The 72,089-nt window shown below is 35.3% G+C and overlaps 3 protein-coding genes across 3 annotated transcripts in view; all 3 read left to right on the top strand.

Moving 5' to 3' along the window:
- LOC128984585 (uncharacterized) overlaps positions 1 to 392 on the top strand; it is a 1,113-nt gene extending 721 nt beyond the window's left edge. The window contains exon 1 of the mRNA XM_054403923.1: positions 1 to 392. This exon is cut by the window's left edge and continues 721 nt beyond it. Within this exon, the coding sequence (XP_054259898.1) occupies positions 1 to 392 (392 nt within the window).
- A 28,448-nt stretch (positions 393 to 28,840) lies between these two features.
- Positions 28,841 to 31,485, top strand: LOC128988146 (uncharacterized). The gene is made up of 2 exons (XM_054409372.1): positions 28,841 to 28,974; positions 31,203 to 31,485. The coding sequence occupies exons 1-2, from the start codon at positions 28,851 to 28,853 to the stop codon at positions 31,460 to 31,462; spliced, it is 384 nt and encodes a 127-aa protein (XP_054265347.1). The 5' UTR covers positions 28,841 to 28,850; the 3' UTR covers positions 31,463 to 31,485.
- A 1,698-nt stretch (positions 31,486 to 33,183) lies between these two features.
- LOC128985330 (uncharacterized) lies at positions 33,184 to 34,017 on the top strand. Its single transcript, XM_054404746.1, has 2 exons — positions 33,184 to 33,441; positions 33,727 to 34,017. The coding sequence occupies exons 1-2, from the start codon at positions 33,309 to 33,311 to the stop codon at positions 33,987 to 33,989; spliced, it is 396 nt and encodes a 131-aa protein (XP_054260721.1). The 5' UTR covers positions 33,184 to 33,308; the 3' UTR covers positions 33,990 to 34,017.
- The last annotated feature ends 38,072 nt before the right edge of the window (positions 34,018 to 72,089 follow it).

Genomic DNA, 72,089 nt, shown 5'->3' with positions numbered 1-72,089 from the left:
CAGACAGATTAGCAAATACTGCCTCTGCGACATCAATGATAGGCCCACAACCCTTCTGTGGCATCTCACGAAACAGTGCATGTTCTTCGATTGCATCATGGGCCAAGGAAAAGCATCGCAAACGCTGGGTCGATGTTCCCCTTCTTAGGGTCAGCAAGCTTACTCTGTTTAGGCCTTCTAAAAAGGTCGCCTCTGACCTCTTGAGACTAGACAGACGAAGAATTAAATTAACTGTTCATAACTGGTCATGGATAACTGGTCATGGAAGATTCAGGAAACATTTACAACGGATGGGCCTATATGATGGTGAACCGATCTGTAGGTACTGTGATAGGTCAGAAGAGACAGCTGATCACTTACTCTTTGATTTTAACGAGCTCTCTGACGCTTGATTGATAACTCTTGGAAATATGGCTAGAGGTAGATACCTTCATGTGGATGAACTAATTGGGAAGCTACAGGCATTCATTGGACGCCTTAACTTGTAGGTCAACAAGAAAGCAATTGTCTGGGGTGCACAATAATTCGATTTCGGATGAAGTGCTTTAAGGTCTCGACCTGCCCCTGTTAGATAAGATAAGATAAGATAAGGTAGGTCTTGACGAATCATAACAATTAACATAAAGAAAATAGAAATCGGACCATTAATAAAAAAATGGCAGTTCAAAATTAATTTAAATAACCATTGCCTCAAGCATTTTTAGCTGTCATTTTGTTATTATTGGTCCGATTTCTATTTTCTTTATGGTATTTGTTATGTTTCGTCAAGACCTGTAAAATGATACCAAACTTGACTATACTTGCTATTTGAAAATTTTGAGCTGCCCCCTACCCACGCTACCCCTAAGTGCAAAATTTTCAAAACTGACCATAATTATTGTAGCACTTCATTTCCAAACAAGTTGCCGTAAACCGATTTCAAATAAATTTCTGAAATAGTAAAAAAGTTAAAGAGGGTGCAAGTTAATTTTTTTGCCACCCTCGTGGTTATTTTAATTTGAAACGTTTTAGGGCGCCATTTTGTTATTATTGGTCCGATTTCAATTTTTTTATGTTATTTGTTATGTTTCGTCAAGACCTGTAAAATGATACCAAACTCAACTATACTTGTCATTAGAAAATTTTGAGCTACCCCCTACCCCCGCCACCCCTAAGGGCAAAATTTTCAAAATTGACCATAATTATTATAGCCCCTCATATCTAAGAAGGTTGCCGCAAACCGATTTCAAATATTCCAAATAGTTTGAAAGTTAAGGGTGGGGGGGGGGGGTACAAGTTACTTTTCAGCCACCCTGTATAATCTTAAAATGTGTCCAATAATTTATGACCACCCTGTATATTTCCTGTATTAAAATTTAATAGAGTTCTCGCCCTATTAACTGACATTTCATAACCCCTAATACATAATCTGATAACCTATATAAATTAAGTAAATTACAATGGACATGTTAAACATATACCATAGTATGTGCTTTTAAGACAATTGAGGACAGATATAGATTATTGAAATACTGAACAATGAACAATAATAATGTTAATTGTTAACTTAATAAATATATTTTATTAGGAGGTAACCTGGTTTTGTAAATTTAAAGAACTATAAGTATAATAACTATAGCAAAATATACAAAGAAATTAGCTAAGTCCTTTGAGAAGATACCTCACCCTATATTGACTTTCACAATAAGAACCAAAACATTGTTTGTCAACATCAACTCTAGCAGTATAGATAAAACTTATCAATATATTTTTCCCCTATCAAAATTTAATTAAGCTCTCGCACAATATTAATGTATGGACATGGATGATATGAATGGTGTTTTCAAACCCCCTGATAAATAATCTCCAATCTGTAAACTAAATTAATCACAATTTATAAATGAGACACATCGGACTGTATAGTTATTTAGATAAAACTGCCTAAAATTCTGTTATTTCGTAGAATTAAAAATAAATGTGTTTTTATTCTACCACTGCATGGAAATGATCACATTGCCACATCCAAACAGTGCGCAAAATAGCTGAATTCTACTTGGTTCATTCTCGCTCGCTGCACCAACTGAATTCACTATTTGCGTTTCTATAAAACACTTACACCTGGTAAGCAAATAATGTAACCCAAACTATGGTTGGTTTCAGAGCAGTGAAAGCCTAATGTGTGTGTTATGATAGGTTTTATTATGGTAATAGGAAAATCCGTTGTTTATTACGAGCACAGCTTTCGAAACATTTGGCCATACTGCAACCTACAGTTCTTGAGACGTACTCTGTTTTCCTAATACATAGTCTTATAAAGTCTGCATTATTACATTCTGTATCATCAGCAGGCGTTGAAAAGTGACCCAAATACTGCATGTCCCACATCCAAGGTATTTTAAAGATAAAATCTTAAAAGTTTAATATCTTTTAAAAACTTTTTCTTTCAATTACCCAAGTCAAAATGTGTACAGAATAAACGATACCCAAGTTCACCACACAAAGGCCATCTTATGATTCATTGTATGATGTTCATCGTAAAAGATTTTGTTACAAAAATATAAAATTGACGACGACGTGCTCTTGTCACTCCACATTTTTCATTTCCTCCCTAATGATCTGTGTCGTGAAGTTAGTTCTCAAAAGTTTCACGTAAGTTACGAGTACACCGACCAGGCTACTTAACTTACTTTATCTTCTAGATTTTTACCTTATCTACATTTCAAAGATGGATTGTGTAAATAATTTCCAGCCATAAGCACAGATCTGCGTTGAGAAGTAGATTTACCGCTTACTCAGGAGGAAGCAATCTTATGTTCAGATTTTCTGCATTTGGTTTAACTAGCTGCTACCTTTAGCCTTTGTTATATAAGTAAAAAACCTCATGTCTGCATTTTTATGTAATTCAGGGTGTCCACTAAATAGCTGAACTATTTAAAATAAAAATACTGTACCGAAAAAGAGACAATGTTTAACGTTTTAGATATGTTTTAAAAGCTAAAATTCTCAAGTTTTATTAGAAACTTAGTATAACTTGATTTGAACACCATTAGTGGTCCAGAGTAAACAATTAAACATTATTTAATAAACAAAACACATCTCTTCTGGTTTATAACAATTCCCTCCCAACCATCATAAAAGGACAAAACAATCAATATATTCTTCTCAAAACAAAAATTAAAACTTCTTCATGAAACATAAAATACTAAATTGACGTCAGAAACTCTGCTGCGTCCTGCTCACATCCATGCTAGGATTTTCTTTAGCAAATTTTTCCTTCAGCGAAAAACAGTTTGTAGGCTGTGTTTGCCTCTGCCACAACGCCCTCATGATAGTGGCCAGCTCTCTTGCTAACTCGCAGTTTGGTGAGTTTAAAATCGATTCTTTTTTCATGAGGGCCTCTGTGTGGCAGAGGCATTGCAAGCTGGCATTCATCCAGCAGAGTGCCCTTGGATTGATTAGGCCTCTGCATCCTGGCTCGTGCATTTCCTTCAGCTGTAGTGTTTTTCCTTTCCTCCATATCAACAACAGTAGGTTAGTAGGTAGGAGTAGGTTGATCCATCTTTTGATGGCAAGTCCCCACATTTTTCAATCCTTTTCGTCTTTTTGTTTTTCTAATTGTTCACTAACAATTGTTCTAATTGTTCTAATTTGTTCTAACTGTTCTAAAGGTCACAACATATTCTCACTTTTTTTTCCTTTTTTATGTAATTCAGGGTGTCCACAAAATAACTGAACCATTTAAAATGAAAATACTGTACCAAAAAAGAGACAATGTTTAACGTTTTAGATATGTTTTAAAAGCTAAAATTCTCAAGTTTTATTAGAAACTTAGTATAACTTGATTTGAACACCATTAGTGGTCCAGAGTAAACAATTAAACATTATTTAATAAACAAAACACATCTCTTCTGGTTCATAACAATTCCCTCCCAACCATCATAAAAGGACAAAACAATCAATATATTCTTCTCAAAACAAAAATTAAAACTTCTTCATGAAACATAAAATACTAAATTGACGTCAGAAACTCCGCTGCGTTTTGTTCACATCAATGTTAGGATTTTTTTTAGCAAATTTTTCCTTCAGCGAAAAACAATTTGTAGGCTGTGTTTGCCTCTGCCACAACGCCCTCATGATAGTGGCCAGCTCTCTTGCTAACTCGCAGTTTGGTGAGTTTAAAATCGATTCTTTTTTCATGAGGGCCTCTGTGTGGCAGAGGCATTGCAAGCTGGCATTCATCTAGCAAGAGTGCCCTTGGATTGATTAGGCCTCTGCATCCTGACTCGTGCATTTCCTTCAGCTGTAGTGTTTTTCCTTTCCTCTATATCAACAACAGTAGGTTAGTAGGTAGGAGTAGGTTGATCCATCTTTTGATGGCAAGTCCCCACATCTTTCCATCCTTTTCGTCTTTTTGTTTTTCTAATTGTTCACTAACAATTGTTCTAATTGTTCTAACTGTTCTAAAGGTCACAACATATTCTCACTTTTTTCCCTTTTTTTTGTAATTCAGGGTGTCCACAAAATAACTGAACCATTTAAAATAAAAATACTGATACAAAAAAAAAAACAATGTTTAACGTTTTGTTTATGTAATACAAGCTAAAATTAGAAACTTATTATTAAAAAACTTAGAAACTTTAGAAACTTTATTAGAAACTTAGTATAACTCGGTTTGAACACCATTAGTGGCCCGGTGTAAATCTAAGTGAAATTTAACCTCTTTCCTGGTATTGATCAGCATTCTGCGGATGTTGCACTAAAACATGCGACTGTTCTTTGTCGGAGGTGATTCAATTCCAAATCTGCACCTAATAGACGTAATTCTTTACTGCCCTCCAAAGGAAAAAGTCCACAGAAGTCATATCTGGACTCGTAAGAGGCCATTGGATGGGCCCTTCCCTACCAATCCACCGATCTTCGAAACGAGTATCTAGCGCTTCTTGCACACGCAAACTTTAGTGTGGTAGCGCTCCATCATGTTGAACATAGACAAGGGCATTTTCCATGTCAATGTCATCCAAATGTTGAAGACGTACGTCTGTAACATGTCACCTGTATCTCCTGAACTGAAGTACTGACCAAACCCTGGGAAGTGGTCAAATTTCGCTTAGTATACCGGGCCACTAATGGTGCTCATATCGAGTTATACTCAGGCCCGATTTCACCAAACTTTTAAACCGCCGTTAAGCCTTGCTCTAACTGCAGTTAGCTCTTAACTGACGAAATCGGATTTCACCACTCGCCGTTAGCGCTAGTTTAGACTAAACCGTCGTTAGATAATTAACTGCCCAATTTTGACCGGTTAACTTCTTTAATCGGTCGTTAAGTAAATATCAGCTGGCTTTAAGTTTTAAGTTTATATGGAAAGGCGAAATGGTAGAAGAGAATACAGTACGAATTAGCTTTTGAAAGTAAGTGATGGCATTGAAGAGTAGCCTATGTTGTTTGCCTAACTAGGTGGATAAGAGAAAGGGTTAATGATTTCAATAACAAAGATGAAATTGATTTTATTATTAGATATGAACCATCAAAACGTTTAGCCTTTTTCTTTAGGAAATGAATACAAACCACTGTAGTGGTTTGTGTTTAGGCTATCCCTCATAGTGCATTGCTTTAGGTTATCCCACAAGGTTTTTAGTTAAGGCGTATATCTGTGATCAGCGACCGCATTGAACTGATTGGCGATCAAGAGCCGTACTCTTTTATCCCGGCTAAAAAGAGTGTCCCGGCTCTTCTACCAACATTATCAAATTTATTATTTCATTGTTCGAAAAAATAGGCTCCCTTTCCTTCTCCCGGCTTTGGGTAACCCTAACCCTACGTTCAAACAATTGTTTTGCGTTCAGTCAGACGTAAGTAAACCAAGATCTAAACCTAAATTGTCATTATTCTGCTAGTATTTTATAGAAAATAATTATTTTTGTGTTATCTAGATTGTGTCTCGTTCTTGTAATTCTTTTGACTCCAGTTTTTTTTCAATACTTCAAATGTACCAAACTGGTTAGTGAACAAACATAATATTGAACATCCGTGTAAAAAGTTGGATTTTGAGTCTTGACTCGACCGCAAAACTCAACCAATTTGTTCCTTGAATATGTTTGATCAACATTGCTTTGCCTTTATTTACTTATATGTTAATTGTTTTGGTATTTATTCTTGCTTTCTGTTGTTATTTTGCTCAGAATCTATTGTATTCCTGTAAGCTTGCTGTCTCCAGTTTTGTTTTCACTACCTCATAAACACTGATTTATCTTCTAGGTTATGTTTACTTGCTCCCGTAACAGCCCGGTATTATGACAGTTCACTGCCACTGCCACCTGAATTTTACTCTAAACTCTCGTTAATAAAACCAGCGTTAGTTTTGACGCGTTTTAGTTGGTGAAACCAGATTTCCTTAACTGTGGTTTAAATCATCGGTTAGTTTTAACCGAAGTTTAACTAAACCATCGTTAGCGAGAATTTGGTGAAATCGGGCCTAAGTTTCTAATAAAACTTGAGAAGTTTAGCATTAAATGCGTATGGTTTCTTATTTGGTATTAGTATTTGCCTTCAGTTCTTTTGTTACCTCCCTGTATAATAGCAATGAACTTTTAGCCTGGAGAAACCCCGATCGTTTACAATCCGCAAAACCTTAAACATTTGAACCCAAAATTACTAGCCCTAAATCTTTCAAGGACCTTTCTTACTATATAGTAAAATACTAAATGTAGCACCATTAGGAATATAGTTAATTGTATTTTCAAACAGAGTCATTCCAGGTTGTCAATCACTGCAGATTGAAAAATAAATTATCAACTATTATTACTGTAATTTGGTTTTATTATAGCACTGCCGTTTTATTCCCGTGGTATATGTAACTCTTCCCAGTTAAGTAAGAAGGCTGGTATTTATTCATTTTACTTCGTAACTCAAGATTAATACGGTTTGTTAATCGTACGGACAATTTGCTTACTATTTTTGCTGTAAATTACTTTCTCACTCCATCAGGAGTTTTAGGTATTTTGGCCAAATTACGATAATTTCGTTGAACCTAAAACCTAAAATGTATATACTTCATATCAATATTTAAAAATACAGTCATCCCTTGATGCCTTATTTCATAACATGGGATGTATCGAACCTAAAATTGAAACAGAGTTCATATAAGGAGACGTTATAGGTAAAAAATAATGTTCTAACTCCTAATAGTTTTGACAATTTTACGTGTTTTTTTTACCCTTTTCTTTTATTCAGCAGTGGAGAAGAACTGTTGAATCAACATTGTTGCTTGGTTATCTAATATTGCTGACTCCAAAAATTTAAAAATACAATTTGAGGAAAACTTCACAAGGAAGTTTAATTCCAGCACAGTGACTCGATCCGTAACTCAACGCTCCCTGGAATTAACTCTGACGAAATGTTCATTCATTACTGGTTCTTACTTATTGCCCTCATTTCTATTCAATTTAATATCAAAGTTATGCAACTTCATTCCTCTCGAGACATTTTAGTATTTATCTAGTAATAATGGTCATAGAAGCTACAATGTCTCACTTTTCTAAAACATTTAAATTTCCTTGTTTTCAATATTTCTACTTATACGTTGTTGTATATCAGAGTGTAAAAGGTATTAATTCTTTAAATGAGACAGACACATCATCGCTTGCAACACGCAATTAATTACCTTTCAAAATTTCCTTCCTTCACTACGATATAGTTTTTTTATTATTTAGTATTAACTTCTATTTAATTTTTCTTCCATCCATCAGTTTATGATATTAATCCACATGTAAATGATGGTAAATTATAGAACAATATGAATGAAATATATTTGATGCACAGGGTGATTGGTAGTCAGTGTGACAAATTCTTTGGTGTAAGTACAAAGTACATGAAGTGTGATGTATAAGAGGTTCCAAGTCTAAAAATTAGCTCCCCAAAGAATTATTTTAACTAAAAAAAAAATGTGTTATGCTTAATACAGAAATGTCTTAATTACCTGTAAATGGATTTGAATAGATTATGTCATTTTCGTGTTCTACATTAAATTTTGAATAAGAATAATAGTAAATGATGGAGGATCAATAGTAAAAACCCTATTGTAAATAGATCCATATTTAAAAATAAAGGTCTTTGAAAAATAAAGAAAAAAAACATTGGTCTATTGCATTTTTTTACACCCTGTATACAAGAAAGTACCAAAATATGGTTCGTTTCTTTTTAGTTGTGGTTTCCTTTTTTACTCAGTAGTCCAGTCAAGGAATGAGGTGTAGAGTGCGTGAGCAGGTAACTAAGCGATTCCTTCAGAAACTTGTTCAGGGAGCTTAGGGTGTTAACATACCAAAAGTCCTGACTCCTAGGTGGTGAGCCAGGGGGTGGAGGGGGGGAAAAGGGGGGGAGAAAGTTACGCATTTTGGGTTTTTTGATTATATCTCGAAAACTATCAACTTTTTGTATACTATAGTAAATTATAAAATTGAAGAAGATTAAATTTTCTACAAGAAAAGTATATAATGTGTTTATTTTGGTTCAACAGATTACGAGTTATAACTTATTTAATTGATATCTTATTAAAATACTCCTTCCATAAGAAATACATGTAAATTAGTATGCGAAATGGGGCGAATCCTATCCGCCCAAAGGAAATATAAATGATATTCTGGAAATCTTGACAAAATTTCCAGTAATTTGACACTTTAATCATTAAAATTGATCCAAAATTAAGGCGAGGGCGAGGTAACAAAATGTCGAGTTTTGGCGTTTTTTTATTGGAAATATAAAAAAACCTTAAATCATCCCATTTTTAAACGCTCACCCTGGCTTTAATTTTTGACAAAATTTCATGATTAAAGTGTCAAATTACTGGAAATTTTGTCAAGATTTCCAGAATATCAGTTATATTTCCTTTGGGCGGATAGGATTCGCCCCATTTCGCATACTAATTTACATGTATTTCTTATGGAAGGAGTATTTTAATAAGATATCAATTAAATAAGTTATAACTCGTAATCTGTTTGAACCAAAATAAACACATTATATACTTTTCTTGTAGAAAATTTAATCTTCTTCAATTTTATAATTTACTATAGTATACAAAAAGTTGATAGTTTTCGAGATATAATCAGAAAACCCAAAATGCGTACCTTTCCCCCCCCCCTTTTCCCCCCCTCCACCCCCTGGCTCACCACCTAGGAGTCAGGACTTTTGGTATGTTAACACCCTAAGCCCCCTGAACAAGTTTCTGAAGGAATCGCTTAGTTACCTGCTCACGCACTCTACACCTACTTTTGGATCATTCATTGACTGGACTACAGAGCCATAACAAGCAACAATAAATCAGCCATCCAAAGAAATTTTTTTTTCTCTTAAACTTTCTCTAATATTTACTTTTCTGAATTTACAAATTTAATGGTAACTGTGAAAAAGTTAGGCCTAACTAAATAAAGGATGGTAACTGTAATATACTGTTCAAGTTTAAATAAATTAACAATTAAACAAATAATAAATACTATAAAAATAAATAACGGGTAATAAATCATTCTTGGGGCACCTTCAAATAGCAAACTTTAAAAATGATCATAAATTCCAAAAGACAACTTGTGGTATATTGTCCCTGGTCAAATCACTAGTGGTGGGTGGCGGTGGTCCATCTGGAGGATGGCGGAGGGCGGCTTAATGGTCCCCGGAGAAGCTGGTCCGTTGGCAATCCAAGGAGACAGAAGAAACAGCTCCCTCCGGGCGACCCTCTCCGAGGACAGCAGCTGGTAAAGCCTCACATCTGGGACCCCTTAATAAATTGCACTGCCAAGGTGTCACCATCTGAATAGGAGACTTCCTTTCTACAGAATTTGTATATGATTGTGATGGATTTGATAAGAAAACCAAATCACTCCTAATCACTCCTAATCCTCCAAATCAATCATTCCTGATTGATGGTGACTTGATTGGTTTTTCTTCTTGAAATAAATGCACTCATCTGACTTCGGCAATCCGCTTAATTTACATGTTGCAGAAAACTTATGTTAGGACGAAAAACTGTTAAAATCGAAACGATGGTGAAAGATTAATTTTAACGAAGTCACAAACACAAAACTTTGACATGCAGGTTTGACAGTCTCGCGCCTTCTGTTCAACATGTGACAGTCAGCGGACGTTGACTCCGGGTCGCAGGTCTGCTGCCCGACCCAAACCGACCGAGTTCCGGCGCAAAGCCAGCAGTCGCACTGTAACAACTGAGGCATGACATCGGTGGGACGTGTGGACGTGTCACGGCTCAACTACGTATTTCAAAACTATTCAAATCTTCTTCAAAAATGACTTCTACATTTGTAATTAGAGTCTCTAAGGATTCATTATAGGTAATAGTTCTTGGATCTTCGTCAACTTCTGTTGTTTGTTTTGCTTTTTTAGTAGGAACAGAGGTCTTCAAATTGGAATTTTGAACTCCTACAAAAAAGCAGAACTCGATATTAGATAGGCTACTACAATTATTGAAAGTACAACAATGTTATACTGGTTTCAAATTTATTTTATTTATTTATTTAGTCTTTAATCGGGTATATGTCGTATAGTTATCCGTTATGTTAACATGTATAGTAGGACGTCCATGCCTGTACACTGTACGGTGTGCACAGCAAGAAGCCAATGCTTTAACAGTATACACAGCAGAATGCTAACGTGTTTACCGTTTGCATAGAATGATGCCTAAGATTTCACAGTACACATAGGAGGACGCTAACGCTTGTATTGTACGAATGGCAAATACCCAATGCTTTAACAGTATACACAGCAGAATGCTAACGCGTTTACCGTTTACATAGAATGATGCCCAAGATTTTAAAGTACACATAGGAGGACGCTAACGCTTTTATTGTACGAATGGCAAATACCCAATGCTTTAACAGTATACACAGCAGAATGCTAACGCGTTTACCGTTTACATAGAATTATGCCTAAGATTTTACAGCGCACATAAGAGGACGCTAAGGCTTTTATTGTATGAATGACAAATATCCAATGATTTAACAGTAGACACAGCAGAATGCTAACGTGTTAAACGTTTGCATAGAATGATGCCTAAGATTTCACAGTACACATAGGAGGACGCTAAAGCCCCGTTCACACGGGGCGAGTTTACAAGCTACACGCCGGCTTTTTTACACGCAGCTAGTAAAATAGCTCAGTGTGAACGACGTACTCGCTCAAAAGCTGCTTGTAAAAAAGCTCTGGAAAAAGTTAACGGTGCCGCTACTTTACACGCCAACTCGCCAGCTTTTGCGCGAGTAGGCGTGTAAAGTAGCCCAGTGTGAACACAGTTGCTTGTGCTTGTGCGCTTGTTACTCAAAGATGTTGGAGAATTTGGTTCAAGCCAGCTATTGAGCGAGTGGAAAAAGCATCATGTGAACGACTACAAGCGCACTCGCCGACTCGCCGGCGTCTTTCTACACGTCTGCGAGTGGACAAGCTCCGTGTGAACGAATACAAGCACACTCATCAACTCGCCGGCTTCTTACACGCTGGCGTGTAGCTTGTAAACTCGCCCCGTGTGAACGGGCCTTAACGCATGTATTGTACGAATGGCAAATATCCAATGCTTTAACAGTATACACAGCAGAATGCTAACGCGTTTACCGTTTACATAGAATGATGCTTAAGATTTTACAGTACACATAGGAGGACGCTAACACTTTTATTGTACGAATGTCAAATATCAAATGCTTTTACAAAGTGCACTAAAGCTTTTTCAGTAGACACAATATGAATCCAATGCTTGTAGAGTATACAAAACATAACCCCAATACTTATACAGTATACAAATGATTGGGCAATGTTCCCACAGTAATGAGCCCTAGCGCAGGGTGTATCAGAATGTCTTAATGGTCGCGGTTATTGAATCTCGAGTCGTTTATCAAATGTTCATTTTCCAATGGCCGCCTACCAGCCCCAGCAGTAGTGATAACATCATGATATACTGCTGATTGGGCAGCAGTCGATGCTGGTAATGTGCTTCTATTGATTTCATTATACAATCGTCTTTTGCCACGGAAGCCTTCGATAAAGCAATTTGGAAATTACTGTGTATTACTTGTTGATTACTGTGGAAAAACTAGTGAGGCGTAGTAGTATAGCCTATTAAGTAAATATTACTGGTTTACACATTAATAGACTAAAATAATTATATACGCTATAGCCAGATATTGGGATGAAATGAGTAAGCAACACATTTATCTGAACTGTAAGATTCATAAATTTTCGTAAATAAATTTACAACTTTAGGTATTGATATTGTTAACTGACGTAATTACAAACAATCAGTTTATAATGTATTTTTTATACTAGTGTGGACTTTTATTTAATTTTGGTGTAACCAATGTAAGCATAAGTGGTCTCAAAATGCCAAAATCGCTTTCTTTGTAAAAAAATTTATTTAGAGTTTATCGTTTTTCAAAGGCCAAAACATGAACTTATTCGTCTCAAGGTGTTTATCTTAAACCAATAATATAATAGTATAATACATTGATAAAATAATATGATTAAAACACACACGCATAAAACTTTGGTTAAGCAACCGTAAAAAACATGATGACTCAATTGTCTACCAGAGGTAGCCTTACTCCTTATTTCGATAGAACATTCTCAGCGGTCTCTTATTAATTATTTTGAGCTTAAACTGTGTGTATTGATAAAAAAATATGTAAAAAATGGCCTATATATGACAAAAATGCACTCTTTGGTCAATGTTTATCATAAAAATTACAAAATTTCTATACAATTTTAACAATAGCATTATACTAATTTGAAAATATAACTTCGCCAATATATCTGAATTTTTAATTTTTATGAGGCCTTTCGCCAGCTATGCTGGCAATTTAGTATTATTGATTGATATTGTGTGGTCCGTTTCTAAGCAATGTTTTGCTATTGCTGATTTTTCAGGTATGTTGTCTAAATTACTAAAAAATATAACAAAATCCAATGAACTAAATGCATGGGAATCATTATTTATAAATAAAATGGACAATTTGGTAAATAATGATAACGGTCCAATTCAAAATGTTACATTACTAAATTCTAAATTTACAAAGTTATAAGTTAATTCTACTTGATATTTCATTTTTATACATATATGATTTATTTTTGTAACTTTAGCTAAATGTACTTAACAGAATAGTTTTTATTTTTAACTACCCATATGTTATATTCTTTAAAATTTATAATTGTAAACATAAACATAACCTTCAGTTTTGTGATGTGTCTGATCATGCCAGCATAGCTGGCGAAAAGCCTCATAAAAATTAAAAATTCAGATATATTGGCCAAGTTATATTTTCAAATTAGTATTAATTCCAATATAAACAGTTCTTCTTGAAGAATAGCATTATAGATAAAACTTGCAATGGATCTTGTGCAGTAGTTTCGTAACTTTTTAAAATTAATTAATTAACTGTTATTAAATGTATGAAAACATGTGTTGAGTCCTGATTGTATGACAGGGAACGATTTCAATATTTGTTTTTACATAACTCTTCACTGCCTGATTTATCTTAAAAAAGGAATGTTGTTACCTGGAACGGGTTCATATATTCATCGATATAATGTTAGTTATTATAAGGTTAATATCATAAGGACTCCTCTCAAATAAGTGATGTGTTCTTATTAATAATAATAATTGTGGATATTTATAGGCATGCACTGTGGATGCGATACTCCCTGGTGTGGATTAACGTCCACACGAGTGAGTGCTACGACTACCCGCAGTGCTATCCTGATAATTAGACCAATTCGTATATACCAAGGTAAAAAATGTGGTTCGGATTCCACTATAAACTGTAGGTCCCTTAGTTGCCATTAGCTGTATAGGCTATTAATTAACAGCTGTGTCTAAGGAATTTCGGCCTTAGTCACTAACAAGACTACAAGATCGCGCCACTCATCCTACACTCATCTCCATTCATACTTGGCTTAAAATACCTACTACTATGTATTGTCGCCATTTCATAAAAAAGTATTGTATTGGCCAATAATATTATTAGTTTAAATTCGGTGTTACTTGTTTTATATTTTTGGTAATACGAAAAGTAGGTGTAAAATATAATTAATGCATACTCATTGCTACGCCGTGAACTTTATCTACGATTTAATTGTCTCAGCCCAATAGAAATTCATTGAGTCATTTATGTGATACATTTAAATATTTAACTTTTTGTTAAACCGCAAACAATGTACAAGCTACTGTCACGATTCCTTTTAGTAAAAAATTACGTAACATTATTAACAATCAAATTTTTTCTCAAGACTCATTTTAACTCAAAGATATACCACACAACTTTAGCCAACGTTGGATCATTGGTTGCTATATTTATACTTCTCAGGACGGTATCTTTCCGAGTCATTTGGCTTCTCTACTTTTATCTGTATATGAACTGTACCCGAAACATTCAGCTATTTTCTTTCTCCCTCATGTTTTCTATTGATATAGATTACTGAATTTAAACTTATACAGGGTGTTTAACGAAGAGGTTTAAAAGTTTGATTTTATATTTGTTGCCCATTTATTAACTGAAAATGTTTAAACTTTACACAATTTACAAAAAAAAAGTGTTAAAAATATTTCGGGAAATTTGCAGTTCCCTAATCTTTGTAGAAACAAAATGGTGGCATATTGAAAATGTTACTAATTTGCTTCCTATAAGAATAATGCCAGTTGTAATGAAGTGCAATCTTACGACATTTCAGACATTACAATGACTGGGAATAGGCATTCACAAGTCTTAAATGAAGAGTTCTTGCCTCATTTTACGGTTCCAGAAATGTATCAATAATCTTCCAACGAGATGGTGCTTCACCTTATTCCGCAAAACATGTCAAGCAATTACTAAATGACAACCTTAATGGCAGTTGGATTGGTCGAGAAAGTGAGTTTATAGATTGTCCACCCCGATCCCCAGATTTAACTGTGTGTGATTTCTTTTTGTGGGGTTACTTAAAGGAACAATTTCATACATATAGCTTCAATAATGAAGAGGAACTAAACAATCAATTGAAGAGGGACTTCTCTGGATACCGTAGAATTTCTTTGTAAGAGCTTATGATTAATTTGTTTTGCACTGTTTAAGTGTTTCGCTTTAGGTATATAGAACGATTCGTTATATATACCTAAAGTTTTTACCGAACCCAAAAAAATATATATATAACGAACCGTTCTACGAGGATTGACCTGATGATGTGATTGTCGTCACGAAATCGGTCGTCGTAAGAAGAATAAAAGGATATTGAACAAGGTAACTGTTTATTTTATTTTATAAAATCAAACGTTTAACCCTCTTCGTGGGACACCCTGTGTATTGATGTGTTTGATATCGTCCCCTTTAAGAACGTATGTAAAAAATGGCCGTTTTGAGATACGTCATATACAGGGTGATTGATATAAGTGTGCCAGCCGTTTTATTCGCAAACTATAAGAGATATCAAAAAAAGTTAAATGGTAAGTGCCTTGGATTTTTTATTTAAAAAATTGTAGTCAAGTCAAAAAAATTATTTTAGCCGCCATTTTTCCAATATGGCCGCCAACCTTGATTTTTCTTATGGAACATCCTGTGTTTTATGATGTATCCTGGTAGAAAATATGATTTTAAGACGATTTTATTCTTGTGATTTTTTTCATAAACCTAACCGTTTCAAAGGTAATAATGGTTAAAGTTTTGCAATTTTTGCATGAGAAAGAGTTTCGATACAGGCCTAAGCAAGCATGCCAGCTGTTTTATTCGAAAACCATTTAAAATTTCACAACTTAAACCATTATTATCTTTGAAACGGTTAGGTTTATGAAACAAATCACAAGAATAAAATCGTCTTAAAATTACATTTTCTACCAGAATACATCATAAAATACAGGGTGTTCCATAAGAAAAATCAAAGTTGGCGGCCATATTGGAAAAATGGCGGCTAAAATATTTTTTTCGACTTTACTAGAATTTTTTAAATAAAAAGTCCAAGGCACTTACCATTTAACTTTTTTTGATATCTCTTATGGTTTTCGAATAAAACGGCTGGCACACTTATATCAATCACCCTGTATACGTTTATTTTTCAGTATACTTTCAATCCCTATAACATCGGCATGTTAAAGATACACCTGCCTACCGAATGACCCACCAACACTGCTTAACAATGCGTACGAGTATCTTTGTGCCTTATAAATTGCGTCTTAAGATTTGTTTGGTTCGAGTCTTATACCGAATGGTTTCATAAAAAAATAAATTCAACTTGTAACGCACTAGACCCTTAACCTAACCTAACCTAACCAGGTTCGGCCCATGGCTGCCCAACCGTCATAAGCAGTCACAAAGCTCCGGAGGTGATTAAACAACACAGAAATTGCAAAATACCATTTAATCTCAGTCAAAATATATATATATGAGTACAATTACAAATCATTACAAGTTACAACTAGCCTACTCAATATTGTTGGTAAAAAATTAATATATTCAATTACCTACATAAAAATTACAGAATAATATTAAAAGGTTAGGCCTACAAAATAGGTGAAAAGTTCACCTTAAACAGTTGAACGATTGACGATCGAGCGTAAGTCGTGACATGATGAATTACAAAGTCAAAACGACAAGATTTCAAATAAAATGTTTAAGATTAATATCAGAACCTAACTTAGGCACTAGGGGCAAATTTAGAATGAAAGGCCGAATAAGTAAATTTAGAGACAAAGAAAAACCAATTGTGCCCACTAGGCCGGTCAAGAAAACTGAAATAAATTCTAACTAGGCTAGGCCGAGTATCAAAAATAATTACACTAAGTTTAAATTACAAAAAACTGCTGACACATTAAAGAATTAATTGAAAGGTGTTAAAAAAAGCAGACATTGGATTATTGTGACAATTGAGGCTGGACCGAGGATGTCCCACACACTATTTAACAGTTTGACGACTAGAACGGAACGTATCAAAATGGAGTTGAAAATTTTAATTTGGCTAGTAACTGAGTCTGTAATAGGCCAGAGTAATAATGGAGCAACACCACCTGGCATAACTGTAGGATGGTCACAGTAGGTAGGCTTCCATCGATGACAACCTGCGATGTGGCGCAGCATGGATCACCAATAGGATAGACAGCCCAAACTCCGGCAGCAGAGTCCAAACTCCGGCAGCGCTGTCCAAACTCCGGCAGCACTGTCCAAACTCCGGCAGCAGTAGCTTCTTACATGGTCAGCAGGATGTGTGTGTGTGTGGTCCTCGGTCCTCTCTTCATGGCCTCGTCACAGGTCTCAAATCAGGCTGGTGTCAGTCATAGCCGGGAGCCCCAACATAATCAAAATTTACGAAGACATACTAGTAGCTCGCCCCTTTGATGAACTTGAAGACAACATATTAACTGAAACTGGCATTGGCATTGCCACAGATCAAAATCCTCAATACGAAGAAACCAAAAGTGGCGAGAGTCAACGTAACCCAAGAAGAAGACTGGCCGTAGCCGACAACCCAAACGGCCCCACAAAACCGGAAATTGACGAGAAAACTGGAACGTTGGAACGTTGCGAGAACCTTCTAGAAGCTCAACGGCCTACGAATGAAACAAGCGGACACTTCCGCCTAAAAAAAAAACTTATATGTAATAGAAGACCTGAGCCGTCAACTCGCACGGCTCAACCTCCCCCACCAAAGGAGGACCTGGGGAACAGGGACAGAAACAAGAAAACACAGGGAAAGACGTCTTCTCCAAATTGGTGTTAGGGGGAACACCCTGGAAATCAGCGCTGATTGGTGACAAAACAAAGTAAAGAGACAAGGGAGAAAGACGTCCCAGGACCGGCAACTTGGGGCTGATCAGACCCCACGTTGCTAATCCCGCCTATAACCTAATAACTATTTCAGATCTGTACCCTTATACTCCTTCAGATGGGAAACATGAGCTTTTCGAAATTTCACTCCACTGAGTGGATCTACCAACAAAGCAGTGACAGGGGAAAGGAAGCGAGCAATTCGGCGAGGACCAGTCCAGCGGTAACATAATTTTCCAGCTTTCTTTTCAATAGCTGAGCTCACTGGATGAGCCAAACAGTACACCAATTGTCCTATCTTGAAGGGGTTCTCTTTTCGACCCACGTTGTACCTCCTCCTTACTCTTTCATGAGAGAGATGTAGGTTTCGTTTCGCAGCAGCCCAAGCTTCTTTAATGTTGGAGTCCGGAGAATCAGGAAGTAGATGGTTTATTTTCCAAATGTTTGACAGCGGATTATTAGGTTTGTATCCCAGCATGAGTTGAAATGGGATGGATTTGTGTCCTTCGTGCAGAGCAGTATTGAACGCCAACTGGAGCCAATTAAGATTCTGGTCCCAACAATCTTGCTTCTCAGCATGATAAGCAATTAGTGCAGCTCTAAGATTGCGATTAAATCTTTCAGCATGAGACGGCTGTGGATAATAAGGAGATGTGGTCACATGTAGAATACCCTGTCCAAAACACATCCTATTGAATATATGTGAGGTAAACTGACTTCCATTATCCGTCACAATGGTGGTAGGTACTCCAAAATGTTGGAACAAATGAGAGTGCAAAGCCTTTACGGTGCTCTGGGCGGTAGCTCGACGTAGAGTTATTAACCAAACAAATTTGGAGAAAGCGTCCACTGCTACAAGAAGCATGGTTTTGCCATCCTTGCTACGCGGGAAGGGTCCCACATAGTCTATGAACAGTTTCTCCATGGGCTTTTCGGCCACCTCAGAAGAGAGAAATCCCAATTTAGAATTTTGTGCTGGTTTGCTGAGCGAACACAGGTGACAGGCTCTTACTCGTCCCGCGATGTCTCTATCCATACCTTTCCATATAAACTGTTGACGTATTTTTGCTATGGTCTTTAAAATACCCAAATGTCCGCCTATTAAAGAGTTATGATAATACGAGAAAACCATGGGAATCAAGCTGCTGGGAAGGACGATCTTCGGTGATCTGTTGCCTCTTTGGGCACGACATGCCAAGACACCTTTTGAGAGGAAGTATGGAGGGTGTTCTACTCCAGCTTGCAGGTCCTGTAGAATAGGTCCCAACTCCGGATCCTTCGACTGATAGGACAATATATCTTCGAAAGCACTGGGGAAATCAACAAGTATGTTGCAGCACTGAATGTTGGTGGGTTCCTGTGGGACTCTTTTATCGGGATTGTTATACATACGTGACAACGTATCAGCAACAATGTTCTGAGTGCCTCGGACATGTTGGACTTTAAATTTGAAGGCAGAAATTTTGATAACTCATCTACCAATTTTCCCAAGTTGACGAGGGTGTGCCAGAAGCCACGACAAAGCTTGGTTATCTGTTTCCAACAGGAATTCTGAGTGTTCTAGAAAACGTCGAAACTTGTCCACTCCGAAGACCACTGCCAAACATTCCAACTCGTAGATGGACGACTTCCTTTCACAGTCGGTGAGAGTGCGGGAGGCGAAGGCAATTGGCTGACGAAACCCATCGATCTCCTGGGACAGAACTGCGGCGACCGCTACTGACGAAGCATCCGTTTGAAGAATGAAGGGTTGAGCGAAATCGGGCATTCGTAAAACAGGCGGAGAAATAATAGCCTCCTTCAGTTGTTCAAAGGCCTTTTGCTGCTCCATACCCCAAACAAACTTGGAACCCTTTTTTCGCAGAGAATCGAGAGGTGCCGTTAACTCTGCCACATTTGGGATGAATCTACGGTAAAAATTTACCATCCCCACAAAACGGGAAATGCCCTTCCCGTCCTTAGGTGGGGGGAATTCTCTTATACTCTGAGTACGTGCAGGGTCGATAGACACTCCCTTGTGAGAGACGAGATGGCCAAGGAAAGAAATTTGTTGGTGGCAGAATTTAACCTTATCTGGGTTTACAGTGAGACCAGCATGTCGCAACCTCTTAAGGACCTCCTCCACTTGAGTCATATGTGAATCGAAATCTTCGCTGTAGACTAATAAATCATCCAAATAGTTGAAGACACATTTTAATTTCAAATCATGAAAAATGGAATCCAGGAGTCTAGTCAAGGTCTGTGCACCTACTGCTAAACCCATCGGCACTCTCGTAAATTGGCACAAGTTCCAGGGAACGCAAAAGCTAGTAATATGGCGACTTTCCTTGTCCAAGGGGATCTGATGATAAGCAGCATTAAGGTCAAAAATACTGAAATATTTAGCCTTGGAGAACCAATCAAAGGCGGAATGAAGATCAGGCAGAGGAGTAGATTCAATTTCAATGCAAGCATTCACCTTACGATAGTCTACAATAAAACGATGTTTACCTCCTGGTTTGGGGACTAGGAAAGCTGGACTAGAATAACTAGACGTAGAAGGCTCAATCACTCCCTGCTGTAACATCTCCTCAACCTTCTTCCTCAATACCTCCATCTTTGGGGGTGCGAATTTATATGGATGTGATCTAATTGATTTTGTGTCGGTTAATTTAACCTTATATTCTAATAAATTCGTTAGGCCTAGTTTTTCGGTGAGAACATCTGGGTATTTATCACAAAGTTGAGAAAATCGTCTCCGTTGATCTATTGGGAGATGGGCACATGGGTCTACCGGGTCCTTCTCCTCACACTCGACCTCCATGACCTTCAAAGCTACTCCTTTCGAGTCTACAAAAGGCACAATCCTCCTACGATGAAATGAAAAACGGCCCTCTGCCTTAGCCAAATCCAGAGTAAGACCGGTCCTCGAGATGAAATCTGCACCCAAAATACAATCCAGTGCCAAACCATCAGCCACCAGAAAACTCCACTCCCAAGAAAATCCTTCTATTTTGAATCTAAAGGTCGATAAGGATTTTATGATTAAGGGTTCACTGGAAGCAGTCCAACACCTTACTTCAGTAATTTCAGTTTGTCTAATTATTCGGCGTTCCTGCAATTTCTGGGCCAGCTCCTGAGATATAAGAGAACGGACAGACCCAGTGTCCAATAAGGCACGGAAGTGAAATTGTTTTGTGGAAATATTTACAAATGGAGAAACAGACCTTTTGGCTGAAAACCCTTGGCTAGCAACTTGGGCCAGGACAGAAGTTTCCGGATTTTTGGATCTTGATTTTGGTTCAGTAATATGTTTTGACGTAGGCCTAATAGGAGTTTTTGATGTTTGAACTGTCTTCGGAGAGTATTTTTGTTGAAACTCTGGACTATATTTATTTACTAAGGGAGAAGCGCGGGACACTCCCCCCTTCATGGCCCGTTTTTTGGAATGAAATGAGCAGGCCTAGGACCAGGACAGTATCTACGAATATGACCTCGTTGACCACAGCCGTAACAAGTTACAGCACCTCCATATCTTCTCTGTGGTGGCATCTCCCTCTCACTAACAGCCATAACTCCTCCAATGCCCCTTCTAGGTTCTCGAGCTCTAAGCTCATCAGTGAACTCCATACTTCTTGACGTCACACATAATTTATCCAAATCGGCAAAAGAAGTCGGCCTCTCCGAAAATACTAATCTAGAGCGCTCCGTTGAGGTCATGGCACTCATTATCACCTCGATTTGATCCTTTTCTGTCAACCCTAAGCGAAGCAAGGTATGGGCATGTCTCACCGAGCTTACAAAACCTGCCAAGCTTTCGTTCTCCCCTTGTAGCCTATAGAATTTCTGTTGCTTCAACTGTTCTCTCAATCTCATGGGAAGAAAAGATTGCAATACTAACTCATGGAAAGCATCAAATTTGCCACTTGGATGCATATACTGGATTAATTTACCTAAGAGAGGCTCTCTACAGCAAGGATAGGCCAATTGTAATAAGGACTGGTCCGTCATTCCTGGAAAGTTTCTCAGTTGAATCAGACTACTAAGGAAATTAAGCAACACATTGACATCCAAGCCATCGGTAGCAGGGATCTGTTGTACCAATCCACTAAGCGGGTTAGGCAGCTTGTTGTAGTTAGGGGCGTTAATGGACGGGTTGCTTAAGCCAAAAGACGTTCCAGCTTGTGAAGTCAGCTGAGGTGTGGAGTCTTGAATTTGAGAAGCGTTGGTGGTTAAGACAGCCGACGGCTGCTCAACAGTTAGGCTAGGTTGGACAGTAGGAACTACACCGTCATCCAACTTCTGGACTCCTTGACTCAAAGAGCGGGATTCAAACTTGTTCACAATTTCATTGACCCTGAGAGTGGGCGGTTCCGTAGTCATGGTTGCGTCGCTCATGCTAATTTCTTGTGAAGATTGACCGACAACTGGTTTTGACAACAAAGAGGTCTTAGAGATGGCTTCCTCGGACGTACTCTCCATCCGCTTCAAGCCATCTAATAAATTGCCAACTCCGTTTGTTAGTGAGGAAATCTCGTCACTTTTAGCCGCTGAATTAGGATCTTGTCGCAGCGCAGTAACCCGACGATCAAGATGAAGCAGACGCTGAGTCACCCTTAGAGCTGCTCTACCATTGCCCTCCTTCAACTCTTCCACCATCGCCGAAAGTTCAAAGAATTTCTCCTGGCACACTCCCAGCTCAGTCTCCACATCCTCGACAAGTCCGTTCAATTCCACCTTATCTGTGTTTAGTAACTTCCTCAACTGCTTTCTCATGTCAACCACCAGTTTGGCTGGCACTTCACCTCTTTGCTCAACTTCCCACACTAACTCATCCCTTGACAAATAATCAGGGTTCACTTTTGCCATGTTGAAAATAACAAGAAGACAAATTTACAAACAACAACTAAGCTAATCTTGGGGCCTTCGAATTAATATAACCTTAAATGCAATGTTGGGGCTCCCACCCACGATGAATCATAACACCAACCTAAGCTAACCTCTAAATATAACAAATGACCAAGAAAATATTACCTGAAAATGGACAATCAATGACATGAACAATAAACATATGAATCAATAAATAAACAAGACTGATGAACAATAATAAACAATACACAATGCAACAACAATATTGATCTCCGCTCCCACACTGACAGGTTACTCCGGCTTCCGCAACTAAACAGTCTCCCACCTGAAAATCCCCCTCCAGAAACTTTATGACTGCAACCGACAAGGAAATGAGCAACCACGCTCTGCTACCATATGTAACGCACTAGACCCTTAACCTAACCTAACCTAACCAGGTTCGGCCCATGGCTGCCCAACCGTCATAAGCAGTCACAAAGCTCCGGAGGTGATTAAACAACACAGAAATTGCAAAATACCATTTAATCTCAGTCAAAATATATATATATGAGTACAATTACAAATCATTACAAGTTACAACTAGCCTACTCAATATTGTTGGTAAAAAATTAATATATTCAATTACCTACATAAAAATTACAGAATAATATTAAAAGGTTAGGCCTACAAAATAGGTGAAAAGTTCACCTTAAACAGTTGAACGATTGACGATCGAGCGTAAGTCGTGACATGATGAATTACAAAGTCAAAACGACAAGATTTCAAATAAAATGTTTAAGATTAATATCAGAACCTAACTTAGGCACTAGGGGCAAATTTAGAATGAAAGGCCGAATAAGTAAATTTAGAGACAAAGAAAAGCCAATTGTGCCCACTAGGCCGGTCAAGAAAACTGAAATAAATTCTAACTAGGCTAGGCCGAGTATCAAAAATAATTACACTAAGTTTAAATTACAAAAAACTGCTGACACATTAAAGAATTAATTGAAAGGTGTTAAAAAAAGCAGACATTGGATTATTGTGACAATTGAGGCTGGACCGAGGATGTCCCACACACTATTTAACAGTTTGACGACTAGAACGGAACGTATCAAAATGGAGTTGAAAATTTTAATTTGGCTAGTAACTGAGTCTGTAATAGGCCAGAGTAATAATGGAGCAATACCACCTGGCATAACTGTAGGATGGTCACAGTAGGTAGGCTTCCATCGATGACAACCTGCGATGTGGCGCAGCATGGATCACCAATAGGATAGACAGCCCAAACTCCGGCAGCAGAGTCCAAACTCCGGCAGCGCTGTCCAAACTCCGGCAGCACTGTCCAAACTCCGGCAGCAGTAGCTTCTTACATGGTCAGCAGGATGTGTGTGTGTGTGGTCCTCGGTCCTCTCTTCATGGCCTCGTCACAGGTCTCAAATCAGGCTGGTGTCAGTCATAGCCGGGAGCCCCAACATAATCAAAATTTACGAAGACATACTAGTAGCTCGCCCCTTTGATGAACTTGAAGACAACATATTAACTGAAACTGGCATTGGCATTGCCACAGATCAAAATCCTCAATACGAAGAAACCAAAAGTGGCGAGAGTCAACGTAACCCAAGAAGAAGACTGGCCGTAGCCGACAACCCAAACGGCCCCACAAAACCGGAAATTGACGAGAAAACTGGAACGTTGGAGCGTTGCGAGAACCTTCTAGAAGCTCAACGGCCTACGAATGAAACAAGCGGACACTTCCGCCTAAAAAAAAAACTTATATGTAATAGAAGACCTGAGCCGTCAACTCGCACGGCTCAAACTTCAAAAATAATTGTTGAGCGAAGCTCACTTTCCCTCACTTTGTAACTTCTTTGTAAGAGCATCAGAATGTAATGGCTTGAACAATTGATATTAAATTTGGCCTACAGCTAAAGAATACTGAGCACAATTTTTTGGTAAAAAAATATTTGCAAATTTCCTTCTGGATTTTATTTTACGGGTCATGCAATTTCGCTTGTTATTTTAATGTAAGTTGAAAGAAAAATTATATTGGGTTTATGACATATGGGTTTATCTGGTTTCATTTAAATAAGATAACCATATGTTAATTATTGTTTGTAACTGTTTTGTTTACACTTCAATGTTTACTTTCATCATAGGTTAAAGTTGGAATGTAATAATTTATCAATGGAAGTAGTTTTGCTATATTTGTTTTGAGCATGCCTCAAAGGCAACGACATACATTAATATTGGTCGTCGCACCGATAATGCAAATATTGTAAGAAAGTGGTGTCGTGAACAAGAAGAACCAGATGAAGTAGTGGCGGAAGAAGCTGATAATGAAAGGCAGTTAGCTAATCAATTCCAACATGAATTAGATGCACAAAAATGTTACACTTGCACTAACTGCCATCGCCAACAACTAACAGCTTCAAACCAATCACCGATTTGTTCGCGTTGTTGTTAAAATGCAAATAAATTCACGGCGTTAAATAATATGGATGTGTCAAGTGTCCCGAACGAATTAACTGACCTGACGATTGTAGAACAAATGTTGATTGCACGAGTACATCCTGCTATGCCCATTAACAAAGTACAAGCAAATGGGTCAGGATGGCCAGTTTCACTACAAAGGTACAGTATGAACTATCAAATAAATTTGTCATTATTTAGAATTTAAATAATATCGGGCAAACAAACGGTGAATCTGTTGAAAGGGAACATATTGTAGGGTGTTAGCTGCTTTAGCCATTGACAATCTTTAAATAATGCTTCGCTCATTTATGCGTCTAAAGTGTAACGGCAGACCACCCTAGTTATGAATTTGGCCGTGTCATCGCATGAGTAAAATCTTTGGACTTCAAATGTAAAAAAAAAATGAAATTGTGGAGTTGATAATTTAGAGAGCGTGAAAAGTGTGTATCTTTGGAGATCCAGGTGGTGAGCTTCCTTGGGATTCAACTTGGCTCAACAAAGTTGCCTTAGGTCTGAGTTTTTACCAACTTATACAACTGTAAAACTAAGTTACAGGCTGGTTAAATAACGGTAGTACTTGACACCTCTTGGAGCCAACTTTCGGCAACAGGAGTCCCATAACTCTTCTTCCTATCTTAGAACTAAAACTCTTTTAAAATGTCTCGTTTTTACCTTCTAAACACTTTTTTTTAGTGATATAAAGTTTGAATAAGTGAAATAGAAATTAATAGCTATTTTATATTTTTTTATTAAATATAACAAAGAGTTATAACTTTATATCCATTTGATATTTAATGATAGATACCTTGTAAAACTAGAAGTATTAACAAAATAACAAAATTTAGTTTTTAGTAAACAAAATCAAAGCATGTATAATTTTATGTTTAACTATTTTTCCAAAATTTTGCTTTAAATATAAAATTGTTTTGTAAATTCAATGTAATTGCACAACATTTACAAACCGACTTCTTATTGGTGGATATTTGCATGCATTTTGTTTTAGAAATGTTTTAGGAAGCCACGTTAAAACTTTTGTAGATGAATAAAGTGCCGATGTGTTACTGCCATCTTTCCATCTAATATACTAAATATGACGAAAATCTGCTGCTATCCATATATTAAAATATGCAGCAGATTTATAAAATATTAATAATGGTACAAATAAATCTTTACATCTAGGTTTCATTTTAGCTGGAGGGAGAATAAAGTTCAGGTCATATAAGAGTAAATTGACTAAAACTAATAATATTTTATAACAATTTAAGCCTCCTGCCTACTCTACCAGATAGATTAACAAAAAGACTTTGAGTTTAATTTTGGAACTGTCTGTTGTACATTGAGCTGACCGGCGATTACTTGTTTCTATTAAAAAATCATGTCTATTGCATTACGCATTTATTTAGAAAAACTAAACCTACGATACTAGGGTGACAAAAAAGTCTGGAAACGGCTTAATATCTTTTTAACTAAACCCGTTAGAAAAGTCAAACTTTTAACATCAACTTACATGTATAAAAACTACTTTTTCCAAGCATTTTCATGTTTTTACCTCCACCAGGGGACGACCCGTAAGGAGTAGGTACAAAATCTTTAATGTAAGCATAGGTTGATATGCACACTATTTTAAAGGTCTGGTCAAGTGGAGTTCATTGCCGGAAACCCTTATCTCAAAAGGTTCATTCGTTACAAAATGGTGGCATTTCAAAGTTCTTGTGGAATATACCTTTACAGGCCTTAATATTGGTAAATACTCGTATTAAACATTATCTTGAGAGCTGAAATTGTATTTTAAAGTCAACTAGCCCATAGACTAAGTTTATTCAATCTTCAAAACAAATTTAAACGGGTTTCAGATTTCCCGGCTTATTTTGACTATGAGTATTTACCATTACTAAGGCGTGTGCAGGTATATTCCACAAGAACTTTGAAATGCCGCCATTTTGTAACGAATGAACCTTTTTTGACGCGGTTTCCGGCAATAAACTCCACTTGATCAGAACTTTAAAATGGTGTGCATATTAACCTATGCTTACATTAAAGATTATGTACCTACTCCTCGTGGGCCGTCCCCTGGTGAAGGTAAAAAAATGGTAATACTTGCAAAAAGTAGTTTTCATACATATAAGTTGATGTGAAAGGTTTGAATTTTCTAACGAATTTAGTTAAAAAGATATCAAGCCGTTTCCAGACTTTTTTGTCACCCTGTATACCTCATTGATATTTTTGCATAAACAAACATTGGATTTACAAATGTTAAAATGTGTTCACTTTTAAATAGGATTCTACAATGATCATGGCGTTTAGATTATTTTATATTTAAATATATAGGTTTAAGGTGTTTTAAGAAAGGTTAAACATGGAATACTCATTTTTAACTAAATTGAGTGTGTAAAAAATTACGGGAACTAGTCAAAAACTGTTTGAATTAAATTCCAGATATTTCTTTTTCTGAGGAAATGTTTAACAGATATTATACATGTAACGAGTTCTTTTCAAACTTGTAAAACAGCGTCTTATTAACTACGACACACTTGTTTGCCGCGTAAATAAATATTGGCATAGTGGGTAACATGTGGCTGGCGGCTCTTTATATGCTAAAGCGTAATTTCTCTTAGTCTTATCAGGTCAACTGTTAAAAAAAAACTAGCCCTATCAGTTCAACTGTTAAATAAATCACTTAGTCTTCTCGGGTCAATTGTTAAAAAAATTAAATGTTTGGTTGTGTTAAAATAACAAAGAATCCACGTCCAAAAGTATTCTACCATTTGTAACATGCCCTACGACTTCCTACAAAAATAAACTTTTGTAATATGAGCCTTCTTGGGTCCTCCGTTTATCATAAACTTAAATTATTTTCACTAGTGTTAAGTTAATAGTGTATTTTAATTAACAGCAGTAGTGTTTTTCTACAGTTATATTTTTTTGCACTGTTTATAGTATTTAGATAAGATAAGGGATTCAATCAACGGCTTGCATATTCAAGTTGAAGATAGAAACTAGTTCTGTAGTGAAATTAATGCATTAAGTCTGTGAATATGAAAAAATACCTTGTAATACGGTTTAGAACCTAATTATCTCATAACCTGGAGGTCTGTAACAAACTGCATTTATTACAATGTTTCACTTATTGTAATGGGCGATATTTGTTAATATTATTGAGCTATGAAACATTTTATGATAATAATGAATTAATTAACTCTATTTGTTTCATCGTAATTGATCATCATATTAAAAACGTTATCCACAGTCATTATCGATTAATCGAAGGTTCCATTTAATTCTAATCAGATATCAGGGATGTCTACATCAGAATGTACTCCAACTAACAGATTCAACCCAAGATTTCATTAACCGTCACGTAAGCCTTATAGAACCTTATGAAGGTTTTGTATGGTTAAGTAAAAAAGTGACAATTACTATCTTTTACCTCCCGTAAAACATCTGACAGCCAAAAGGAAAACATTCAAAGAAGAAATATTGAAAAAAATCTTACGGCAGAGGGTATAATATAACTTGTTAGTATAAATGTATAATATCTGGTTTAACATATGTGTTTTCGCAATGCGGTTACTTTACACTGCTGCTGGTTAGTAAATACTACTACATTTAATTTACAAATTCTGTTTTGAATGTTCTCTGCGTGTAGCTATTTCTTAACAAGTCATAAGAAAATGTGTACGTTGGAGATAAAAAAAACAACAATGAACACGTTGGTGTAACGTGTTTGGAAATGGTTTGACAATGGGACAATACGTATAAAAGTAAGACGACGGATGAAATTCATTCAATAACGTCGCCATGTTTGTTGTAGCTCTTGCTCCGTTGTTGTTGTCAGCTGTTGTCCTCGCTGACGGCTCTGCTGATGATGGCATCGGACCAATCACCGTCTCCGCCACCTCCAACGTGCTCACTGTCAAACTGGGTATGTGCAGACTACCACCAATGAATACAGACCTTATGCTACCACATACAAACCAACAACATACACTTCATTAACAAACAACATGTATGTGTATTATATTAGACAATTACTTGCAACAATAGACAACTAACTACTAACAACATTACATCGTATAACCACCTAAGTTATTTACCTAAGTATATTTTTACTTAGTAAGTAAGTAGTAAGTTAGTTACCTAAGTATATTTTTGACTGCTACCTTCTGTAGTGTATTTAAACTCGACCTGTGTGTCACATTACATCCAGGGTATTCTCCGCGCTAAGAAGCTCGACCTTAACCGGGATGCGGTGTAGGTAATCAAGTATCCAAATGCCAAAAACGGTGAGAGCCCTGAGGGCTTAGGTAACATGTTGGCCTGACTTGAAGTAATGTGACAAACAATTCCAGGTCTGTGTCCAACAGAGTAGAGGGGTTTTTTTAGTAAATAGTCTGTGATAGATTCAGGAGTCTCACACTACAGGCTGGCTACCAGTGTGCGTAAAAGCATTTTCCCTCCTCTCCCTTAAAAAAAGTGTATTTCAACTTAGGTTGGGTGTTTGTGTATTGTTAGTTGTAATGTGTTAGTTAAGTTGTTTCACCTGAGGACGGGATCAGATTCCAGATCTCGAAACGTTATGTATTGTTTTTTACAATCGTGATGGAAAATGTCCACAATATACCTTTGAACAACAATATCATTAGATCGTATAACCAACAATATAAACTCGACAACAATTAGTATTACATGGTAATGCCAATTACTTACAACTAAAGTATTGCCTGTTCCATTGTTACATGCAATTTACAAAATAACCCTTATTGACTGTGTATCCCTTATTATCCTTGTGATGAAGTTTTCAATATAAGCTCGTTTTATGTTATTTATAACTATTGCAAATGTTGACTGCCATCTTATCGCATTTATCCTATTGTAAACCAGTTATACCGTTTATATAAAGAAATAAAATAAATGCAACTAAATACCGACACTATTCACTCAATAAGCCATCAGTACTATAACATCGTGCCATGATTACAAAGAAGAAACAGCTAAAATCATTGAAACGACAAACGTGGAATAAAAAAATAAAAAAAAAACTTATACGATTAGGATAATCATAACATTTTACAACAAATGTCTTTATTCAAGAAATCTAAATTAAATAAACCGCAAACGACCTTTCATTAACAAATATACTAGTAACACTAAAAAGTATTGCCTAAGATTTTAATAACAAAAGTTAACAATTTTTACCTTTGAGTAATTATATGTATATTTGTTTTCAATTTTGTAGTTAAGAAAAAAAAATAATGTTTATAATAATAAAACTACTAGATATCGCCTAAAACGTGCATTTACGTGATATTGTAATAAAGTTTATTGCTCGTAATATAGAGCTACAGTATTTTAAAGAGGAGTATGATTAATTAGTTCTGTAACTTTTTATTGTTATTCTTACGGAGGATGTTACTGTTGTATTAAAGCCAGACATTTAATACAATAGAAAATGTTAACATTGTTAAGCCAGAGGTCTAGCAGAATAAAACACTGTCTGACATGATGAAAACTAAGATATGCTTAAACTGATAGGCCTATAGAACTAAATAACTTAAAAAAATTATCTTACAAATAAATGTTAAATTAAATTAACCAATTTAAAACTTATGGGTATCGGGATTATTTTTGATAGTATTTTATGTTTTTCACTGTCCTCTATGCCGTGCTCTATGCTCTATGTCCGTTGTATTTAATCTTTAATATTGCTTAGTCCAAACTATAATCGGTAAAAAATTAAAACTTTAGATTCTTTAAATCTTGTTTCAAACGAACTCTAGGTAATATAAATCGGTTGTAACGAGGTTCCAGTTATATTTACACGACGACATAAAATATAATTATCATCCCATGGATCATCTAAAAACAAAAAATTAACTAATGCTTCTGTTTGTTTTAAAAAGATGTTTTGTTATTTACTATATTTCCTTGACATATGACCAATTTTGACTAAATACAGCAATATGCAGTAGTTGTAAACTTAAGGTTATCCTCTGGTTATGAAACAAAATATAGTGAAACATTTAGTTGAGGCCAGCACACTCAAGTGTCACCAGCATTAAATACATAGTACGCTATTTAAATACAATGATTTGATGCGGAAGTAAAATTTGAAGAATACACGTCTTGTAACCGTAGTTTTGTCTGTTTTAGCGGCGCCACCTGGCAAGTTCAACCTAGTCTCGTTCCATATGAGGCTGGACCACATGATCACAGTACCAGAACAAGGTACCATCGCTTCCCCTAACCTGCTTCCTCCCCAGGACTACAGGGATGGTGCCTTCGTCTGGAACGGTCCAGTCATAGGCAAGACAGAGTGTGACCTCAAAGGCAAGCCTATCTACTACTGGGTACGTGTTGAGGAGAATGGCCTGGGCAAGAACGGGATACCCAAGACCGCCATCATCAACTGATGTGTTACGCTGCTAACCACTTCACTGTAAAAATATAAGAAATAAAAATCATAATGCAGTTCTTTCTGAACTTTAAAACTTCCTTGTCATGATTCTTAGCAAATTTAATATCTGGAGGGCTTACGATGATATATTCTATCCTACGTTACAAATTATAAAAAAAAAATCATGTTCGTATTCATTTTAGATGGGGACGCCACCTATGCTCGTATTTAAACCTAAATATGAGTTAAGGATGAATTTAGAATAGAGTATGATGCATTGTTTGGCTTTGTTACAGACTAAGATCAGATCTTTCATTAGTCATTACCATTTATTGAAAGTCCAATGGCCAAGGACTGCTAGGTCATGTTTCAAACCACTTTTCTTAGGATCGAACAGGCGACCTTACGATAATTTTCTTTTAAACCTCACATAATATTTTTTCAAAATACATGTATGCTTATTAATATTAACCCAGCATGGTTCCAGTCTGCTATTAAAACCTTTTGTACATATTATATTACCAGTTCATTGCATGCATTTGCGTACTTAAATTTTGGCAAGTCTTGTAATGTTTTTCCATAAATAGAAAACAACGTTTTATTGTGAGATTAAATGGAATTTATAATATTCTATACATTATTAAATGGCGAAGGAAAACTCACGATACACTTCATAGAACAACATCGGAATGATTATTTAGGGTGTAAGCTCTCAAAGTTATCGAGTTTAGATCTTATGTGACGACTCTCTTGAGTTCTAATTTAAACCATTCTGAATTCATATTATTTTTAATATACGGATGTGTTTGAGGCATAGTCCTCTTAAAAATATTTTGGGGTTCGTTAACAACTTTCTACGACATCTAAAATAAATAATGTGTTCCTAGAATCAATTGTGCAATACTTTATGACGTATTTTTTTGAGCTAGTGTTTAAGAGGATACAGTTTAATTATGGTTACTAATTTAATTCCGATATTTTAGAGTAAATGGTTAGTTTCATGGTTTGTATAAAAGTATATTGTACTAGTTTATCAAATGTTTGGATTATACTGAAGGACATTTAAAGCGATTAATTACCACTTTATTCAGCAGGGCCTGTCATAGTATTGTGTTCTTGTTTTGTGTTTTTGTGGAAACTCATAAGAATAAAAGAGAAACAATTTTCAGATCACTAAGCAAACAAATTTTTAAAATATATCACAGAATTAGGTATTTCCGAAGTTCGAGTGACATATTGAACCATTTTCGATTTAACAACGAGATACTATAAAACAAAATAAAAAAAATAAAATCACTGTTTCAGTGGTCAATATTTTCATATACCTCAAATTATCTATAAATACCTTGAACTAAACGTACGTATAACAGAAATGTGAGTGAGGTAGGGTACCAAATGTTTATTTAAATAAGCTGTTACGTCTCAAATTAGAACATTTTTATTCGACGAGGAACACTTTTTGCATTTAAACATCGTATTTTGTATGTACTTATTTCATTAATAAATGTTTAAATTATTTTAAAATCCGTTTTTGTAAATTAATTGAGATTAAATACTTGCTGACAATTTTCCGCACAATGGGGATCGTTGTGTTAGAATGAGGCAATAACAACCAACACAAATTGTATAGCATATGCTTTCTCATTCATAAGTATAAACTATTTAAGGGCAAGTATAATATGGAGACAATTGTGTCAATTATTTACAAGGAAAAGAACAAAGACGATAACCATTTTGTATTATGCTCACAATACCTATTATTTTCCTTGAATGCTATGAACACTTGTGCAAAAACAGATGCCAAGTGAAGTATAATAAAAGGACCAACAATGGAATGACAAGTTGGTTTAATACACGACGCAATGTTGGTAGCACTGGTGATAATTATAGTTAGTGTCTTGGCACACCTGGGGGATGCGGCGGGCACTGGTACTCCAGCTGACTTCAAAGACGCCATAGTGACGGCGAACAATAATATCATCACCTTCAAACTTCGTAAGACGTCTTTGGTTATATAATGCATACTTTACTATAAACCGCCTTCTCTTTCTAATGAATAGAATTTTACCATTAACAAATAAGGAAAAAATCTTGATTCTTTCGTTAGAACCATTAACAAAAAGCCCAATGGTAATTCACTATTTAGTCATTTAACGTAAATTCTTTGAGTGGTAGAGCTGGTATACTGTCTGTCTTCAAGTCTTAAGGAACGTCAAGCCAAATTCCGTAGGAAATAAATAAACTTTAAGTTCTAATGTAGGATTGTGATGATTTTCGTAGCAGCGGACCCGGGACTGTTCACCAAGATCTCGCTACACATGGACCTAGACCAGGTGGTGGCTGCGCCTCAGCAGGGTGGCATAGCGACAGTGGACCTGACACCAGACATATACTACAGGGACGGCTATTGGGTCTGGCAGGGAGACAGCGGCAAGGGACAGAACTTCAACCTGAAGGGCGCCACCCTGTACTACTGGGTCCGCGCCGAGGAGAGTGGCGGTGTAGGAGTCAACTCTAACCCAAAACAGACCGTCATCCTGTAGAAGTTTGTGTGTATTTGGTAAAAGTAAAATAATGAAAAATATCTTTATTCTTTTTTACCTATGTCAATGACTTTTAGGTAACATTGCATACTTTTGATATGGACCATCTACAGCTTATGTTTTAATCACGTAGACTAATTGACCATAATTGAATTAGCCACTCGCAGAGTAACTGTTAGAAGAATTTTTGCCTCAGGATTTGGAGAAGCCTATTGCGCATGCGCGAAACAAGAGCTCAATGGGTCTTGGGGACGGTGACAGATCAAGTCCGTTTGCACATTGTTCTGCTGCATGTCCAATTTATGTTGCGAGAGGATCTCCTATTTTATTTCTTAGTTTGTATATTCCACAATAGCTTATAACACACAAAATACTCAATAGAGGCTAAATAAGAATATGTACCTTACAGTTTGGCTTAGTGAAAACATTGACATTCGTTACCAGCCTACCCAGAATTTTGACTCAAAATCTGGCTACATCTCTGACATTAATAGACAAAACTTTTAATAAACAGTGTATGAGGCAATTAGCCATGACCTTAAATCTTTCTCTTAGAATTATATTGCAAGATGTCGTTTGCTTGATGTCTCCATTACACCCATCATTCTCCATCATCGGAGAATGTATGATTACTTGTTTATTAAATTTCTTTATATTCATGTTTATATTCTCTCTCGGCAATTAACTTGCCTAAAACCTATATCATATAAAAAATTAAAAAAACTACTTATTACCTAAGTGTATGCTTATAAGGAATTATTTGGAAATGTGTTACTTGCCATGAGTTGTGTTGGATCTAATATAGTAAAGATTTTACCCAGTATAAATCCATTGAGGTTTTAACCGACCTTATTGAATTAGGGACAGTTAACGCGTTTCGTCTATGTCTTGCTAATAATGGCTAGAAGACATTAATTCCGTTTTAAAAATATTGTTGTTTGGCTGTTATAGAATGTGTAAAAGTGTTTTTGTGTTACAACATCGTTATTCATACACACCTTGAAATAACATTGTTATGCCTATAAAGCCGAGATATGCATTTTGAAACACTCTGTATCGTAAAATTACTAATTTCGGAGCTGGAAAAGCGAAAATCGTAGTTTACCATCCATTGTGAGAGCTTGTATGCGTTTTTGAAAGACGAATCGATGCGTACGTACATAATAAAAAAAATAGGGATCACGCCAGGATATTTAAAATATACAGTCATACATTTGAATAAAGTTAAATACTCGAACAAAAACTGTATATCCAAATAAAGTTGAATCGATAGCTGTCACATCTAACTTAATAATTTTCTGTGCAGGTCTTTTTGTGTTTTGTGAGCATGGGAGTGACATAGAAGTAGAAGTTCAAAATTATTTAATCGGTAAAAATGTAAATTAAAATTTTATTTTCACCTACTCTTATGCTTTTTGATATCATGACATGTTCATTTGATGTTATCTAAATTGAAATGAAAAGAATCGTTATATTTGACAGTTACTGTTCAATCTATTACTTATTAGGTTAAATTAAACTTAGTAGATTGTATCTCAGTAGTTAGCAAGTAGGTCAGATGCAAAGTACATCTGATCAAATGTCTTTATTGTATCCAGCCAAAGCCAGGATAATCTCGTTCCGCTGCATGTCGGAAATACATAAAGTTGATATTAACAAACTTATGCAAACATATAAGTTCTTATGTCTGATCAAATTGTAGTAACTATACACTTATTCTATTTAAGGTTCTTGTAAACTAGATGAATTGAATCATGTTATCATTTTATAGTAGAAACTCGCCTTTGGCTCGCCCCAGGCCCCCTAGCTGTTAGTCGTCATTAGTAGATAGTAGTTTAGTTGTAACAAAGCGGGTAACAAAGCAGTCAGTGAAACAGTCAATATTACATTATATCAAAACAATTTCACGAATATATTTGAGGAGGTTGGCAAGTTAATATCAAGCTCAAACTTAAAGAACCCCTTATAAAAAAATCAATTATAAAGCTTCAACTTATAGAAGCCCTTATAAAAAATCAATTTCAAAGTTGCGGTAAGAGAATATGTTAGTAAAGCATTTTTACAACTGAGTTTTTGGTCAATCAAAGTGATAATATAACTGGGGTTGTAATGGCGAAAATCGATATTGAAGTAATAATCATTTCACAATATATATTAGAGTAGATTGATAAGTTGATAATAGTAAAGTATTATATGAAGTAAATAGATTATAGTAAATATTCCTGTATATATTAATGAAAATAGATAAAGTTATTTTTGTTTCCCTGTCAGTTAGCCATAAACTGTATGGCATATCCAGTTCCGCCACGAGGAGGCCAGGAAATGTCGGAACCATATTAACAATTATTTACAAATGTACAAGTTAGTAAACTTTTTTATAAGATAAGTAGATTGATAAGTATGTAGATGTAGACAACCGGAGAACACTTTTTTTACAAACTGTGCATGATAATCGTTTTTTTTTTGTTATTTTTAACGTTATCAAAACTATTACATATTTTATAATTTAAAAAATAACACACGTGATGTTATGCGATTTACATAGGAATGGTTTGTTTTTATATAAGGCAATATTATCAATGTTTAAACTAAATTACCAGCGGATTACGTCTTGAGGATATTGGAACGTAATTGAAAAGCTTGCAAATATCGTACCGACTAACCAAACTACACGTCGCAGTCTTTTTGGTTTGTGACCCAGAGGCTGGAGGACTAATCAAAAACAATTCCAACAACATCCCATATTTTGTAAATTTGACATTAGAACAGATTTGTATAATTCTGAAATGCCATGACATAAAACCGTAAGTAAATCAATGACTTTTGAAAGGGAAGCCTTCGACTTACTAATTTTGTACTTTTAACCTGTTTATTTTTTTGTCAGGCCCTTATTTATTGGTTTTATGTGCATTCCATGAGTCGTTATAGTTTTTTGTTACATCAAAGCCAAATTCATTAAATGTATCTCGTATTCTAACCCTCTGAATATTAACACGAAGTTGTAAATACAAGGCAAAGTTACGAGTAGGCCAGTATTACTGTTTGGAAAAAATGAAGGTTCAATCATTTTGTTTAGAAATTAACTACTAGGATAGAAACTCATATCTTCCAAACTCAATTTATGGTTAATGCTATCCATTAAACGACCTTTTGAGTTGTCCTGTCTCTATTTTCCCCTTCCATTTCTTCATCCTCGAATCCATATTCTTCAACTTTTAACACAATTAGTAGGCTTTTTATCTTTGATAAGAAGCCTTCCACGTGGGGGTGAAATTTGTCTCAAAAGAAGGCTGTCCATTTCCGTTTGAGGTATTCCGTTCTCGTTCTCATCCTTGAACATTCTTGTTCAGAGAGTGTTGCTTTAACTCTTTGGTCCTATAGTACCAATGGCTAGAATACTGAGAACTACATATCCACATTATATTCTCAATTATGAGGATTCCTTAATAAATAACTGGTTACTTCATTGTTACCCATCAGCAGGTTTCTGGTATTTATAAATCGTAACACTGAGATACACATCTTTAGAACTCCTCAAACATTTGAGGGGTTTTTTAATATTTGGATGTAACCACATGACAGTTGTAATAAAAATGCTCCCCGCAAATCAATTGTTTTCTATTCTTCTCTTCCTCGAAGACCGTGCCTGGCAATCCACCCACAGACTGACCTTCTTTAATCTATAAGGCTCTATTAATTCCAGTAGTTCTCCACTCCAAACACATAGTGGGCCATTTTTCACTACGGTTCGGGAAAAGGTACGAGACAGGTGTTTAGACAGTTTTTTTCGAAAACACTGAACCTCTTCAAAAGAAGAACCAAAATGACGCAAGTTGTACTCCTGAACAGCCCTTCTATTCACCTAAGGGTGTTTTTGAGAATAATGTATATTCTCGTTCCTGATTTGTTCACAGTGTGTCAACCTGTACCTCTTTTTTGCCGCTTCTACCTGCTCTTCCCGAGTAGTGTCTAAAACTTTGGGGCTACCTCTTTTTATTTTATTTAGTCTACCAGAATCTTTGGTTTTCTTAACAACTGTCTAAGAGGGTGATTCTGATATTTGGGTTAAATAATTGTATAAACATTCGATATTACTAACAGTTTGATTGACGGAAAATTTAAGTTTTGTAACAGATTAGTGTCTACCGACGAACGCTGAATTCGCCGTGATAAGAGAGGAAAGAGGAGTTAAAATATTGAAAACAGCCTATCTTTTTTTGGATTCATCACTCTCTTGAGGACGGATTTTGTTCACCGCGTTAGAATCAAAGAGGTAGAACCACCCGTCATGACGCAAAAAAACCACTGCTGCCAATTGAACCGTGGTAGCACGATTAATAAAAAAAATAGCCATCAACACAGACACCGGGCATTGCCGTTTCCAACACTGATGATAAGGAACTGGCCACCACGCCCAAGCCAGCGTTGCAGAACGGATACAACCCTTCCCCCACATGCGCCATTTCCTTGATGGTTGGTCGATCGTTTCCACTGACGAAGTTTCTGGCAAGAACCTTGGGGAACAGTAACCTAAGTAAAATGCTATACTCACGGCGAGATTGCGTATACAAGCGATCGTTGGCCATGAGTAAATACTGAATCCACCACAGAACACTCCTTCCACACTTAATTCTTTTGTCATGCCAAGAATTAAATTAGGTTCGTCTATCGTGCAGCTTGGAGAAATGTTGCTATTTGTAATAACGAAACAATGATAGAATGCCTGCCTGCAGCAATTAAGCCTGTAGCGATTTAGCAATAGTAAGGCTTGTGCCAATGTTTTTACAGTAGTGTTTGTAGCAACGTAACAGTGACTGTCGTGGTGTAAACTGTGGAATCCACTGAAACAATACGACTATGAATATTCACATGCCGTCCTCAACGTCCATTAAACATGCAACGTCCTTGAAATAACCGCTTTATTATTTTCTCCTACTTGTCCCTAAGTAAAAATGCGAATAAATTACTTTAGCACTCTTTATTGCAATTTCCTTCATTTTTTTCCATGCCGTTATACAATGTATATTTATACTGAATAAATATTTAGTAATTTGTATATTCCACCAAAATAAATACCACCAAGCCATGTACGGAATTATATTAAAAATATTATTTTATATGTATATCATACTAACAAGACTCGACCTTGGCTCACTGGGGGCTCCGCTCCCAGGCCTTATTGTGGGTTGTTGGCTGATTGGATTACTACATCCTTGGTGAAATTTCAAGGCTCTAGCACATTTCTAAAGTGTTTAGCCAGCATACCAAGGTAAGCTAGTTTGTAGAAGTGTGTGAACGTGATTTAGACCGATGTACCTGTTATAATAAAATTTTGGGGGAATTCAATATTTCGGGGGGATATAACTGTAAAAGGTTACTTTTCAAAACGGGCGCAAGACCTACAATCGTGCCAAATTTCAGATCTCCAGCCTAGAAATGTTTTCTAGGCTAGATTTCTCTATTTTTAGAATTTTAGTTTTTTTCATATTTTTCTTCTATTAAGATTTCTATCTAGAAGTGGGTAAACGTGATTTAAACCGATTCATATTTCGGTTGGGGGGGAGTTATTATTGTAAAATGTAAGTTTTCGTAAATTGCGCAAAATCCACAATCGTGCCAAATTTCAGATCTCCAGCTAATCTAGAAGTGGGTAAACATGATTTACACCGATACACCTGTAGGAATAACATTAGGGAAGTCTATATTTCGCCGGGGGGGGGGGGGGGGTTATTATTGTAAAATGTCAGTTTTCGAAAAGGGTGCAAAAAGGTGAAAGTCCTACAATCGTGACAAATTTCAGATCTCCAGCTAATCTAGAAGTGGGTTTACGTGATTTAGACCACAGGTGGATTAAATATTTCGGGGGGGGGGGGGATTATTGTAAAATTTGACTTTTCGAAAATGGCGCTAGATCTATAATAGTGCTAAATTGCAGATCTCCAGACAATCGTACTTAAAATGCTCAATACTTTGAAGAAAAACTCCCTTAAGTCACAAATTTTTTAACTTTCAACCCTTTAAAGAGAAAAGCAGTACGTGGAAGTTGGCAATAAAGTATTAAAATTAGGTTCTCGCTCTTTCTATTGCTACTAGAATTGACTACACATACCATATTAAACGGTATTAAACTAGTTTCTGTGAAGCTGTAAAACCTGTTCATTATGGAAGGGGCCTCCGAATAGAAACCCAGCAGTGAAGGTCATTTCCAAAACCACTATGAGAGGGAATATTGTAAATCTTCGTCATATTACCGCTTGGGCCAGCGTTGGTCCTGTTTGATGCAAGGATGTTTATGAAAGCCGTAATTGGAACGGAGAATCCAAAGTCGAGTCGTGGTCAAACGAAAATCCTCAAATGTGGGGGTCATTAGGTCATTTACGAGGGCAATGTATTCAAGGAGCGTCAGTACGACGGTTGGTACGGGATATTCTTTAAGGAGCTGTAGAGCCGATTGGTATGCAGGGTCATTCCAACAGTAGGCCTACTGTGTTGAAGCAGCAGATCTGCAACTAAGGATGGAAGAGAGTAGTATGGAAATTCTTTCACATTTAAGGACGGATATTCTTTCTTAATCATTCAGGTATTGAGTAACGAAGCGCATGTCTGGCTGTTCATCAATTTCGAAGGGTTTACCGTGGCCAATTTCAATCCTTTTTGTGACGTTGAGTTTCTGTTAAAACGAGTTTTCGGTTTGAATCCGCCATCTTGTTTATGGTTTGTGGGATTGTTTATTGTTTATGGACTTGAGGGACTGCACCTTCTCAGTGTAGACGTTCTGGTCTTTGCCTCTTGTATGTTTTAAAATAAACGTAACATGCATTGCATGCTCGTTTATCATTAATTTGTCTTCCTCGATTGTCTATGATTATTTTGTTGCACCGTATGCAGATTTCAGCCTTGCTATATTGTTTTGAATTCTTCAAAACAATTTTCTTTTTTTTTTGTTTCCTTTTCGGCTTTTTAACTTCTTTTGATCTCTGCCCCTGAGTCTCAGTTACTGATGACTAAGTGTGGTATAGCAAATACATACTAATAACTTTGACGAGTCTTAACAGTTAGTGGACTTTAACATGCAATTATAAAAATTTCGGGACCACATACATAACACAAACAGACATATCTACATATCTGAAAAACATGCATCAAATAAATATTCCAATTAATAGGCTACTATGTACAGTCTACTCATAGAAGTTAATAAATCAAAAAAAAAGTTGAGTCTGTAGAGAATCACTGATATTTCAAAGTTTTACCATCATACACAGTGTGTAGAGAAGCGTTAGTAGGGAAAATAGTCAAGACTCGCCTTATCGCACATATAGTTACCATCTGGTCGACCAGTTTGAAATATTTGTGTTTTTCCGTGTTATTTGTATATTACATTACTCGCCTTTGGCTCGCTGGGGGCTCCGCCCCCAGGCCCCCTAGCTGTTAGTCGTCATTTAGAGTTAAGTAAAAATATTTTGCATCCAATATGGCGGATCCAAGATGGCGGCCGGAAATGACCACCTTGTCAAAATGAAGTACTTACTACCCAACAATGTTTGGAAGTGGTCTGGGATTGATATTTAAATCGATGTAGAAAAAAGTTGGGGGGGGAAAACATTAAAACTCACCCTGTATACATTCTGAACAGATGATTTACTCTATTTGCCGCACAAAACTGTTGTCATGTAAACTACCAAAGATTGTTTTGACACTGCAAGTAAACAAAAAATACTTATATGACAACCAAACTGATTTCTTCAATAAGTTGCTAGTATCATTAAATGCAGATTTGAAACACCAAAATTGTAAAATTATCTTGTTCCTTGAATGGTCCTCAACACTTCTCCTCGTTTTTCAAATGTGAAATACGAGGATATAAGTTAGGATTTAGTTAAAAAGATATTAAACCGTTTCCAGACTTTTTTGTCACCCTATATATATACTAAGAATTGTTTTGTTAAAATTAATGCTATGCTGCTCTTGCAAATGTCCTTCTAGCTACTTCAAGTTACCAAACACATTTTTGCAAATACTGCACGTTATCCTAGGATTAGTTTTCAAATTAGGCCTACCGGTACTCTGATCTTGGGTAACCTTATCATATTCATAAAACTCGTGCACTTCTCTGTAGTGACGGTTTAGAACGGTACGAGTCTTTATAGTCTAGTAAAATTATGATTTGACCTGGGCAAAATTGCTTCATAAGCCATTGAAGTGGTATTCAACTCAACAAATGTTACTTTACAACATATCCAAAATCCGACAAAATCCAACCATGGGAAAGTGTCTAAAAGTAAACTTTGAAATGGCGGCTATTTTTCTTAAGCGCCATTTTTTTTAAAACACCAATAGTCAGATAAATATGGGATGTGGCCTTAAAACAATGCAAGAAAACATTTTACGGTTTTATTTGGTATAGTGTTAGGTGCGCAGAGTGACGTACTAAAAGTTGCCAAAAAACGGTCCACAGGAAACCCCCTCTAATGACGATTAAAAATGGCAGTTATCCCCAACATTGGACACATTAAAAAATATATCACATGCATTTTCATGCATATTTTTTAGATATTCACTTATTTGTTATTTTGTTATTTATTATTTGAGATTATTACCGATATTTATTGTGTGGTTAGTCCTTTAATGTTTAGTACAGTAAAAATATGTTTTGACCCAAAGAAAATTAGCACAACCGGGGAATTTGGTACAGATGTTGGGCGTACCTTCCTTTTGAACATACTAAAAGTCCCCTAAAATTGAAGCTGTGCTACGGTCGCCATATTGGAAAATGGCGGCACATTTCTGTATTTTTCGCTATAGTGACTTTATTATTAGAGATACAGGAAAAAGCTAAATATACAAAATGTAGGTCATCTAAAAATACACATTTTTTGTGTTTACCATCTTTCTCTAAACCCAATGGTTTTTGAGTTATTTGTTATTAAGTAGTTTTAGTTTTTCCTATTTATCAAAAATAGGTGAAACACATGGAAATTGACCGTTACTTTCAAGGATTATGATAATTTATCCTATTTAGTTAAATAGTGTGATACTATAAAATCTAAAAATTTAAGCTTATTTTATGAGTAAAACAACTCCGCCACAGCAAACCTGCAGACTCAGCAAATTTCCATTTGATACGATGTTTTATTAAAAAATGTATATAAATAAAATTAGGTTCAACGGGTACCTAGGCATGCTGCTACAGGAAGGTTATTATAGTGTGTTTTTTTAAGTAAAATATCAATACCTTACTATAAAATAACTAATTTTCCAAGTTTGATCAAAATATATCTATAAACAAGCAAACTGCAACAGTTAACTAATTCATAAGAATAGCATGGGAGTTTTAAATTTCCAATTTACAAATATGAATATACAAATTTTAGTTGTGTTTACTAAAAAGATAGCGATTATTCGTCACGATTAGAATATTAACCAAATGGGTTTTCAAAAGGAGATGGAGCCTGTTATTTAAGTAATATTAATTCGTACCAATCACCGAAAATATTGTATGCAGTAGGGTAATCTACCATATTTTGTAAAGTACGCAATAGCCATATTAATATTTTATCTTCATTTTTTATCCATTTAATAGTTAACATTTTAGTATTTTGATGGCACCACCACACTAACTAACTATACTTGACATCCTATTGTAAATTTGGAAGGGTTTTTTTCGTGTCTAGTTCATGTTGGTGACTTATTAAGTATGGTATAGTATAGTTAGTTTTATTTATCAAAAATCGGTGAAACCCATCGCAATCAACGGTTACTTTCAAGGTTTACGACAATTATTCATCCCACTTAGTTGATATCAGAGTGATAGTGCCATCAAAATATTAAAATGAAATTTATTAAATGGGTAAAAATTAGTATAAAATATTAATATGACTATTGCTTAGTTTACAAAATATGGTTGATTTCCTCACTGCTTATAATATTTCCGATACTTGGTATGAGTTAATATTACAGTACTTAAATTACTTGCTTCATCTCCTTTTGAAAACCCCTTCGGTTAGTATTCGAATCGGGACGAATAATCGCCATATTTTTAGTAAACACAAACAAAATTTGTATATTTAAATTTGTAAATTGTAAATCTTAAGCTACCATGCTATTATTATGAATTAGTTAACTGTTGCAGTTTGTTTGTTTATAGACTATTATGATCAAACTTGGAAAATTAATTCTTTTATACTAAGTTATTGATATTTTACAAAAAAAAAAACATACTATAATAACCTACCTGTAGCAGCAAACCTAGGTACCTGTTGAATCTAATTTTATTTAAATACAATTAATAAAAAATCAAATCAAATAGAAATTTGCTGAGTCTGCAGGTTTGCTGTGGCATAGTTGTTTTACTCATAAAATAAGCTTAAATTTTAAGATTTTATTGTATCACACTATTTAACTTAATGGGATAAATTATCATAATCTTTGAAAGTAACCGTCAATTTCCGTGTGTATCACTTATTTTTGACAAATAGAAAAAACTAAATATACTTACTAACAAATAACTCAAAAGCCGTTGGGTTTAAAGAAAGCTGGTAAATACAAAAAATGTGTATTTTTAGATGACCTACATTTTGTATATTTAGCTTTTTCCTGTATCTCTAATAATAAAGTCACTATAGCGAAAAATACAGAAATATGCCACCATTTTCCAATATGGCGGCCGTAGCACAGCTTCAATTTTAGGGGACTTTTAGTATGTTCAAAAGGAAGGTACACCCAACATCTGTACCAAATTCCCCCGTTGTGCTAATTTTTTTTAGGTTTATGGAATATTTCTTTTATTTTTACTGCACTAGTTATAGGGAACGCATTTTGGCCGCAATCTTGGATCTGCCATATTGGTTCCACCATATTGGATATAAATATATATTTTAAAACGTAATGATAGTGTTGTGACACATCATTATAAATTAGATTTTCACGCTGATTTCAATGCTAAAATCCGTTTTTAAATATATTTTTTCGTTTTGAAGATATATTCAAACGAAAATTCTCCCTTATCCATTTCTTATGGACGTTACGTAGTTTGAACATTTTTTAAGAAAATTTTTCTTTATCTCAAGTTTTTACTAACGCTTGCAGTTTGTTCTAGCCTTAAAATATTCTGTGATAAAAGAGTTTTCATTTGATCTATTGATCATTAAAATCGGACGTGTTATAGACGAGCTACAAACCCTAACACAATATTAAATTTAACTTTTTAGAAATAAGTTTTTATTAAAAGATGTATATCTCGGGTTGCTAATATGTCACCAAGTTTTTTCTTGTCTCAAATTACTCAGTGGATGTTTAGATTTAATTTTATGTATCACTTAATAAAATCTGACAAATTTAAAATGAGTCATGAATCTTTATTTAACAGTAAATTATTTATTATAAAAAAATTTTTCTTTAGTTTAGGGCATTTATCCCCAATTCTAATAACTCCCAATAAGTAATCCATAGCTAAAACAAAGTCAATAATGTTACTATTTATTTAAGACCGTAAAGATTTTTGGAAGTTATTTAGAATTGGGGATATATGTCTGAAACTAAAGACAAATTTTGAAAAACAAATAATCTACTGTTAAATAAATATTCGTGACTCAATTAAAATTCATCAGATTTTAATAAATTGTTAATAAAATTAAAGCCAAAGATTCACTGAGTAATTTGAGACCAGAATGAACTTGGTGACATTTTAACAACCCGAGATATATATCTTTTAATAAAAATGTATATCTAAAAAGTTAAATTTAATATTGTTATAGGGTTCGTAGCTCGTTTCTAAATCATCAGATTTTAATGATCAATAGCTCAAATGTAAACCCTTTTATCACAGAATATTTTAAGGCTAGAACAAACTGCAAGCGTTAGTGAAATCTGGAGATATAAGAAAAATTATCTAAAAAAATGTTCAAATTACGAAACGTCCATAAGAAATGTATGGGCGTACGACTTTTTGTTTTGTAGTCTTTTTGCATTGCCTGTTTTGATATGTTTGATGTTTCATACTATAGTATTCATGTTACTGTTTCCTATAATAGTCATTTTTCACATATTTGTTCAAACGTCTGCGAATAATGTCCTTCTTGGTGCAAAAACTCGTACTGCCGTACAGTATCTGAAATACCGCCAACCCTAGGGTGATTATTGAAACTGGTACATTCTTCTTTTATAACCCATTGCGCAACTGTGGATGTAAACATAATGGCCTGTCTTGTTCTGCTTTTTAAGGGGAGTGTCATATCAATGAATGTAAGAACATTGAAACAAAATGATAACAGTTATTTAAATGAATAGTTTGTCCAAGAAAACCTATTAAATTTAGTTCTTTTTAAGTAACTATGGAAACTAAAATGTACACACAAATATGCCCTTGTCGTTTTAATAAATTCTATTGTTGTAAATATTTGATATTTCAACATCCAATCTGATATTTCATTTATGTATATGTGCTTTCCGTCATCCCATACCGCCAAAAGTCCTAAAACAAATATCACAAAAATATGAAATTTTTCCGCCATTTTGAATTTGATTTTTTAGTAATTTCCCATGGCCGGATTTTGTCGGATTTTGGATATGTTATAAAGCATTATTTTCTGTGTTGAATACCACTTCAATCGCTTGTGAAGCAATTTTGCCCAGGTTTAAGGGTAATTTGTCGTATTTTTCCTGGACTATTAGTAATTTGTCACATAAGTGACAAATAAACATTTTTTATAGGCTATCACTAGGCTAAATGAATTAATGAAACACTAAAAACGACGTTGACTTCCACGACAGATGATGACAGTAGTTAAACTAAACAGTGGTAACAACAACAACATTGCCGCGTGCAGTTCGGATGTTCCGTGTTCCGTTCCGATACCAATTCCGTTGTCCCGGGCGCGGTGGTGGGAGGTTCTGGGTCCTCCATGAACAGTCTCCTCCCGGGAACCACCTCAATGTTTTTACTCCTGTTTCTCCTAACCTCTACAAAACTCTTTCATGATATACAGGGTGATTGGTATTCAGTGTGACAAAATCTTTTTGGTGTAAGTACAAAGTAAATGCAGTGTGATGATGCATATAACAGGTTCCAAGTCTAAAAATTAGCTTCCCAAAGAATTATTTTATGTTTTTCAAAAATAACTTTGTTTTTAAACTTAATACAGCTATTTTTCTCAATTACCTGTAAATGTATTTGAGTAGATATTGTCATTTTCGTGTTCTACAATAAATTTTGAATAAGAATAATATAAAATAACGGGGATCAGTTGTAAAAACTACATTGTAACTAGATTCAAAGATAAAAATTAAGATGTTTGATAAAAAATTTAAAACAAAACATTTATCTATTGCATTTGTTCACACCCTGTATATAAGAAAGTGTCGGAATATGTTAAAAACTGCGGCATCTTATAAGGGTCAATTCCAAAATACATGCACCTTTCATGGTTTAGAATATGAAAATTTAAATCTGAAATTATTACTTTTAACACCTTACCTTCCCATTCTCTGATATTATGGCTTCACTACTGCAGGTTTTTCACATTGGGTAAAATTTTTTTTTTATTGAAAATTGTCGATTCGTGTGTGCAATGCACGATAAATTTTCCACTCTGTTACCAATTTTTAAATCATCATAATTATTAAATTTTATATTTTTTTTATATGTAATTTGAGTTTTTAGTTGATAGTTATCATTATATGAAATAATACAATGTTGAATAGGATGTAAAATTAGAATTTGAAGTTTTATTGATATGTTTTGTTCCACTCTGTTACTGAAGTATTGGATACTCTATATATTTTTTTTTGTTTGTCGTAGCTACATACTTATATAGTTTATGCAACTAATATATTTTGATAAAGGAATGTTTAAAATAAAAATAAATATATTTTTTAAATTAATCTGGTTTTTGTTATTGGGATTTTTAGCCAATTTGAAGAAAAGTAACAGAGTGGATCAACGTAACAGAGTGGAATAAAAATTGATATTATCTCAAGATACAGAACAAAATAATAGGTTTAAAAATAAACAATCAACAAAAGTAATAAAATTAATATTTATTCTATGTTAAAGATACAACATTACATTTTAGGCATTTAAAAAAAATTACTTGAGTTGAGTTCTGAAAAGTAACTTACTAAACAATACTCAAAGTTTTTGGTACTAATTATAATTTGTGGCACATTTACTGTTTTTAGAGAATATAATATGCAATAAAGAATATTTGTAACTTCAAAAAAAAAATAAACCAAACTAAGCTTTGTCCGAATTATTAAATTAAAAGTCAAAATTGATCCCCACTAAATGATTATGCCTTTTCAAAGATGTCTATGGTCGATTCAAATTCATAATACACACGATCTCCTTTGCTCTTCAATTTTGGTTCAGGTAAAACGGCAACAATTTGATCAAAGGAAATATATGAAATATCCAGGTCATTAGTCTTAAACATCTTTGCTGAGTCCTCAAGAGTATTTAATGCCATGACCTTCACTTCTCCATCTTCTTGTAAATCCTCTTGTGTTACAACAACGTATCTGTAAGTAGTTTTATTTCTTGAGCCTCCTTTGAATTTTGCTAATAAAAAAACACCGGATTTAATGTCTTCAACCATTGGCTCCTTTACGATTATTTCCTCATGTCTTGCTTCCTCTGCAGCAGCCTGAACTCTGTATTCGTATTCTTCATCATCAGAATAGACAGGGGCCAATTCAGAGTCAGATGACGATGATGGTGAGGATGTTTCAGAATAAACATCAGAAACATGCAGCCTCTGCCTTTCTTCCTTTAGACACTTGTATATTTTTGTTGGAAGGCAAGGGCATTTGTACTCATCAGTTTTACGAGCGCTCTTATTAACTTTCTGAATTTTACAGTAACAGCTCAGCTGTCTGTACTTTAATATTCCTTTACCATCAGTTTGGATTTGATGTGTATCCATGGTCCCTTTCAATGGAACTAAATTGTTTGGTATTTCTTCATGTATATTTTTGACGTCTTCTTCATATACTAAGAATAGTTTTGTTGTTGTTAGGTCTTTAAGCGTAATGTAGAAATCCATGGCGTGTTTTATATCATGTTTCGTATTTGCAACTTCTCGGTCTGCTAATCTTTTTAATGTCCCACCTACACCGTCTGCTGCTCCTTTACCGTGGCCTGCTTCAAAAAACGACCAGGTTACGAATTTAAATCCGTACTTTCCAACAGATTTATCCAAGAGAAAGAAGTTTTTTTTCTGTCTGTATTGGGTAGTAGGTCCATCAGAGAAAAAATGAACAGTATCTACCATAGGATATTGTTCTTTAATCATTTTAAGAACAGGATGTAAATGTGCCCAGATTCCAGCTGGTCCATGTTCCATAGATGACGAAATAGAACAAAAGCAAAAATGTTCACCTCCAGAAACATAAGTAACACCTGTATGAAGTGTGACTTGGTTTCGAGACCCTCCAAAGTGATGGGCCTGGACCTCTTGCCTCAACTTGCAACTATAATTTTCACTAAAATCTACATGGAGTGCAACTTCATTCAAACTTAAGTTGTCTAAGCATGAACGATAGGACTTATACTGGTGATATATGTTAAAAGTGTGTCTCTTAAATTTCACTAAATCCTTTCTAAAGCAATCGAACAACTGCTCTATGGTTCCAGTTTTTAATTCTTTCAAAGTTTTTTGTTTTTTTAATATTGTTTGTTGTCCATCTGATCCTACTTTTTGGATATCTTCTCTCTTCTTAGCCCATTCGCACCATTCAATGGTAGCTAACTTGTCCATGGTATTTATATTGGATTCAATTTCCTTTGTATTGCACTTTCTGCATTCATTGTACATACAGATTTTGGATTTTTTGGAACACACTGTCTGTGCAATTAATTCTTCAGCATTAGGTGTGGATATGACTCCTAATTTATACAATGCAATGGCTTTACTATTTATGTTACTATGATAAATACATAAACAAGTATCCCTATCTTTAGCGGAGGGCACCAACACATAAAAAGGGCGATGTAATGTAAACTGAGTGTAGCTCGCATTACCTCCTTCTCCTTTGTACTTTTTATAAAGGTTTTTTAGAGTATCAAGAAGGTATCGCTTTTGCTTTTTATCTTTGTTAAAGGTACGGGTTTCCTTCTTTCCAGCGGTGGCTCTGCTAACATCATCCCTGAGATAAAATGCAACAATGTTTTGTCTTTTCTTAATTATATTAATTTGTTTTTCAGAGCCTCGTTTAGAAGCTGTCAAAGTAGGCCTACCTTTAAGTCGTAAACCTTCAAGTCCAACTTTGCGTTGACATTTATACTTTTTTAATATCTTAGAGCAAATAATCGATTTCAAAGTTTTTTTGGTCTGATTATTAGACTGCTTGTACTTCAAACTCAAGCTCTCTGTCAAAGTAAAATACTTAAGCAAGTTAGTTGATACTCGTTTCTTTTGCTTTGATATTGATCCTGACTGAAAGCACTCATTAGTGACAAGTCTTGCTTTGGAATGTGGAGAGAGGTTTATTTTATTGGGTGTAAGATTATATTTAGAATCTGCTTTGTAAGCACGTTTTTTATATCTTTCATTAGATCTTTTTAGTTTTTCGACCTCCCTTTTTAGTTCAAGCACTTGCCTGGCCATTTTTAGTCTATATCGGTTCCTCGCCTTACCCCTTGTGGGAGGCGTTTGCTGAGTTGGTGTTGCAGGAGGTGTAATAGGCTGTTCTGCTATTTCAGCTAAAACTTTCTCTTTGCGCTGACGTTTGTATGTTTTCCAACGTTTACGAATTTTCGTCTTGTCTTGATCCGTTAGAGTCGCCACCAGTTTTTTCTTTGCATGATATCTGTAACGTAAACGTAAATTATTACTTAAACAATATTTATTCTTACTAAATTAAGTCTAAAAAAGGCTATTATTATGCCAATTATGTATGAAATTGAGAAACGTGTAGGGACCAAACCAATTTTTTAGAATTCGGTCAGAGTTAGGTTCAAACCTAACGAAAACCTAGGTTAGGTCCAAACCAAACCTAACAAAAACCTAGGTTAGGTTCAAACCTACGGTAACAAAAACCTAGGTTAGGTTCAAACCTACGGTAACAAAAACCTAGGTTAGGTTCAAACCTAACGAAAACCTAGGTTAGGTTCAAACCTAACAAAAACCTAGGTTAGGTTCAAACCTACGGTAACAAAAACCTAGGTTAGGTTCAAACCTACGGTAACAAAAACCTAGGTTAGGTTCAATCCTAACGAAAACCTAGGTTAGGTTCAAACCTAACGAAAACCTAGGTTAGGTTCAAACTTAACAAAAACCTAGGTTAGGTTCAAACCTACAGTAACAAAGACCTAGGTTAGGTTCAAATTTAACCTAACCTAATTTACCAAAACCTATTTAAAATAATGAAAAAGTTGGTTAAGTCCATGTAACTGAAAAGAACCGTACTGAAATTGATTGGCGAAACCTAATATAGGCTACTTACAGTAGCCCAGACAGGGATTCAGCTAGCCAGTGAATATAGCTGTATGCTAGCAACCAGAGTTAAATAGCCTAAATATTTTGTTATATAAGGATAGGGTTATTTAATATAGGCCAAGTTACCTTTCCAAATCTTTAATTCGAGTTAGTTCTTCTCGTCCTGGGTCTTTCTTCCTCCTCTCTCTGTACCTCTTCTGCTTTTCAGCATTTGTCATCGGCATCTGAGAATATTTAAATCCGACAATAAATAAACATAACAATAAAATTATAGGCTTAGTGAATCCAAAGGCCTTAAAAGTATTAAATTGAACAAAACTGCAGAAAACACGGAAAATACAAAAATTCCACTCTGTTACGTAACAGAGTGGAAAAGTAACATAGTGGAAAAAATAACCTTAAGTCTGCCATGACAGGCTCCAGTTTTCATTAATGCACTAGATGATTAGCTATCCAGAAAATGTAGATTTAGTATGATTATTAACATTTATAATGGAATTATTACTAGGATTTGATATAGCAAATAAACTGGTAACATAGTGGAAATTGTTAAACTTAAAATCTGTACTCATACAATAATAATCCTCTTACCTTGTTGTTTTGAGAGAAATCAAGATGGCTGCTATTGTTGATGGAACAGACAACACCAACAAGTAATGCAGTGGTGCCAACTTCCCATATGACGAAAAAATAAATGTGTTTTTTTTGGTAACAGAGTGGAAGTAACAGAGTGGAAATAAAGTTGGGACAAACATATTTTCTCATTTATTTCTATAAGTATATATTTTTTTCAATTTCTATACTGACAGTTTTGTTTAAAATAATTGTTTAAAATATAGGTTATGTTTCAATTAAGTTAATTAATGAATTTTAATAGAAATAAATGGGTTTTAGCTGTTAGATTTTTTGCCTGGGACAGCCAAATTTTAATGTACTCCAATGTTTAACATATTTTTTGACCAACTATATTACTAAAAAAAGATGATAAATAAAATGCCCAATTATCAAAATAGTTTGAAGAACTGAAATATGTGCTCAAAAAACATAAATATGGTAGGGATTATTTTAAAATAAAAATTATAGTGAATGGACATGTTTTGTACATGTTTTTTGGAAATGACCCATAAGCTTTCCAACCATATGCTACCATTGCGCTTCATGTCTGCTTAAGTACGCTTTAGTGGTTTGAAGACTACACAGCATGGTGTCTTAAACATTCAAAACATAGAAAGTCTGCATGTATTAAGCAAAAGTTGTATTTTTGTTTCAGCTTGAACAGTAAAAACAGTAAAAAAGATCCCTGTTTTCTGGTATTCAAACCACTAAAACAAACAAAAAAATATTTAAACCTCAATAGTGTAGCATATGGTTGGAAAGCTTATAAATTGGCGCAGTTTTTAACATATTCCGACACTTTCTTGTATACAGGGTGTGAAAAATGCAATAGACCATTGTTTCTAAAGGTGTGGATTTTGCAGGAGAAAATATTGAAAAGGAGTCGAATATGTTTGTTTACGTGTTTCAATTATAGAAAAGTACACCTTGAATTCGAAACACCTCTTTTAACACTAGCATTTAGGCGATTCGTAGCTGGGCGAGGAAGACCTAAAACTATATCCTATAAAGTTTGGTTGAAAAGTGTACATGTGCCTATAATTTGGCTTTGTAGTTGAACGTGTCCAACAAACAAACAAGCTGCACACAAGACTGCCACAGATGTTGTTTGAAGTATCATTGTTTAGGACATTCTAAAAAGTGTTTGGTTGCAATGATGCTTGGTACTTAGAAATACTAAAGTTGGCAGTGTATATCATGAAAGACTTTAGTTCAGAGTGAGAGAAAACAGAAACATTGAGGGGATTAGTGCGGTGCTTCTTCCTGATCATGGTTCCAATTGTTGGCGACGTGAGGATTGTTTTCAGGGGTAATATTCAATGCTTCTTCTTTAGTTTTCCAAAACAGAAGTTGTATTCATGACAATTCATTCCCTTTCTCTATACACATAACACATTTAAAAATGACTCATATTATCGATCTTTTACTACCAAGATCTAGAATCTTTTTGGTATTGTTCAATAGTATTTGAACACATGCATAACCAAATGTCTCTTATTTGTCAATTTGATTTTCAACCTTTTTAATCCACCATTATAAACTAATGGGCATAGCACAGAGATATTTGTGTCCATGATTCCACAATCATTTTACGTTGAGCAGTTCTCAAAGGTTTTATCTCGCTCTTTCTTATGCTTTTAGCATTGACTATACGTGGTAACTTACATTTCTCTGTTGTGGATGTAGGTTGAATAGTCTTCATCAGAGGTTATACAGGGCAACACCTCTTTTCCGTCCGTTGATATTGGGATGGTTTGAAGATGGTGCAATGTTGCAAGAAAAAAGTCTTCGATTGAATGGGTCATGAGGGCTCTTCCGGTACACGTTCATGCAAACCACACACGTACTTACAGTACGTGCCACACACGTGTGTGGCAAACGGTACACGTACTTAGTAAATCAGCAATAGTATATTACGTTACTAGTCCTGAAAATAAGTGTTTACCGGACGAGTGTGGTCGTGTGGGATTACCATACGAGTCCGGTACATTTTGGACGAGTTACGTACGATAGTTTACGCCATACTACTAAATCCGTACAAATCCTTATATATTTCCACCAACTAAAGGACTTAAAATCACTAGTCATATGGTTATGTTTTGTTTATAACCACTCACTGCCACCTAAATACAGTATAATCAGCTGATTGGTGTCCGGTAAAACTCATTGCAGTACAGTAGTACGCAATGAAACCCCATTTGAATAAGCTGGCGGCAAACAGCTGTTTTCTGGACTAAATCCTTGCGTGGGAAGTTCGTCAAAATAATGTAGTGTGGCGTAAAGGGTTTTACGCCACACTACACTATTTTGACGAACCTCCCACGCAAGGATTTAGTTCAGAAAACAGCTGTTTGCCGCCAGCTTATTCAAATGGGGTTTCATTGCGTAATACTGTTCTGCAATGAGTTTTACCGGACACCAATCAGCTGATTATACTGTATTTAGGTGGCAATGATTGGTTATAAACAAAAACATAACCTCTCTTAGAGGTTATGACTAGTGATTTTCAGTCCTTTAGTTGGTGGAAATATATAAGGATTTGTACAGATTTAGTAGTATGGCGTAAACTATCGTACGTCACTCGTCCAAAATGTGTTTACCGGACTCGTATGGTAATCCCGTACTCGACTTCGTCTCGCACGGGAACGACCACACTCGTCCGGCAAACACTTATTTTCAGGACTAGTAACGTAATATACTATTAAGGTTGAAATTTGATTCATTAAAGAAACGTGAAACGTCCGTTAGGAAGGGCGGTTAGGGCTAGTTCATTGATCGGAGGGCATCCGAATCCGAGTAGGTAGTCGTAACTATTAACGCGGATGGAGTAATCTACTGTTTCGATAACTAGGTGCGTCTTTGCTAACGTAGGGCGTTGGACTAAGACTCCGACTACAAGAGGGTTGATAAATGCTTCAAGGGCGGTATTAAACTAGTTTCTGTGAAGCTGTAAAACCTGTTCATTTTGGAAGGGGCCTCCGAATAGATACCCAGCAGTGAAGGTCATTTTCAAATCCACTCTGAGAGGAATATTGTAAATCTTCGTAATATTAACGCTTGGGTCAGCGTTGGTCCTGTTTGATGTATAAGGATGTTTAGGAAAGCTGTAATTTGAACGGAGAATCCGAAGTCGTGGTCAAACGAAAATCCTCAAATGTGGGGATGAATGAAAGGCTTGATCGTTGGCTGTCATTTACGAGGGCAATGTATTCAAGGAGCGTCAGTACGACGGTTGGTACGGGATATTCTTTAAGGAGCTGTGGAGCCGATTGGTATGTAGGGTCTACAACAGTAGGCCTAATGTTTTGAAGCAGCAGATCTGCTTGCTTTACACGTTATGTCACATATTAGGTGGTGTCCAATGAATAGGGTGAAGTTTGAAAGCAACTAGGGATGGAAGAGAGCAGCATGGGAACTCTTTCACATCCAGGGATGGATATTATTTCGATGTTTTAAACAACAGGTATTGAGTAACGAAGCGCATGTCTAGCTGTACACCAATTTCAAAGGATTTACCGTGGTCAATTTCAATCCTTTTTGCGACGTCGAGTTCCTGGTAAAACGAGTTTTTGGTTTAACAGATGGTGCGTCTGGGAGTTCAACTGAGGTGTTGTATTTTGATGCAATTGTGTTTAGCACTGCATTGTTTCGTATTTCAAACTCAACTTTTATCTCGTTAGAAAATCTATGAGTTGGATGAGTTTCAGAGGCATTTGTAACGTCCGTTGGAAGCGCAGCTGTGAAGGTAGTGCCCGGAGGTCATGATTAGTAAGTGGCATGTCTCTGATACTAAAACGACTGAGAAAGTGGACAGCTAGAATGCTGTAATACTTTCTTCCCGGCCGATGCAACAATTTGCAGCAGTATGATGCTAATCTGTGATTAGGTGATACGTGAACTGAGGATGTCTATGGAATAAGTTAATGAAAGAGTGGTATGGATGGGTGAGGGTTGGGACATAGAAATATATAATAAATTACTATAAGGTTGAGCAATTAGGAAGGGCTGTAACTGTCTATTTTAAAGGAAAGGTTTAATCCTGAGGTTGATCGTGCCCATCACCGTTAACACCTTAAGCCAGCTTTTGATGAGCTGTGATTTACTAATTTTAATCATGAAAATCTTATAACTAAACCACTGCCTGAATATGTAAGAATTGTATTGACAAGATGACTAAATGAACTAACTCTGTAAAATGGAACTTGATAGAAGTAAGGTAATTTGGCAATTAAATTAATCGGATTGACAACACAGAATAACTTAACAATTTAAAACCATGTGAATTTGTTTCGACAAGCTGAATGCCGGCTTCTCTTAATAGAAGAACGACATTTTAAATTGGAAAAATTACATCCTAAAGCCCTTGGTTTCTCCCCGGCAACCCCTAACTAAGCTTAAACTATTTCATAACTAGAATTAGTCTCCCCTGAAATTAATCCAATTACTATACTAAATACTTATGTTTCATTTTGATGGAAGGTAGCCAAAGCAATGCCGGCGGATTCGGGGTGAAAAGCGAACAAGAAAGATTTCTGGTCTGCTCGTCCTATTGTATTCTATTGCCACGTAACAATATTAGTGTTAGTAGCTATAACGAATACTAGATAAATAGCGGTATGGATAATAAACATTAACAAATGACGTTTTTGGCCCGAAAGTAAACAAAATCCCTATACTAATTGCATTATTTAACATATTGCTTTGTTTACTTTCGGGTAAAAAACGTCATTTGTTTATGTTTATGATCCATACCGGGTCTTTTCTAGTATTCGTGGTAGCAACGTAACAGTGACTGTCGCTCTGTGGAATCCACTGAAACAATAAAACTATGAATATTCACATGCCGTCCTCACCGTCCATTAAACATGCAACGTTCTTGAAATAACCGCTTTATTATTTTCTCCTACTTGTCCCGAAGTAAAATTTTGAATAAATTACTTTAGCACTCGTTATTGCAATTCTCTTAAATTTGTTCATGCCATCATACAATGTATGTTTATACTGAATAAATATTTAGTTATTTGTATATTCTACCCAAATAGATACCACCAAACCATGTACCGAATTCTACTAAACATATTATTTAATAAAAAACCGGTTACAAATTTTAACAGTATTCATTTTGCAGCATAGGTAAATTTTGTTGCATAGCCTATTTTAACTTGTGTTAAACTAGCTTATTGTTAGCTTTGGCGGTAATTATTACTTGAATTGCTACGTGCGTTTGATTTTGTTATCTTTTGTGGCCCTAGTTTGGGGATCGTGAATATTTTGTAATGGCAGTGTCAGCTAATTATAAAAAATAATACAACCATAAGGTAGATTCATATTGAATAAGTTATACCACTGTTGTTGGTAGGATGTACGTAGCATAGATATATCCACTAAAACATTCAAATGAACATTTATTTTTAAATTTATAACTTGTGTAAGCTTGTTTTTTTATATATCTCGATTTACAGAATTCAAAACTTTGGTTGGTGATTGAAAAAATGTGCGATTTTCGTAACATACATTTCATAACATTCTTAAACAAGATGCCATGGAATTCAAATGGCTGGAACACTAAGTTGTGCAAGATATGTAATATTCCGGGAAAGGTAGTTAAATGTAAAACTTTGAGACATTTAGGAATCGTCAAACACTCCCAGTCGTGAAGAATAGACGTGATAATGGCGAAACACGAACAAAAACAGGCTGTGAAATTATAACAGTGAGGCTCTGGAATGTTAATCAGCCTCTCAGCAAAGCTCTTATCTGACTCCGGAGCTTGTATTGTTCAACTTTATATTGCAAGCATACTGAATTCTTAACACTTAAAGAATGTAGTAAATACTTAGCCCAGTTTGACTTTAAACATGTCTGTGCCTAGTTTACATTTTGATTAAGTCTTTAATTAAAGACTAACTCTTTAGACATATTTTGACACAGTTTTAGAATAAAACCGTATTCACGTAATTCCTCCAGATATCCTAAAATGATTAGTTTGTTTGCTTGAATTGGAAGATGTATTACAAATTACCAATTGAATAGGGGCCTCTGAATAGATACCCAGCAGTGAAGGTCATTTTCAAAACCACTATGAGAGGACTATTGTAAATTTTCGTCATATTATTAACGCCTGGGTCAGCGTTGGTCCTGTTTGATGCAAGGATGTGTAGGAAAGCCGTAATTGGAACGGAGAATCCAAAGTCGAGTCGTGGTCAAACGAAAATCCTCCAAATGTGGGGATGAATGAAAGGCTTGATCGTTGGCTGTCTCATTTACAGGGGCAATGTATTCAAGGAGTGTCAGTACGTCGGTTGGGACGGGACATTCTTTTAGGGAGCTGTTGAACAGATTGGTATGTAGGGTCATACGGTAGTGTTCTGAAGCAGCGGATCAGCTTGCTTTACTCGGCAATGTCACACATTAGGTGGTGTCCAATGAATAGGGTGAAGCTTGTAAGCAACTAGGGATGGAAGAGAGCAGTATGGGAACTCTTTCACATCTAGGGATGGGTATTCTTTTGATGTTATAAACATCAGGTATTAAGTAACGAAGCGCATGTCTGCCTGTTTAAAAATTGAATTTAAAACCAAATGTCTCTTCCCTGTCAATTTGATTTTCAACCTTTTTAATCCGCCATTATCAACTAATGGACATAACACAGAGATATTTTTGTCCATGATTCCATCCACTATAATTTTACATTGAACAGTTTTCGAAGGTTTTATCTCAGTGCTTTCTAATTCTTGCTCAGTTAGTCTTGCTACTAATATACTTCCTTTAATTGGTCATATTAATGCATATTCTTATTTAGGAATTATTGATTGCAAAAATTATTTGAACTTCACCTCGGAATCAATTCTCTTATGTTTTCCAACTGTATTAATCCGTCATTATAAACTAAAGGATCTTTACAAAGTGAGAACTTTATTCATGATTCCATCCACATACATTTTACTTTAAAAAGTTTTCAAAAGACGAAATTAATGTTGCTAGCCTGACTCTAAAAAGGTAACCAAATGATTAAATCCCAATCAAACTTGATCATCTATATTTTAAGGATATTAAAATTCTCCTTACATACCCTTATTCTTAATTATTTCTTACTAATATTTATTCTTAATTATCAAAATTATATTGCTACAACAAGATTCACGAGAGGAATAAGTTAAGTTAAGTTAATACATCGTTAAGTTGTTGCAGTAATTTCTAGACTCCAAATTTTTTAATTTCAAACAAACCTAAATATTCCCCAGCTTCGATTGTTTTATCTAGCAGTTCCTCTTCAGAAACACTATCACTCTAAGTAAACGTTTTATCTGAGCTATTCTATCACTGTTTGTGTTGGTTACAATACTTTAATGGTTGTGATGTTTATCATATCTGTCCCGTTGGGTTGGGTTTGTGAACTAGTAATGTATAGATTTGAACTCTCTGGGAACGGAATAAAATTCCATATGCCGAAAAGTAGAGCAAACTTAGTTTTTTATCAATCGTGATCGGAACTGTCTGCAATATTCTCTTGGATAACGTAAAACGTGTCTATAACTAAAGGAATAAAAATAGCAAAACAGAAGGTGAACGCAAAGTGAAACAAAACCTTTCAACCTCATAAAACGCCATATTCTATTAGATGAGATGAGAAACCCTTCATTTCAGTTTATATTGTCTTAAACCTTTTATTACCTCTCTTGGTTACTACTTAGAGTGTTTCACCAGAACTAGACTTAGGGTTGATTGCATCTAAAACTCAAATTTTATTATGATAACATTACAGGATAGTTTTACAAATTATTATTTTTCCATATTGTGTGGCCATCATATACAATGTAATGTTTAAGATGCCCGGTGAAATATTCTGAATTAGTTTAGAAATCATATTTTTAAGGACTAACATCTTTTTAAAAGGATGTAAAACCTGTGAGTTACCAATGAGGTAACTGTAGGTAAAACATAGGTAAAATGTAACATTTTAAACCTATGTTAAAACAATGAGTTAAGGTTTAACAAGGTTTAGTTAAGGTTAGTTAAGATTTAGTAAGGTTTAGTTAAGGTTCATTGTATGAGGTGAATTACGTGCTTATCTTCTTAAGCCTCAATAAAATATGTTGTTATTTTGTATGATGTAAGGAAAAACAAGGTTTAACAAAAACTAGTGCAAAGTATTATGAAATCTTCAGGTGGCTGTTGGAGAGCACACTTAGACCCAACACGGAAGGGTGCTTGCTGTATTCGGCTATCAACGACAATAGTATTATTTGTATTTCGTTCCACCGGTCAAAGTTTGTCGGCATTCTCCTATTGGCCGTCCTCGTCGACGTCTTAAGTCTCCATTATGTCGAAAGTTTTTTGTCATGTTTTCATTTTGAAGATTACTAGGACAGAATCCCTTAATGGAATTCTGATTCCCTGATGGAATTCCAAATGTTTTTTCTTTGATGGCAAAACTACCTGCTAAGACCTTTCTAACCACACCTTGGACATGGTGATCGGTAGCACCACCCCTCCAAAACAATTATGACAAAAATATGCCTAGCGTATTAAATATATTGATGTTATAAGCTCAAAAATTCAATTTTACTCTTTAGTTTAGATAAAATATAAATAAGAAACTCATTTATCTTCTTTTTAAAAAATTATCGCAAATACTTGTTCTACTTATGTACACCAACTGTTAGATAGAATAAAAAAATGTTTCCCAGACAAATCATGCTTATGTTGCTTTATATGGTAATTAAATAATTCCAAGCAAAGTTAAATGTATTCTTGGAACGTTAAGGTAGGCAGAGCTGAAGATTCAACGCGTTCTAGATATGAATATAAAACAGGGGTGAATTGTTGAATTTTCTTCTGCAAGAAAGAATTCACTTGAGAATCATGATAAAATAATAACTCAAATTGTTTAACCAGATCTTTTTGTAAAATAAGTTTAATTCAAAATCCACTAGATGTGGATTAACTGTATTTATTTTAGCACATGGCAAAATTTGAATATAGGTAATTTCCTATCAGAACGGTTTTGATGTTATCACCTGTTGCGACATTTGGTCACTGCCCCACTGTTAGTTTTAAATTCTGTGGTTTGTCGTTTTTTTAGAGATAATTTTCAACAATTAATTGAACAACTTTATGTTTACTTTACTGCTATTACTGATTTAGTTGATTTTATTATTAAAAACAAATGTAAATTTACATGTACAATACCAGTTCGCCATGAGAGAACTGACATAGTCTAAGTGGCAGTTACTTCCGCTTAGTCATTATTTGTATCCTAAACGAATAAAACATTTTGCTGGTTTAGTAGTAGAGCGCGGAACGTCTGCCCGTGAGATCCCGGATCCAAATCACGCTAATCTCATACGGATTGTAGCTTTTTGAAAACGGCCTGAAATGATGTGTCAAACGGATCTAAACTTGAGACTTGAGTACAGCAGTACGATGTGAAGGTACGATATCCTAAAAAGAATAATCTTAGTTCAAATTTAAACTGAGAAAGATCTACATGATCGTTGGTTGAAACTTATGATTCATTGTAATAAACTATAAAAGAAACGTCTAGCAACTCAAGTAGTTTAGTCTATGTCGTTTAACACAACACTATTTACAAAAAGATTGATTGAACCTCCATTTAAATATCAAATGTGAATATTGAATCTAGTAAAAAAAGTGAAATGTTGGAAATGTAATTTTTAATACTACCAGCTATCGTTAGTAACGGTGACCTAGAAACTTGCAAATGGAACCATGATAGATGACCGGCCATTCAATAACCCTAAGCTATTAAGATAAAAATCACAATTTTCTGAACTTAGTACCATTTTATATTCTCATTACTTAACGGTGTTATGTTTTGGTTGTAGCTAATACACAGACTGTACTATAATGAATTTTTAGTTGTAAAATAAAGGGAAAATATGTGATACCTGATTAGCTTAGCCTTATCTGACTTATTTTACAACTAAAAATCTTGATACTTAAGCCATTTGTTATTCGATTGTTTATTCGATCTTTTTGTCTTTTGATATGAATTTTTAAATGTAAAATAAAATTGTTTCTGGCACTCTCATAAATTGAACCGTTATTTTTATTATTGAAATTATAAAAATTGTAATTACTGTCATTTTGAAAGTTTTGGCTGAACAAGTTTTTTTTTAGATATATCTTTCCTACTTTAAAATACATATTGGGTTTCAAAAGATAATAATGCTTATTAAAACAATACTAAAAATCGGATGTAAGGGTAACGAAGTGATATTGGAAAGATTTCATTCTAGATTTTCTCTCTCTTTATTTTGACAATTACAAGGGCAAGCGTTTTTTGGCATATCTATTTCTACAATCTCTAAACAGATCTAGTATAATTCCTCCTTTTAGTCAACCATCTAAACGAGCACAGGTAGGTAATATCCGTAAGAGTTCTTTTACAAACACTTCCCCCCGTAGTCATCTATCATCACCTCAATTATTCTCTCCGAAAGTATATCAGCCTCGTACCTTCGTTGGGAGGGATTTTTTAGGGGAGGCTCAAAAACCCCCAGGGGTCCCTTGGGCGCACGTCCTCAGAGAGATCATGAGGGCCAGTGTGAAGGTGGTCTTAGGATAATGCACCAAAATATTAGAAGCCTAATGAATAAAGTTGATTTGCTGGAAGTTTTCCTTGATGATGAGAGTCCAGACGTTTTCTGTTTGTCTGAACACGGAATGAAAAGTTTTGAGATAGAAAACATTACTATTAAGAACTTTAAATATGTGACATCTTTTTGTAGAGCCCAGACCAGTGGTGGAGGTGTTGCTATCTGGTGCCGCTCAAATCTAAAATATTTACCTCTTGACTGTGAGGCTTTCTGTGAAGAAAGAGAGTGTGAGCTATCAGCAATTACCATCGAAGTTAGCAAAAAGGAGAAATTACTAGTTGTTGCCGGTTATAGACCACTTTCAGGGCGCAATGAAGTTTTCTTAGAACTCTTAGGTGATTGCTTGAACAAGTTTGAGAAAACCCACACGAAAACTGTAGTATTAGGTGATTTTAACATAGACCTTTCCATTGAAAGCTTCACCAGTCACAGACTTACAACAGAAATGTCATCATATGGATTGTTTAATGTAATCTCATCCTACACAAGAGAAGCATTAGGTTCAAAAAGTCTAATTGACCACATTTTCACTGATGATCCCCAAACCAAAAGTGAAGTAGTTAAGTCCACATTGTCCGATCACTACGCTGTAATAGCAACCCCTAAAATGAAAATGACAATTTCCAATACTGAGGCAAAGTTTAAATACGATAGGACCTTTAGTATATCAAATATAAACACATTTAAGATCCTAGTTCAGAGAGAAAAATGGAATGAAGTGTTTGGTGCACAGGGAGTAGATGCGAAGTATGAAGAGTTCAGCTCCCAGCTTCAGTATTACTTCAATGTGGCATTCCCAAAGAAATGCAAAAAAATCAAAAGTAAAGGCAGGGAAAAGATTGTATTTCCAGAAGAACTCTTTAATCTAAAAAACGAATGCTTCGCTCTATACGAGAAAACCAAACACCTCTCCTCTGACCATTTCCTAAAACAGTATTACCTCAGATTAAAATATAAATACCGGGACATGATTCGAATGTATAAGAGCAAATTAATATTGGAAAATATAGAAAATTCTGAAAACAAAAGTAAAACCATCTGGAAGATTATCAATGACAATAGACGAAAGCATGGAAAAGAGTGGAAACCCATCTCTCTTGTAAATAGAGAAGGAGAGGGAGTGAGAGAGCCCGTAAAAGTCTGTGAGGCACTCAATAATCATTTTACCAGTATAGGGGATCATTTATCAAGCGAAGTAAAACATTATTTAATAAAAAACGACACACATAAAGCCGAGTCAATGTTTCTTGCCCCCGTCACAGAGAGTGAAATAAAATGTATTATAAATTCAATGAAAAATAAAACATCTGCAGGACTTGATGAAATCTCTCCCAAAATGCTAAAGACGATTGGCGAATACGTAGCTAGACCATTATGCCACCTAGTAAATCATTCGTTTATCGAGGGGACATTTCCATCAGCCCTGAAAGTGGCAAAGGTTATACCGGTTTTTAAGAAAGGAGATGAAACACTTTGCGACAACTATCGGCCAATCAGTCTGCTTCCTACAATGTCAAAGATTTTCGAAAAAGCTGTTTTGAATAGATTATATGACTTCCTTGACACTCATAAACTACTTGTCCCTAACCAACATGGCTTCTTAAAAAATAAATCAACTACAAGTGCCATCCTCAGCTTGGTAAACAAGATAGTGAAAGATTTGGACAACAGGCAGTATGTAGCAGGCATATTTTTTGACCTAAGTAAGGCATTCGACATGGTCAACCATGACTTACTTTTAAAAAGAATGTGTGATTTGGGAGTCAGGGGAGTGGCACTAGATTGGTTTGCTTCATATTTAGGAGGAAGGCAACAGTTGGTTTCCATATCTAATGTTGATGGAGCTGGTTATCTGAGACAAAGTGCTTCTCAAAAATCCTTGATCAAGAGAGGAGTGCCCCAAGGGTCCGTCCTGGGGCCAACACTGTTCCTTATTTTCATAAACAGCCTTCCTAAGTGTGTCAGCTCGTCAAAGACTTGCCTATTTGCCGATGATACGTCCCTTACCCTTTCCAGTCCATCTATGGATTCATTGGAGCTAATGGCATTTCTAGAATCGAACAGTCTTCTGCAATGGTGCTATGAAAACCAGCTGATTTTGAACGCGGAAAAAACTCAAATGTTAAACTTCCACATGTCTAATAGGTCTTCGTCAGCAAACAGCTGTGGCCTTAATGTTCTTCTAGAAGATAAAGTAGTGACCTCGTCCCAGAGTGTAAAGTTTCTTGGTGTGATACTGGACGAAAATCTGAAATTTCACCATCATATTAAAAGTGTAACCAGTAAAGTTTCCACTGGGATTTTTGTTCTACGAACTCTGAAACAAAAGGCTGGTAATGAGGTGCTTCTGTCCGCATACTATGGCATAGTTTTCCCATATCTATCATATGCTGTATCCGTCTGGGGAAGTGAAAGCCAAAGAACTTTGCTATTGTTTCGTCTCCAAAAAAGGCTCTAAGAGTAATCTTCTCCCTTTCAAAAAAACAATCGTGTAGAGAAATCTTTAGGCAGTACAACATTCTAACGTTTCCTTCTTTGTACATATTGGAGACAATGTCGTTAGTTAAAAAGAATCTTGACATGTTTGATGTTGCTTCCTGTCACAGTTACTCACTCCGAAATACTCACAACATTCCCATCCCCAAACACTCCACTTCATTCTTCCAACATCATTTCCAGTACAACGCTACACAGCTGTACAACAGCCTCCCTCTGGCGTTGAAGACCGAGCAGGATCACCAGACTTTTAAGAGGGCGGTGAAGAGATTGCTCTTAAATAAAGTATTTTACAGTGTCCGGGATTTTTTGGCTGGTAGTCACAACTTGTAAATAGTCTTACAAATTTTAAATACCTAAGAAGTTGTGTATTTTAGTTTTACTCCAGTTCATTTTTAGTTTATTTTGACATAGCTAACACTAATTGTAATTGGTTGATTTGGCTAAATAAATGACTTATGACTTATGACTTATGACTTGACCCATAGAACCATTTCCCGGAGTTTTGCTGATGAATCCCTGTACATACAGGGTTAGGCAAAAGTCTGGAGACCCCAGTTAACTTTTCAACACGTTGCAGTAGTAAACCCAAACTTGGCATATATTTACAACATAAGAAATTGCACTGTTTCATCAAAGATACAAGTACTAGCCCCAGCCCCCAAAATAGGGTATTTTGTGGGCAGCTCTAAATTTTCTAATGTAAACATCTATTATGTGACCCCTCATTTTAAATGGTTTATCTAGAGAAATTGAATGGCACAAAACAGAGGTCAATATCGCACCCCTAATCAAAATGGCAGTCATTTTTAAATATCACTTTTAACTTTTTAAGAGGTTATATCAGGAAAACTAAACTCAGTATAACTTTATAAAAAAAGATAATTCACCATTTGGTCAGTATTATAAAATATTAAATTTTTAAAGTTAACTGGGGGTATCCATACTTTATCTTGCTTGCTAATCTTAAATAATGAAAATGGAGATCTCCAGACTTTTTCCAGACTTTTGCCTTACCCTGTATAATAATCCCCCAAAGAATACTTTCCCAACTTCCGGTTATCAAAATAAACCACTTAGTACACTAAATAACTGCAGAAATATAATTTTTAATCAATTTCTCAAATCCCCTGGTTATGTTATGACCATAAAATCAAATGCAAACCAAGTCTGATTCGGAAATTCCTTAGGTTCAATTTGTGAAGAGACGTTAGTTACAGCTTAACTTAGAAATCACGCGCATTACGGAAATCCTTTTGCATTTAAATGGGTTTTGTTTTGTCCCAAGCTCCGCGCAACAGAAGTGCTTGTTTTCTCCGTCGCTCCTTCGTCTGTTTTACTTTAGTCATTTGCATATAGAAAAGTTTTTACTAACCTTCCATGATTTGGAACGGGACTTAACTATCTGTTAATTGATACCTTTTAACGTGAAATCAATTATAAATATTGTTAATAAATAGTTAATATCTTATGATTTAATGGTTATTCTTATCTGAACGTGATACAAAGTATTATCAAACATATTTTGTAAAAAAATAAACCCTCACCGCTGACTCATTGAGGTAAGTAACATTATCCTCTTAAACGCAACATACGCACTTTCATAACAATTAATTAGTTTACGCAACGATTGTCTAAAGATAGTGTTAACGACACGAGTAGAAAATGTAAGGTACGAGCCTTGGCGAGTGCCTTAAAATCTTCTACGAGTGTAGTTAACACTATTTACCCGAGTTGCGTTCACTACTTTATCTACGACAGTATTTTAATTACTAAAAATCACTACAGTACTCATAACTTCTAAGAGAGGTTACGTTTTCGTTTATAACGTCTCTTTGCCACTGACAGTCATGCAACGAAACATTGTACCAAACACTAAATGCACCACTAAACAATTAAATTGGCCTGAACAGCTGATTTTTACTTTCTCCCCCTATACCATAGTATATGGAGAAAGTATTGTTTTCGTCAAAATTTTCGAGTTTGAGTTTTGAGTGGATATATTCGTTTTGGGTCCCCCTGGACCCAAAAAAGTGGTTTTCGAAGTGATGTGTGTGTGTGTGTGTGTGTGTGTGTGTGTGTGTGTCTGTGTGTCTGTGTGTCTGTGTGTCTGGATGTGTACAGAGCTAGAGACTACATCTGTGGTCCGATTTCGATGAAATTTGGTATGTAGGTTCTAATCCATGGTATCTCCAGGCGTTTTTTTTTATTTTTTTGAAATTTTTATTTTTAATGGGGATTTCCCATAAAAACCCGGAAAAATCAGATTTTCTCAAAAATGGCCCGAACGATTTTGATAAAAATTTAGTATGCTGTAGCCCTTTAAATTCTGAATAAAATGGAACAAACCCCATATCTGTAAAAATTACGGTTCAAAAGTTATGGTCAAATAAGTTATTTTCCCATAAAAACCCCATAAAAAACGAAAAATAGGATTTTAGAAAAAAATCCTGTTTTGATTTAACATAGTATGTTATAGTCCTTACAGTTTTGATAGTTTTTGAAATTTTTTTAGAAATTTTTTTAATGGGGATTTTCCTATAAAATCCCATAAAATAACGGAAAAATAGGATTTTCCCAAAAATGGCCCGAACGATTTTGATAAAAATTTAGTATGTTATAGTCCTTTATATTCTGAACAAAATGGTACAAATCCCATTTCTGTAAAAATTAAGGTTCAAAAGTTAATGTAAATTATGTCATTTTCCCATAAAACCTCCATAAAATAACAGAAAAATCGGATTTTCCCAAAAATGGCCCAAACGATTTTTATAAAAATTTAGCATGTTATATTCCTTTAAATTCTGAACAAAATTGTACAAATCCCATTTCTGTATATTTACTCTCACCGCTTACACATGATAAAGGTTGTTGACAAACTTATGGGAGAAAGTATGTGTCAGATTGCTGATACCGTTTATTTGAATCTCGAATCATTACGATTTTACTTCTTCTCTCTCAATCCTTGAACATCATTTTGTCCGTTACCCGTGTTGTTATGAGTAAAACTCTGCTGTTATGAACGTAAACAATGCTGTTCTGAGAAACCTTTCAATTCTAAGAATTGTACTGAAAGGGCTACTTTAGAAAACGGTTGTAGGTAAAAAGTATAAACATTTCCATGATTAATATCAGGTTTTTTTAATCGAGGTTACTGTAAAAAAAGAATTTCTGCTATGATATTTTTTTGTTTAATCTATTTTCTGGAGTTGTAACATGCCACATATGATAAGACAGTATAGTCTAATTAGCTAATAGGTGTGCTTTATCATTTTGCATCATAATAAGATTTGCGGTTATGTTATAACAGCGCAACTAAAAGATCTACACTTTAATTTACTTATTTTCCAACAGTAAATTTTTAACTTAGATGTAAATGAAATGGATATTTTGAATTTTATAATCCTCACGTTTATAGATCTGTAACTGATTAGACGTTTTGTTAGGCTTTGGAAAATGGTCAAGAAAGGTTTTCACAAAACTCCGTCTGTGCTTAGCCTGTAATTTTTATAAGCTGTAAAAATTTGCTTTATATCCATGAATGAAATACCTACTAATCGATTTAATAAACCGCTATCGAATCATTAAATACTTGTTTAGTTATTTTATGTAAGTTAATATTGGAAACCCCTTTAAATACTTACCGCTGTTTCAACACTTAACAAATTAAATGCCCTAAATACCCATAAACTCAACAGAGTTTGTAAGAAGTGTAAACTTTTTATTCGGAACCTTTTTAACGAGATAAGGTTGGAAGCAAAGGGTATGCAATTTGTTAACAATAATTGATTATATAATCGCAAAGTCTTGGTCCGGGATCGGAGCCAATAACTGTTAAAAGCCGAGAAAACCAGCTCGATAAAACCTTATCTTATAAATGGGTTTGCCTCCACTCCTTACTTTACACTTCGATTATTGTGTCTTCGAACTGCAACATTTTACTTTATGACCTTTACAGGTCAGGGAAAATGGTTATTAAACTAAATACATTTTACAGTTAATTTTTAAATTTTTGGCTAAAGACACGGCGCTGCTGCACTTTGTTTGTCTTCTAATTACGTTGAACTTTGTATTTTTTCCACGGTAATACGAGTGTTTTTTATCCAGTCCAAACTATAAGTGCCGTAAGACACTTTTTAATGACAAAACAAGCTAATTATGTTATATCTCAGCTTTCCTTACTTCATTCCCAATCAGATCCTATGCTTTGTTGCATAGTCATCTTTGAGTTTTCGTGTTATTGAGAAATTATACTGAACAAGACTCATAAGGTTTAGATCAGGTGTCTTGAGCACACCTGATCTAAACCAAGCCACTGACGAATTTCTTTCTGTAATTGCTGAGGTTGTCAAGGAAAATTCGCCTTTAAGAAGGGTAGGTTCTTCTCCATTTCCTAGATGGTTCTCCAACGACTTAAAAAATCTAGTGATCACTAAGAAAATCCTTCACAAAAAATATAAGCAACAGCCAACAGCATACAACTACCAATCCTTTGCAAATGCTAGGGCTTCGTGCAAGAGTCTGGCAGTCAGCGAACATAAGAAGTACTTAAGAACAATTGAGCAGGGTATCCCTGGGAATCTCCGTTATTTCTGGAGTCACGTCAACACTCTAAAAAAGTCTTCCACATTACCATCCCGTCTTGTCTACAATAGTTCCATCGCAACTGAAGCTGACGACATGTGCAACCTCTTCAAGAATTTCTTTTCTTCAGTTTTTACAAAGCCAACGGAATCATTTGATGTGTCAACCTTTGGTCACCTTGGAGACTCCCAAATTTTAAGGTTTAGCCCACGTGAAATCTTTGAGAAACTTGAAAAGCTCGATGACACTAAAGGTTGGGGTCCTGATGGCATACCTCCAAGGGTATTGAAACACAACAGGTGTTTACTGGCTCCACCAATCTGTGACATATTTAATGGCTCAATGGACACTGGTATCTTTCCTGGTGCATTCAAAAGGGCTTATGTGGTACCGATTCATAAGACTGGTCCAGTTGAAAATGTTGCTAACTATAGGCCAATCTCGATTCTTTCCTCAATATCTAAAGTATTTGAAGACCTTGTCCTTGATCGAATCAAACATAAACTTGCAGAGATTGTATGCTCTCAACAGCATGGTTTTACAACAGGAAGATCAACAGTGACTAACTTGATTCTTCTCCAAACCCGAGTTCAACAAGCCTTTGCCTCAAACAAACAACTTGATGCTGTTTATTTGGATTTCTCCAAAGCCTTCGATATGGTGGACCACACCCTTCTGCTGCGGAAAATTCAAGACCACGGCTTTGGAAACAAATTCGTCAGGTGGCTGGCCAGTTATCTGTCTGACCGTCGTCTCAATGTCAAGTATGCGTCGGCTCTCTCCTCTGAATTTGTTTCCTACTCAGGGGTACCCCAGGGATCGTTACTTGGTCCGTATCTCTTCACAGTCTTCATTAATGACCTCCCTGACGCTTATTTACAGAAATAACGAATCTCTGCTTTTCGCTGACGATGTAAAGATTTTCTCCACTATATCTTCTTTAGATGACTGCCTCCGGATTCAGAGAGATCTGACTAGTCTTGATCGTTGGTGTGAGGACAACAGGATGAATTTGAATATCAAGAAGTGCCAAGTCATTACTTTTCATCGCTGTAAAGTCCCTATAAACTACAATTATTCAGTTCGCAACATAAATATTGACCGAGTGCAGCAAGTTAAGGACCTCGGCATCATCTTGACGCCCTCATTGAACTATCAAGCTCATGTATTGGATTTATGCTGTAGAGCAAACAGAACGCTCGGTTTCATCTTCCGTTTCTCAAAGCAGCTCAGCGGTTCAGAAGCTCTTAAGTCCCTTTACTGTGCCTTGGTGAGGCAAACTCTCGAATATGGTTCACCAATATGGAGTCCTCATCAAAAGTTACTAATAAATGAGCTGGAGAAAATTCAACGAAGATTTGTTCGAATGGTGGGCTTCAAGATGGGATTCCCATACCTTCAGGTGCCCATTGACACTATATCCCTGGCACTTGGTCTTCAGTCGCTGGAGGAACGTAGACTTATTGCTGACACGGTCCTGCTGCATAAGATTATCAACGGAAGAGTCGACTGTCCTGACATGCTCCGCCAAATCCATTTCAAGACTCCTTCCAACACAAGGTCGACTGATCTGTTTATCAAGCAACAGCACCGCACTAGCTACTCAGCAAACAGCACGATGGTTCGAGTCCAGGGAGCTGGCAACAAAGTGACAAGGCATGTCGACTTTTTTCTAGACAGCGTAACTACTTTGAAAAAGAAGATCATCAGTCTCAGTCAGTCCTAATTAAAAAAAATTTTTTCCGTTGTACCATTCAAACTAATACTACTTGTCTGTTAAAAATTTTACTTTTGTCTTTGCATTTAACTTTAGGTTTGTTGTTGCTCTTTAATCAATTTAATTTTATACTAGTCAATCTATATATTTATCTTTCTCATTTGTTATTGTTGTTAGTGGGTTTGTTGTTATTGTTTCATATTTTTTATTTATTGTTGTTGTTTTAAATTATTTATTTATTAGTAAACCTTTTGTTATTTTGCCAGTTTTTGTTTTGTTTGGCTAGGTTTGGCATTGTTATACTGTTGTTTGTTATTAGATCATTATATATTGTTGATTTTATTTCTAATATAAGCACACAATTTGTTATTATCAATTAAGTCATCCTGAGTTTAAATGTTTTGTTTTGTATGCTGTAAAATGGAGATGTCCGTTGGAAATAAATAAATAAATAAATAATGAAACTTTCGCAAGCTTAAAGAGCATGAATCACACATTAAAAGTAAAATATTGGTTTTATGCCAAGGTCGGTTTGTCATTAAGTATCTTTGTGTGATTCTGAAAAAATAATAATTAGGTCTATTGACAGAATTTTTTTTAAAACTCTATGAAATTTAATTTACAATAAATT

The sequence above is a fragment of the Macrosteles quadrilineatus genome, unplaced genomic scaffold, assembly GCF_028750875.1.
Source record: "Macrosteles quadrilineatus isolate MER2022 unplaced genomic scaffold, UCM_ALF_1.0 Scaffold_2__2_contigs__length_208266976, whole genome shotgun sequence".
Taxonomy (NCBI): Eukaryota; Metazoa; Arthropoda; class Insecta; order Hemiptera; family Cicadellidae; genus Macrosteles; species Macrosteles quadrilineatus.
This window is presented reverse-complemented; position numbering and strand designations above follow the sequence as displayed.

Bases quoted from the DNA above. Each gene is read 5' to 3' on its own strand.
- LOC128985330 (XM_054404746.1), top strand. From the start codon at position 33,309: ATGTTGGTAGCACTGGTGATAATTATAGTTAGTGTCTTGGCACACCTG. The intron at 33,442-33,726 runs GTAAGACGTCTT...TGATTTTCGTAG, and splicing joins TATCATCACCTTCAAACTTC to CAGCGGACCCGGGACTGTTC.
- LOC128988146 (XM_054409372.1), top strand. From the start codon at position 28,851: ATGTTTGTTGTAGCTCTTGCTCCGTTGTTGTTGTCAGCTGTTGTCCTC. The intron at 28,975-31,202 runs GTATGTGCAGAC...TGTCTGTTTTAG, and splicing joins CGTGCTCACTGTCAAACTGG to CGGCGCCACCTGGCAAGTTC.